Source organism: Homarus americanus, unplaced genomic scaffold, assembly GCF_018991925.1.
Source record: "Homarus americanus isolate GMGI-L3 unplaced genomic scaffold, GMGI_Hamer_2.0 scaffold11054, whole genome shotgun sequence".
Lineage (NCBI taxonomy): Eukaryota > Metazoa > Arthropoda > Malacostraca > Decapoda > Nephropidae > Homarus > Homarus americanus.
The window spans coordinates 544-72,632 of record NW_024727766.1 but is presented as its reverse complement, the minus strand read 5'-3'; the positions used below and the strand labels follow the sequence as shown (position 1 = coordinate 72,632).

General features: G+C 38.1%; 2 protein-coding genes and 1 pseudogene across 3 annotated transcripts; 1 reads left to right on the top strand and 2 right to left on the bottom strand.

Annotated features, from left to right (window-relative positions):
* Nucleotides 1–17,476: 17,476 nt before the first annotated feature.
* LOC121865912 (MIP18 family protein galla-2-like) lies at nt 17,477–36,626 on the bottom strand. 2 transcript variants are annotated; one of them, XM_042365469.1, is made up of 6 exons: nt 36,493–36,626; nt 28,930–29,363; nt 26,350–26,551; nt 25,865–26,004; nt 20,988–21,183; nt 17,477–17,535 (listed from the first exon to the last, which is right to left on the bottom strand). In XM_042365469.1, exons 2-5 carry the CDS (start codon nt 28,956–28,958, stop codon nt 21,030–21,032), a joined length of 525 nt encoding a protein of 174 aa, XP_042221403.1. In that variant the 5' UTR covers nt 28,959–29,363; nt 36,493–36,626; the 3' UTR covers nt 17,477–17,535; nt 20,988–21,029. The 2 variants fall into 2 exon arrangements, with proteins under 2 accessions (XP_042221403.1, XP_042221402.1); XM_042365468.1 differs by having other exon boundaries at nt 17,478–17,535; nt 20,982–21,183.
* LOC121865914 (von Hippel-Lindau disease tumor suppressor-like) lies at nt 36,493–38,293 on the bottom strand (the record flags this gene model as incomplete). The annotated part of the gene is made up of 4 exons (XM_042365470.1): nt 36,493–36,643; nt 36,857–36,961; nt 37,204–37,323; nt 38,180–38,293. Coding segments are annotated over 4 exons (450 nt in total), but the record flags the coding sequence as incomplete, so codon positions are not given.
* A 13,975-nt stretch (nt 38,294–52,268) lies between these two features.
* LOC121865913 lies at nt 52,269–60,709 on the top strand (annotated as a pseudogene).
* Nucleotides 60,710–72,089: the final 11,380 nt, after the last annotated feature.

Below are 72,089 nucleotides of genomic sequence, written 5' to 3'. Positions count from 1 at the left end.
TCGGTCATTCCTTCTTACACGATCCCTTAACACATCAGACTGCTCCACCTGTATGGAATATAGCACCGTCGGTTATCATACATAGTAGCACCATCTCAACACACATGTTACACTCCATACCTGCAAGTATGGGACTCCTTGTGACTTTTAGGTATACACAACAGGCACCTCGTTCGCACACCGCCCTCGGTGGGTAAAGACGAGGGCTTCACCTAGAGACATACCAGCACTATTTGTACACCTGGTATTATAGGTCGCTCCAAGTGACGACCGCAGAGTTTCTCACGGTCTCCTTATTTGTGACTATTCATTTGGAGTGGTGCCCTGGAAATCCACAGGTTCACAGTGGATTGGCATAGCGGGGAGTAGTCACCACCTGTTGTGATGCTCAAAGGGATAATGGCGGCCGGGCGGCAAGGTACTCCGACCGCATGGAACCTGAGGTGACGGTAGAACGAGGAAGACTGAGGGCATTGCCCCGCCGCTCCTCATCACGTAGGCCTACAGTTTCCAATCTTTAATCTGCACTTTTGTTTCTTATGGTTCTCACCTGAACTCTTTTCGGTATATTGTCACTCATGCCTTATAAACACATATTTTAATCCTAAATTACACACTAAGGTAAGGTCTTGGTTTGCTAGTACTTGGGTAAATTCATGGGGTTATAATATCAACGTGGCATCCGAGGCGGGTACATGACGCGCCTTGAAACAAAGGCTGAATGTTCATGGCGGGGGTGTATCAACTTCACTTAAAACTGTAATGAGGGATCCTCCTCTCACACATTGCACTATTTGAACACAGACATAAGATTCTCTGATCACTGGACCTGTCGTGGGTATATGTCACGTGAGGATACGAGGTGTATTAAGTTCATACCGACGCATACAAGATATTTCCTTTCAAGTATAGTTTCTGGATCACTTCCAATACCTCACATAGTTCTGATCCATTTATCCTTTTTCCAGATCATGGTTCTCATGTATTTTCATTTGATATCTGTGGAAGTTATGTTCGCTACACGCTCACAGACGTAAATAGTATGACCTTCAAGCCCTGATCCACACTTAGTCTTACAGTACACTAGTCCGGCTCAACTGGACTTTAACATTCATCTTATGCATACCCTGAGTTCTCCTTAATGCTATGAATACATACACTTAATATGATATAACTGTACCTGGGTACAATACAACACATGGTCTAGGAACATTGAGTAGGTGAGTTGTCCTTTATCAATGTTTCCCGTTTTCTGAGGTTCTACAAGCGCGGTGCATTTGAATGTTATATAGCGTAATATGAATTAAATGGGATTTTTAGGGATGACAATGATGTGCACAGTACATAGCCTTCCCCTCCCAAAGATTCATATTATGCGAAATAATATGCAAAGCACTAACGCTGTAGTGTACATACATTTTACAACATCCTAACAGTTCGTGATTAGAGTACCTTAATACATCAACAAAACATAAGGAGACTTAAACGTTTCCCACAAGCGTCTCCGCTACCCTATACAATATATCAGTAAAAAGAAAATTATAAGGAGACAAACTTTTCATACTCGAGTCTCCGTTACCTATACATACAACAACTTATCAACTCTTATTTCAGCACAATATAGTATAGGGAACATTCCCCTAACAGTTCATCAGCATAATACCTCAACCTACTTTTGGCACCAGCACATAAACAGTGACTCTTTGACATTACATCTACAACAAAAGTTCTCTGCATGAAATTACATATCCTAAGGAATTTAAATTCTTGTCTATGAATGGGGAATTAGTTACATCAGACACTTCCTCAGATTACTACTTCGTTTCAATAATAATTCACCTTTTCAACACAAAACCGTGGTTCTAGACGTACATATTGGGGCTCATAACACAAGACACGTATTTCCTATCTCACAGTTCAGAAGAACTGGTATTTCAAGGTCGGGGTGACTCCCTCACCCGGAGTTAGTCAACAACCCCAAAACTTTCGACACACATAAACTGAGATTTCTCCCTTCGACAACACAGGCAGCAACTGGATTTCCGGACTTCAGTTCGTAGGAACTGGGATTTATAATGTTGGGGTGACTTCAGTACGACTGACGAAGTCAACAACCCAAAAACTTTCGACACACATAAACTGAGATTTCTCCCTTCGACTGTACTGCGCACATCATTGTCATTCCTAAAAACCCGTTTTAATTCATATTACGCTACATAATATTCAAATCCACCGCACTTGTAGAATCTCAGGAGAGACGTGTATTTCCCATCTGTTTTACACTCAGGATCACTCCCAGTAAGTCCCGCCTTCGAACACAGTTGTCACTACGTTTATTGCACTCTCTTCTGGCAAACGCAACCTTGAATTAGTCTGTTTAAATCAACTTTAGTAATTCGCCAGACCTTTGTCAACTGAGGGTCATCTTTGAATGAGTAACAGTTAGTTTGTTTGTGATTATTGTCATTGCGTGAGTAGCGATCGCTGGCAACTCAGGGGTATATAAACTCAAGATGGCCAGGGAGCGCGTTCCCTGACGCTGCCCCGTTTGTCTCCAGGTATGTTCTGTGTTCCCAAGCCATTCAGTTAATTCAGTCAATTTTAGTGAATATCAGTGTTCACCAGTGTTCATGATTTAACAGTTGAATTGTCATTCACCCAGTGTAGAAGTAATATAACGTAAATACGTCTGTCGTCTAGACAAGAGAGTTTGTTGATGTTGTCATGTTTCTCAGTCCCCTGACGCTGCCCCGTTTGTCTCCAGGTCGAGGGTGGGCTTAATTGAAACCCACCGGTCGCTCGGAGCCGGTGGATACCCAGCAGTGGTCAATATAGGAGTGATGGCGCTGATTCGGCATGATTAATCGGCTCTACTCTACCTCGTGGGCCGAGGACCCCAAACCCACCTCGGGACGGAGTGTAACCGACCACAACAGCAGTTGTTAGAGGCGCCAGTGCTATACCCTGGGACAGGCCTTGGAGTTATGGTCCACAGTGTGGTTGTATATGTTTTTTACCAGTATGTTTTATAAGGAATAAATCAATTAAGACATGTTATGGTTTCACCCTTCTTTACCCTTATCGATCTGGTCAATGGAAAACCTAACCCAATGCCTAGTCCACTCTGCACGCTACCTAACGAGCTACATGCTGTCCAGAGGGGGTCTGGTGGCAGCTACCCTTAGAAATTAAGATTAGAGTTAAGTTATCCCCTTAGGCTTCGTGACCCCAGAATCTGGCAGTATACAACAACATAGGCAGCAACTGGATTTCCGGACTTCAGTTCATAAGAACTGGGATTCGAAAGTCGGGGTGACTCCCTCACCTGGAGTGAGTCAACAACCCAAATAAAATTCTGACACACATAACTGAGATTTTTCCTTTCGACAACATAGGCAGCAACTGGATTTCCGGACTTCAGTTCGTAAGAACTGGGATTTATAATGTTGGCGTGACTTCAGTACGACTGACGAAGTCAACAACCCAAAAAAAAACATTTTCAGACAATATAGATACCACTACTAATAGCTGATCTTCAAAAAGCATCCCGACAAACCATCTGAGCAACTGTCTCCCCCACCAAAAACTTTATAATTCAACAAATCAACCTAACAAACTGGAAAGCCAATAATATTCAATTGAAGCAACATTCTGGAACTATATTTCCTACAAATCCATTCTAACTACTGGTCTCCTCTGCCTCAAAGGGAATCTACTTGCAGGTTGACCTTCCACATTTCCGTCATCACTTTCCTCATCTGTTTCGTCTGAACCCGAGTCCGAGGAAGAATCATAGGGTGGAAGTAGGGGCTCATTCAGCTGAACAAACATGTCTCTACTTACATACCTCTTTACTTTCTCAGCCGCCCTCTTTATCACCTCACTTTCATCCAATGGGTTAGTCAACTCATATGCGGCACCATTTCGTATAATTTCTGTTATAGTGTACGGACCCCTCCACTTGGTATTCAACTTCCTACTGGTCCCAGGGTTGGGCCATTCGTTCCTCACCCATACTGTTTCTCCTAACTGCATGGTTTGGTTCGTTCTTGATCTATTTGCTCTCTCTCTGGTCTCTCGTGACATTCTGGCAGACATCTCTTTTATCAACCTATGGGCTTCTTTCAACTCTTGGCTGCTCTCATTCTCTATTATAGGTAAGTCAATTCCTACTTGTCTTTGTACATGCCTCGACAAAAAAGCAAAATGAGGCTGTACCCCAGTTGTGGCATGGACAGACGTGTTCAGAGCAGACTGCACGGGACTGAGAAATTTTGGCCACTGAAGTGAATTATCTTCACACATGATTGCCAGTGTGGTTTTAAAGGTCCTGTGCATTCTCTCTGTGACACTATTACCTCTAGGGTGGTAAGGCAATGTAAAATGGTTCCTAATGCCAGTTACTTTACATAATTCTCTAAACTGTATTGCTGTAAATTCACCTCCATTATCTGCAATGACTACTCCAGGGCTACCAAAAACATTAATGAATTTACTAAATTCTCTGGTCACTTCCTGAGTGGATTTGGTTCTCAAAGGATAGAAATTGACAAACCTAGAATAGTGATCTATGACAGTCAACACATAGCGATATCCATTCACGCTATTATGTAAGTCTGTCAAGTCCACAGATACTCTCTCCAAAGGTTTAGTTACTTCTGACATCCCCTGCCATTGCTGTTCTAACCCTTTTGTCCCTTTGAATCTTTGACACACTTCACATGATTCTACAAATTTCACACAGTCTGCGATAATTGGGCCAATAGAAAAGGCCTTCTACTCTGGCTATAGTCTTCCACTGTCCTAAGTGTCCTGATTCTTTGCATGCTGGAGTTCTCGTTTTAGTTCCTTAACCTGTCTCTGTAATTCTTCTAGCTCTGAGTATTGTCTCTCGACGATCTGCAAAGTCCGTTCCAATCTCTCTTCTAATGTGTCCCCTACCATGGTACTCTCCTGTTCTACTGACTCAGCCATTTTGACCTAAAATGTTACCCCTCGACCAAGGAAAAATACGAACCGCGTAACACAACTACTCTCCTGTACTACTACAACCTGAATTGATCAATGGTATAATACAACACTATGCAACCTCTTAACATGGCACCAAAAATTATAACTCACATCAACTGGAGACCGAAAGTCCTATGGTATTCCATAGGTGAACCACTTAACAACATCAGAGGTGAACCACTTGAGACACTTCTCAGACACAGTGTGGACTCCCTTACTTCAACGTCAACAAGGTTAATCCACAACTTCTGTAATTATTAATACATATTAATGCTGGATAAAACACAAACATAAAACACATCAATGACACACATGACTTCAGTACTGTATAAATTTTCAAAAATTCTTCTTACATTTCTGTACTCAATCAATGTTATTCACCTGTAAGTATCACTCAAAAATCAGATTATCCATCATTAAAATACTTGTCTATATTTGCAACTTAAATCACAACTTTAATTCCCTCGGATTTGATCAATGATTAAAAAACATCCCACCGCTATAGCCACCAATTTATACTGCCAGATTCTGGGGTCACTAAGTCTAAGGGGATGACTTAACTCTGATCTTAATTTCTAAGGGTAGCTGCCACCAGACCCCCTCTGGACAGCATGTAGCTCGTTAGGTAGCGTGCAGAGTGGACTAGGCATTGGGTTAGGTTCTCCATTGACCAGATCGATAAGGGTAAAGAAGGGTGAAACCATAACATGTCTTAATTGATTTATTCCTTGTAAAACATACTGGTAAAAAACATATACATGAATTGGCCTTCCTCAGAAGAACAACGGAAATGTGGTTACCCAGATGGGCCCCAGACTCTTACATTGATGGCGTGTCATCCACCTACTTATTGCATAACAATCTGTGACCACCTTACCTCGGTCATTCCTTCTTACACTATCCCTTAACACATCAGACTGCTCCACCTGTATGGAATATAGCACCGTCGGTTATCATACATAGTAGCACCATCTCAACACACATGTTACACTCCATACCTGCAAGTATGGGACTCCTTGTGACTTTTAGGTATACACAACAGGCACCTCGTTCGCACACCGCCCTCGGTGGGTAAAGACGAGGGCTTCACCTAGAGACATACCAGCACTATTTCTACGCCTGGTATTATAGGTCGCTCCAAGTGACGACCGCAGAGTTTCTCACGGTCTCCTTATTTGTGACTATTCATTTGGAGTGGTGCGCTGGAAATCCACAGGTTCACAGTGGATTGGCATAGCGGGGAGTAGTCACCACCTGTTGTGACGCTCAAAGGGATAATGGCGGCCGGGCGGCAAGGTACTCCGACCGCATGGAACCTGAGGTGACGGTAGAACGAGGAAGACTGAGGGCATTGCCCCGCCGCTCCTCATCATGTAGGCCTACAGTTTCCAATCTTTAATCTGCACTTTTGTTTCTTATGGTTCTCACCTGAACACTTTTCGGTATATTGTCACTCATGCCTTATAAACACATATTTTAATCCTAAATTACACACTAAGGTAAGGTCTTGGTTTGCTAGTACTTGGGTAAATTCATGGGGTTATAATATCAACGTGGCATCCGAGGCGGGTACATGACGCGCCTTGAAACAAAGGCTGAATGTTCATGGCGGGGGTGTATCAACTTCACTTAAAACTGTAATGAGGGAACCTTCTCTCACACATTGCACTATTTGAACACAGACATAAGATTCTCTGATCACTGGACCTGTCGTGGGTATATGTCACGTGAGGATACGAGGTGTATTAAGTTCATACCGACGCATACAAGATATTTCCTTTCAAGTATAGTTTCTGGATCACTTCCAACACCTCACATAGTTCTGATACATTTATCCTTTTTCCAGATCATGGTTCTCATGTATTTTCATATGATATCTGTGGAAGTTATGTTCGCTACACGCTCACAGACGTAAATAGTATGACCTTCAAACCCTGATCCACACTTAGTCTTACAGTACACTAGTCCGGCTCAACTGGACTTTAACATTCATCTTGTGCATACCCTGAGTTCTCCTTAATGCTATGAATACATACAATTAACATGATATAACTGTACCTAGGTACAATACAACACATGGTCTAGGAACATTGAGTAGGTGAGTTGTCCTTTATCAATGTTTCCCGTTTTCTGAGGTTCTACAAGCGCGGTGCATTTGAATGTTATATAGCATAATATGAATTAAATGGGGTTTTTAGGAATGACAATGATGTGCGCAGTACAACAGTAGGAACATTATAGAATCTAGTCTCATTAAACATACCGAGTCCGTTAACATGAATTCGAGTAACGGTATGTACAAATTGAACAATAGAGATAATTGTAGAGAAGCTTTTTCTCTGACCTGACAACGACCGCCAGGTGCTTTTGTAAAGATTGGTAGGGCTACCTGTACTTGACCTCTGTGGACTTGTTCTCACACCTCTGTATATATATATATATAACTTGTTCTGCACTTCTATTTTAAAGCCTGAATTTCCGAAGAAATTTTATCGTGTTTTTTTTTCTGTATTTGATCACGCACCTACAGTGATATATTTGCATATATATATATATATATATATATATATATATATATATATATATATATATATATATATATATATATATATATATATATATATATGCAAATAAATCACTGTAGGTGCGCATGATCCAGGTATATGCTAATAACCACAAGGAAAAAGAAAACACGAAGTTCCCAAGCGCTTTCGTGTAATTCACATCTTCAGGGGTGAGTACAGATTAAGGAGAAATAATTGACAAGGCTAATAATATATACAGTAGAGGAGAGTGAGATCAAGTCCCTAGGGGACTGTAGGTGTCCACAATAGTCCAGTCATTAGGCAGTGACCCTACTAATCTTCATAAGTACAGCAGCTGTCCATAGTCAGGTCATAGGGTAAGATGACCCAACCTTCTCACCTGGTTACAAATCTTCATAATTACATAATTATCCAGTTTGTACATACCATTACACAAATTCTTGTTGACGAATTCGGTATGTTTAATGAGACTGGATTCTATAATGTTCCTACTGACAATTGAATTACAAGATAATATTGAAGAGGCATTATCCCAGTCAATGCAATGCTTATTATCTCTCATATGAATGAACAGAGCTTCGGATTCCTGGCCTGACCTAACACTATATTTATGTTTTTTAAGTCTAGTTACAAGATCTTTTACCTGTCTGGCCTAAGTAGAATATATTACATACATTGCAAGGAACCTTGTAAATGCAGCCGCCTGCATTGTTGGGGGAGTTCTTGATTAACATTTGTTTTACAGTGCATGAGTTTTTAAATGCCACATTAACGTTCCAGGTTTTTGTATAATATGGACACGAAGTAGTACCTTAAGCTGTGTATCCTTATATTACTGTATTAATTGTGTATAGTAAAGTATTACAGAACATGTATTACTTCTATGTGATATTTCCATTTATTATGCACCATATTAGTTGTACCCCACTTAACACGGTCAATTGAACCCAGAGGGTCCCGTGTTAAGTGAAATCCGCGTTAAGTGAACAACAGAACATATGGGATTAATTCCAATAGAAACCGGCCTGACCCCCAAACTCCACTTTTTGAAGGCACATACCTATGTTGTAGTAAAAATAACATCTTAATTTTATGATGGTACATGCACACAATTAATACTTAAGAGAAATACAGTCGCCAAGTTAATGTCCATTCAAATAATGGACTCAACTCCCTCCCTCTCTCATACTACACTCACTGGCTCTTCCCTCTCAGAGAAATTTTTGGGGGAAAACCATTAAATTTTAATAAATAATACCTCAAACTAAAGTTAGGATAATACAATTGACATTGCTGGATTCCTTGTAAGACCAGGAATATTTTGAATATAAATGTCATATATTTTGCACAAAAGATAACATAGTTACCTAGAGAAAAATTTTTATCTAAAATTTGTATGTTTAATGAAAAATATATGATGTTTATATTCAAAATGATCACCAAATTATAAGAATTCCAGCAATGTAAATTATATTCTGACCGGGTAATTTGTATGAATTTTATGAGCTAAAACAAATATCTTCAGTTAATAAAAAAAAAAATAATCTTCACAACACTATCTGTCAATCAAAGTACCCCACCTTGCCTCCCCCCCTCTTCCAACCGCGCGGTCAGTCCCAACCCTCCCCCCCACCCCCACCAATCCTCCCTTCCAGGGTTTTTAACATTTAGTATTAAATAATACCTCAGATTAAAGTTAGGATAATATAATTGACATTGCTGGATTCCTTGTAAGACCAGGAATATTTTGAATATAAATGTCATATATTTTGCACAAAAGATAACATAGTTAATTTGAGAACAATTTTTATCTAAAATTTGTATGTCTAATGCAAAAATATGATGTTTATATTCAAAATGATCATCAAATTATAAGAATTCCAGCAATGTAAATTATATTCAGACCAGATAATTTGTATGAATTTTATGAGCTAAAACAAATATCTTCAGTTAATAAAAAAAAAAATAATTCTTCACAGGGTAACAGATGGTCGGTCGGTCCCTCCCTCCCCCCCACCCCCCACCAACGGTCCCAAGGAGATGTGTGGGATAACCACTAAAATTTAATAAATAATACCTCAAACTAAAGTTAGGATAATATAATTGACATTGCTGGATTCCTTGTAAGACCAGGAATATTTTGAATATAAATGTCATATATTTTGCACAAAAGATAACATAGTTAATTTGAGAAAAATTTTTATCTAAAATTTTTATGTCTAATGCAAAAATATGATGTTTATATTCAAAATGATCACCAAATTATAAGAATTCCAGCAATGTAAATTATATTCTGGCCGGGTAATTTGTATGAATTTTATGAGCTAAAACAGGCAGTCAGGCAGGGTGGGGCAAATCTGAAAATAGCGTCTCGAGCTGGACACTTACCACGTATATGTGGAAAAAATCCGTGTTAAGTGAAAGTTCAGCTCTGGTGAGGCACCGAGTTTATGATAAAACGCGTTAAGTGAAACCGCGTTAGGCGGGGTAATACTGTATATGAATTATCATATTTATATTTTATGTATTCAGCTTGTGAATGCTGGCATCTGTACAGGCCAGCGCGCAGTGATACATGGAGTGAAGACCACCAGTCCTTATGGTGAGGAAGCGAGTTTCTTGGTCCATCTCTGTATATCTCCCATATGAGAATAAGAACCTATTTTTAAGATAACAAGTGTTTGTGTATACCCTCAGTAGTGTAGAACATTTTGGGGGTATCAAAGTCAAACATAGATGGCGCAGTGAATATTTCTCAGTGAGATACAGTGGACCCAGCCTTCCCGCCCGGACTGTGTTAATGGAGTCTCGTCTTCAGCTTCACCAAGGATTTACAGCAAGACTACAAGCCTCTAGACTTACAGTGTTGTGAAGTGCTATGCTGTGTACAGTGCTGTGAAGTGAAGTGTTTTGTGAAGTGCTGTGTTGTGTATTTTAATCAGAATTGTCTGTGCAAGTTGCGGTCAGATGACTAAGGGAGCGGCCGAACAGTACGTGCGCCCCCGCCTCTGGTCAGAGGGTAACTGAGGACAGCGCGCTGACGCTGCCCAGCTGCTCCTACATCTGGCAGTGCGCCAAGCCTCTCCCAGCAACCAGCCATACACACACACACACACGCATTCACAGACCCACCTTATATTAAATTCTTGTGAGTTACTTCAGACTTCTGTAATTCTGTGCATAGATTACGAGGGGCTGACCCGGTCTTTTGCACAGATAGAGTACAGAAGCTGTCGGCATGTCTCACAGGGATCAAAATGATACCCTGGACGATGGGATTATGAGTTTAAGGCTGGGAGACCTCTCTCCGCCCACACTCAGGCCCCACGCTCCCCACAGTGACAACGCCAAGTCACCCACAGAATCTCCTCGTTCGTCGCGAGCAAGCTCTCCTGCGATGCATGCGTCCACAGATCTCCTTCAACTGATTAAGTGGATGGAAACTTCTCGACGCCAGGACGATATTGCAAGGAGAGAAGAGAAAGAAATTCGGTACAGACAGTCTGAAAGACGGCGCCACGAAGAGGAACAAACACACAGAGAACTCGAAGATATACGTAGAAGTGAGGATGACCTGAGAAGAAGAGGATCAAGCCAGATTTGAAGTCTTGATTTCTCTGTTAGCCTCCCCACAACGATCTACCGTACAAGATTCGTCTGCTACTACTAATGCTGATACGACTAGAGGTACTGGTACCTCATTTCCCGGAGTCGATTCAACAATTCCTTGTTAGGCTGCAGCACAAACGCCTCCTTCTCTGAAGTCTGATGCTTCCTATCAGATATTTCGGGAATGGCGTCGACGTTGGCAAGACTATGCAACAATGGTTGACTTGTCAAGTTTATCACAGCCTAAACAGATGATACAGCTTCGTATGTGCTTGTCCTTAGAGACACAACGTACTCTCGAGCACACACTTCAAGTGCCTCCTGCAACAACTCTGACGGTAGAGGCCGTGCTCGACAAGTTACAGGAACATGTTAAGGGACAGCGCAACGAAGCACTCAGAAGAAGAGAACTCCTCCAATGTAAGCAGCTTGATGGAGAATCTTTTGATGCATTTTTTGTAAGACTCAAGACATGCTCAGAGGAAGTTGATGTTTGTCCTGGAAATTCTCAAGTCTGTGAAGAGACACAACTCAAGACAATTATTTTAACGGGTGTTCGAGATGAAGAGCTAGTTCAGCGTCTCATTTCACTTGACCCCACTTCCTCCCTTCAGGATGTAGTTACAAAATGTCGAGCGTACGAGGCCGCCAGATGTGCGACTTCAGCTTTATGTTCACAACCTGACCAGGTGAGGGCGGTGTCTTCCTACAGAAAGGGTAAGAAGCAGCAAGGTAACCCCACCCCTCACCCTCCAGCTACACCTTCAGCAGCAGCTTTGTGTAACAGCTGCTGAGAGGCATATATATATATATATATATATATATATATATATATATATATATATATATATATATATATATATATATATATATATATATATATATATATATATATATATATATATATATATATATATATATATATATATATATATATATATATATATATATATATATATATATATATATATATATATTGATAAAATCACACGGGAAAAGGGAAACAACGGAGCACCTTAGCTTTCGCTTTTATTCAAGACATCTTCAGAGGCAACTGGATTACAGTGAGTTCTGCTATAACGCGTGTTTTGATAACACGAATTTGCTCTAACGCGATTTATGAATTAGGAACGATATTTGTACAACGCGAACGCTTGTTTGCTATAACGCGATTTTTGCTTACTATTTCTCCAATTTTGTGGTACAGTGGGGTATGCTATAACGAATCTAATTGGTTCTAGAACCTTGTTCGTTATAGCATTCGTTCGTTATAGGATTAATCCGTTCCAGGCCCCCAAATACAACCACTTAACACTGAAAAATATAATATAAAATTGTAAAAATTGTAAAAAAGTGCATAAATATGCATCTAAACCCCTGAAATAAAGAATATCATTAATATTTGTAATAAAAAAACAATAAATTAGAAGAAAAAAAAAAAAAAAATTTAAATAATGTGAATATAGTAAAGAAGAATATCAACAAGAAGCGTTCTGGTGATAGAATTCCCGGTGATGATCGTAAAAGAAAGGATATAACACTTGAAGAGAAGCTCGATTTTATCAACCTCAAAATCACCCTTCTCCCCCATCAAGGTAAAGTGTTACATTTACTGTATGATTTCATTATTAGATATGAATGTAACATTTATTTAGACTGTGCTATCCTTTGTGTTAGGCTAACTACTAAATTTTTTCGATTTCGAGTAATCTGCACCTAACCCTATTTTCTCCATAAGCCCTGTTATTTCTATTACGCGATTTTCCATAACACGATATTTTACAAGAACACAGTTATCGCGTTATAGCAGAACTACCTGTACATGGACAGAGAGGCTTAAATATACAGGGTGACCTTATAAAACATTAGGTCAAGTCATAATGATGTCATCCACTAATCCCCACACCAACACCAACACACATACAGGAGCTTAAGAGAAGGGGGCGACGTGACTAGTCAGGTCAGGTCAAAAATAAGGGAACTTACACGTCTCTCCTACGCTGTGTCCTTAATCTGTCAACAACATCCTCATCTTCGCCCCATCTATCGTAACTGCAAGAAGAGTTTGCTGAAAGCTCAAGTTGAAGTTTTTGAAAGATTGCAGAGATGATAAAATTGTTCCTTCCAAGTAGACTAAGACATCTGGACAATCAAGCATTCTCTGAGTTGGATAAAGTGCTGCTGGACTCCCTTATCAGGAGTTCAAGTGATAGTGTAAAATTAGCTTTTAAACACAGTGCTCAGTGTAAAATACTTATGCAAATCAGTGTTTGTGTTGATAAGTGGCATACCATTCGTGATTTTGGATATCAACTTCTTAGTAAAAGTGACAAAGCCCAAAAAAGAAAGTTAAATGCCAAATTAAATGCTCTGTTTGACGAGAGTTACTGGACCATATTGCGTGATCCAAATTTGTTCATAAACTTATCATCTTAAGATCTACAGACAAATGAGAAGCTTGTTCTTGGTTTTGGTGTAAAGGGCTGTTTCTTTCTCTTTATAATTTACTCTCCAGATATTCTTTTCTATTATTATTCTTCAATTTTTTATTTATAAATGTATTTTATACTCTTGCTGATATTCTTATATAAGTAATTCTTTCCTTAGTTATGTACTGTATGTTCTTTAGATTAAACTTTCATGGCGTAGTTATTTAATAATTTCTAGGCTGTGTCTTTAGTTCCACAAATTACATACATGTCTTATCTGTCTTTTCTTATACTTTCCAAGTCTTTCATTTCTTTTCATATACTGTATATTATATTTTCTAAATTTATGTCCTTACCTTTCTGAAGTATTTACTCTGTTTTACTTATATTCTTATACATGGGTTAGTCTGGGGAACCATGTTATTCTTAGTACAACACTTTTTATACTTACAAAGGGTAACTGCCACCACCCAGCTTTTTAGTATATAACATAACTCATGGAAAGTTTTGGGTAATGTGGTAGATGTATAGGCACGTGAGTAAGTATTATTTTCTGGAAACCAATGTTTAGAAGGAATAGAGTGGTGATACTCGTAGATTACTAATTCATTATTTATTAACACAGTGAATGGATAAGATGCATCTTAAATTCACTCAGACAAAACAGAACTGCAATTACTTATTAAGTCATCAAACACTTCAAGAACTTATCACCTCCTTAAACACCTCCAAGTATTTATTACTTCAATAGACAATTGTTGTATTATTCCTTTGACAAATGAGATTCAGTAATTATTATACACAAGATATCACTGGACCCTCAGGTCTTATTTTAACAAGTGACAAATTACCTCTTCAATTCTTGGTTATAACATTATGCTCTCAGGTTATTGTTACAGGTTCATTACCGATAAATACAAAACACACTGGACAACTCCACAATGATAGCAACATACAATACCTCAGGTTCGTTCGCAAGGAACAACATGGCACCTTGAACTCTCATTCAGTGGTTCAATACTTAACCTGGGATACTATACTTCTGCTAGTTATCCCTCCAAACATGGGCCGATACTGCGCCATGCAAATAGATGGACTACAATCACCAGGTGGAGTCAGCGGGGCACATTTGTTTACAGCGACCGCCAAGCTGAAGGCTCGCTCGCTAGGTGCACCCAGAGAGGTTGACTCGTGATAAACTGGCAGAGTTGTTGATGGCGCCTCTCGGGGGAATCGCGTCCTGGGATTCTAATCGCGCCCCCTTAAAGACATCCTTCGAGAAACATCTTGCCCCTAGGCAGCCACCGAACCTCAGGAGTAGTGCTAACACACAATCAGCATCCTGGAGACGTGGAGGAGAAATCACAGAGAGAGTGAATATTTAACTTCACTAAACAAACATACGTCTGGCAACGGTCCAGACGATATCTAAATCTCTACTTTACTCGACTTAGTTGGCACAGAAATTACTATGTTAAAACATGAACACTGATATTCACAAAATTGACTAAGTTAAACTGAATTAATATGGCGGTGTGGAACACACGTTAGCATACCTGGAGACATGGAGGAGAAATCAGAGGGAGTGATTTTTCCTTGCGGGCCGGCATATATACGGGCCTGAGGGCATATTCCTACTAGAAAGACTAATTTTACTAACAATAGACCCTCTCTTCAAAGTAGTCGTTGGACACCTAGCTGTGACCGTCAGTGTCACAGATCAGGCCAATTATCTACATCTATATTTATGATTTAATCAGAGATTGAGTTTGTCAGTAAAGAGGTGAAATGGAGTTATATAAGCGTTCGCAACTCTATTGGCCTGACCGCAAACCACATCCCAGGTCAAACGGCCGTTAAGTCTCGGAGAATTTTGAGTTTGACAGGAACTGTTCAGGAGATTAATTACTTTTTTAAATAGACAACTGACACTAACTAAACTATAAACATCAGATTCTCTGATGTCTGGGCGACAAAATAATATATCTTCAGTAGAGATCAAAAACCCATGGGTATCCCCACGGACGACATAAAATACGCCACTCTAGCTGGCAAACTCAACACTCACTTACTTGTCACGTTTTACTAACAATAAGGACAGTTGAAGCGTTCAACACCACTCACAATGGATCTTGAATGTTCCAACTGTAAACACACATATCTACTGTAAGTTGACTCAAAACAAGGGTGCTCTCTCTCACATTCAAATTCATTTTATAGAGAGGTTGGTTTCAGTGAGTCAGAGAAAATGGGATAATGGAGGACTGAGGCGTCTTGAAGTGATGAGAAAATGGACTCCTCAGATGGATGACTCAAACGAAAGCAGAATTACATGTTTTGTGGGCTATTGAGCGTAATATGAATCATTTGATTTTGGCGCTAACTGACGTGTATGACCGTGGTCTTTATATTGGTAGGAAGTTTCTATCACTCAACGGTGCATTAATCCGCTTACTATTGCTAAAGGCATAATCAACCTGGAAAAGAAGAAGTCGTTAGATGTTACAAATGAAGATATTTCCACAGCTAACGGTTGTATACATAGTGTTTTACATAAGAAATTTGTTTGAAACATTCCAAAAAGATTTGAAACAGCTTTGATAAACTTGAAAAGAAATAAGAATATCCATATTACTAAGGCTGATAAGTCTAATGCTATTGTAATTTGGATAAAAGTTACTACAATGATAAGATGAATTCATTACTAAGTGATGAAAGCACGTATTGTGAGCTTACGAAAGATCCCCTGGAAAATATAAATAAGTTATCTAATTCCAAAATGAAGATGTTATTGAAAAAGAACCCCGATCTCATCAAACAGCTCTCTCAAATCAATCCCACTTTACCTTATATGTATGGGTTGATCAGAACACACAAGTTAACAATCCATTACGAGCTATCGTGAGTTCTGTTACTTACAAATTATCCAAGTTATACTGCCAGACTGGGGTCACTAATCCTAAGGGGGAATACTTAAATCTAATCTTAATTTCTAAGGGTCGCTGCCACCAGACCCCCTCTGGACAGTATGTCACTCGTTAGGTAGCGGGCAGAGTGGACTAGGCATTGGGTTAGGTTTTTCATTGACCAGATCGATAAGGGAAAAGAAGGGTGAAACCACAACATGTCTTAGTTCTTTGAAATATTCCTTCTACTCACTTCAGTTCATTTTTGGTACTACCTAACCACAGTTCTTCTTGGTAGCATGTCGATGGTCTAGGCACATGGGTAGTGTAATTCTGATATCAGGGTCACTTGGACGGAAATAAAGGTAACTACTGTGGGAGAAATGAATACTCCTAAAATTCTCAAAGAACAAGTTTATTAATATAAAATCAAAGAACATAAGAACATAAGAAATTAAGGAGTCTGCAATAAGCCGGTTGGCCTGTGCATGGCAGCTTAAATCTTATTAATATAAAATCTAAGGGGAAAATAGATGTTATTAACATATAACTACCAGGCTCAACTACTGGGCCTATTGCAGACTCTGTATTTCTTATGTACTTGTTTCCTTATTTTCCTATTTACTCAACAGCAATTATTCAGACATTACACTCTTACCGTGCACACAATAACTGGTGTCACCTTACATTACATCGCAGGACCAGTTCCTTGTCCTTACTCCCAATACACTAATACTGATACAAACACCGACATGGGTCCACCACCCAACATGGGGTAATTATTAACAAACACATACGACCACACTGTGGACCATAACTCCAAGGCCTGTTCCAGGGTATAGCATTGGTGCCTCTAACAACTGCTGTTGTGGTCGGTTACACTCTGACACGAGGCGGGTCTGGAGTCCTCGGCCCACGAGGTAGAGTAGAGCCGATTAATCATGCCGAATCAGCGCCATCACTCCTATATTGACTACTGCTGGGTATCCACCGGCTCCGAGCGACCGGTGGGTTTCACTTAAGCCCCCCCTCGATCTGAAAACGAAGGTGAGAGGTGATACGGGAGGTCTACTCCTCCCGCCTCGCACTGGTTTATATACCCCTGAGTTGCCAGCGATCGCTACTCACGCAATGACAGAAATTACAAACAATTTAACTGTTACTCATTCAAGGATGACCCTCAGTTGACAAAGGTCTGGTGAATTGCTAAAGTTAATTTACACAGACTAATTCAAGGTTACGTTTGCCAGAAGAGAGTGCAATAAACGTAGTGACAACTGTGTTCGAAGGCGGGACTTACTGGGAGTGATCCTGAGTGTAAAACGGATGGGAAAAACACGTCTCTCCTGAGATTCTACAAGTGCGGTGGATTTGAATATTATGGAGGAAGATCACAGGAGGATGGAAGATCATAGGAGGATGGAAGATCATAGGAGGATGGAAGAAGATCACAGGAAGATGGAGGAAGATCACAGGAGGATGGAAGATCATAGGAGGATGGAAGAAGATCACAGGAGAATTAAGGAAGATCACAGGAAGATGGAGGAAGATCACAGGAGGAAGGAGGAAGATCACAGGAAGATAGGAGGATGGAAGAAGATCACAGGAAGATGGAGGAAGATCACAGGAGGATGGAAGATCATAGGAGGATGGAGGAAGATCACAGGAGAATTAAGGGAGGAAGATTAGGAGGAAGATCACAGGAGGATGGAGGAAGATCATAGGAGGATGGAAGAAGATCACAGGAAGATGGAGGAAGATCACAGGAGGATGGAAGATCATAGGAGGATGGAGGAAGATCACAGGAGAATTAAGGAAGATCACAGGAAGATGGAGGAAGATGGAGGAAGATCACAGGAGGAAGGAGGAAGATCACAGGAGGATGGAGGAAGATCATAGGAGGATGGAAGAAGATCACAGGAAGATGGAGGAAGATCACAGGAGGATGGAAGATCATAGGAGGATGGAGGAAGATCACAGGAGAATTAAGGAAGATCACAGGAAGATGGAGGAAGATCACAGGAGGAAGGAGGAAGATCACAGGAGGATGGAGGAAGATCATAGGAGGATGGAAGAAGATCACAGGAAGATGGAGGAAGATCACAGGAGGATGGAAGCATCACAGGAGGATGGAGGAAGATCACAGGCGAAGGAGGAAGAACAGGAGGAAGGAGGAAGACTACAGGAGGAAGGGAGGAAGATCACAGGAGGAAGGGGAGGAAGATCACAGGAGGATGGAGGAAGATCACAGGAGGATGGAGGAAGATCACAGGAGGATGGGAGGAAGGAGGAAGATCACAGGAGGGGAGGAAGATCACAGGGAGGAAGGAGGAAGATCACAGGAGGATGGAGGAAGATCACAGGAGAAGGAGGGAAGGAGGAAGATCACAGGAGGATGGAGGAAGGGAGGAAGATCACAGGAGGAAGGAGGATCATAGGAGGAAGGAGGAAGATCACAGGAGGAAAGAGGAAGATCACAGGAGGAAGGAGGATCACAGGAGGAAGGAGGAAGATCACAGGAGGATGGAGGAAGGAGGAAGATCACAGGAGGAAGGAGGAAGATTACAGGAGGATGGACAAAGATCACAGGAGGAAGGAGGAAGATCACAGGAGGAAGGAGGAAGACTACAGGAGGAAGGAGGAAGATCACAGGAGGAAGGAGGAAGATCACAGGAGGAAGGAGGAAGATCACAAGAGGAAGGAGGAAGATCACAGGAGGAAGGAGGAAGATCACAAGAGGAAGGAGGAAGATCACAGGAAGATGGAGGAAGATCACAGGAGGAAGGAGGAAGATCACAGGAGGAAGGAGGAAGATCACAGGAAGATGGAGGACAGTATAACCAACAGACCAATATAACATTCCTAGAAAGATCACATTATAATTCACCCCATTATTGTTTATTCCTGTCATCTGGTACTCAAATGAAAAAATCCTGACATTATTTAGTTATGAGAAAGGGTCAAGACGTACCTGGCGCTCCTCTCAGAGCAGCCAGGTCAACTGCTATGTTGGCCCATACCAACTCCCTCCCCTGAACCCTCCTCCCCACCGGAATATCAACAAGTTCACGCCAGAAGTCACTATTTCATTTAGGAAAGAAATGGAACCAGTGTTAAACAGAGGTGAACAGTGGTGAACAGTGCTTAAGTCAGTGAGAACAACTCAACAGTAACAGTGGTACCCAAGTTGACCTTTCACACAGTGAGGTCCCAGGTACCCAGTGATAATGGCCCATGAGACCCAACTACCAGCGATGTGTTAATCCGTCTACGATAGGAAGGCCTGGAACCACACCTCACTCATATAACACCATCTGTGAGGGAATTACTACACCACGTGAGGCCCCTCATAACACCATCTGTGAGGGAATTACTACACCACATGAGGCCCCTCATAACACCATCTGTGAGGGAATTACTACACCACGTGAGGCCCCTCATACACCATCTGTGAGGGAATTACACCACGTGAGGCCCCTCATAACACCATCTGTGAGGGAATTACTACACCACGGAGGCCCCTCATAACACCATCTGTGAGGGAATTACTACACCACGTGAGGCCCCTCATAACACCATCTGTGAGGGAATTACTACACCACGTGAGGCCCCTCATAACACCATCTGTGAGGGAATTACTACACCACGTGAGGCCCCTCATAACACCATCTGTGAGGGAATTACTACACCACGTGAGGCCCCTCATAACACCATCTGTGAGGGAATTACTACACCACGTGAGGCCCCTCATAACACCATCTGTGAGGGAACTACTACACCACGTGAGGTCCCTCCTAACACCATCTGGGAGGGAGTTACTACACTACGTTTTTGCTGTTCAACACCTACATTAATCTGTATGTTCACTGTATGTTCCTTTACCTTTCTCTAATGAAGGCTTTTGTTAAACCACCAATGTATGTAATAAGTCATTTATGCCCAATGTATATTTTCAGCCTTCGGGCTGCAGAACTTTTTCAATAAACCGTTAATTATTATTATTATTATTATTTATGTTTGGAGTAATAACAGTAATAGTACTGACTGTCAAAGTAATATGAATGAGGTTAAAAATTATGTTCGTTTATATGTGACTTTGTTTTGCTTTTCTTTTCACTCAAGATATGAAGATGTCTTCTGTTGGTGTGAGTGAAGGAGATTCCAGATCTGTTTCTGTGAAAAAATCTCAATAAATCCACTTGTGTGACCATCTGTGTAACCACCTGTGAGCCAGCAAAGTTTATCATAAATCAAGGGGGTCAGTCTTTTGCTTGCAGATCACCTGGAGAATCTCCGCCCTAGCTTATTCCAGCATGAGGTTAGGTTAACATTAGGTTGGTTAATCATTAGGTGATATAAGCTGTGTTGAGATTCTTCAAGAAATCCCATTTAGCTACAATACAATTACTTTTAGTTACTGTACTATACTGTACTGTACCTACAAATTTTTCTGTATAAAGTACACTAAAAAAAAATCTTACATTTACCAATATAATAATTTCTCTTAATTCTGATCAAGTAGTTGGTTCCTAATGGCCTTGTGGGTTAAGACACTTGTTGATAACCTCCAGAAGGTGCGGGTTTTCTAGAGCAGCAGCCACACGTTCCTTGTCACTCAGCTGCTTGTTAATGGCGTGTTCTGAGGAGTGAGTTCCTGGGGTAATGCGGACATCTACCTTGATCCTGCGAGTGATGATACAATGTTACAGAGTGTGTTGGAGGATGAGTTTATTACCTCAAGATTAGCCACCCTAACTTATATCACTTCAATATTAAAATATCCTACTGCTAATCTGATCTAATCCAACATATAATAATTTAATTCAACCTAACCTAACCTCATTATGGTGGGCAACAGGGAACTTAAACAAGTGGAAAATTTTATGTGTTTGAGAAGTAACAAAGTTATGATGGTAGATGTACAGAAGAAATCAAAACATTTAAGGGGCAAACAATAACAGCATTTAATAATCTAAAAGACCAAATGAAAAGGGACATTAACTTCAATTTGAGAATATGGCTGCCGAGAGGACTGACGTATGGGTCAGAAGCGTGGACACTTTCACCAGACAGAGGTTGGAGGTCTTTGAAATGTGGTGTTATAAGCAAATGCTAAGAATAAGCTACACTGACAGGAAAACAAATGAAGAAATACTAAGATTAGTAAAAACTTCAAGAGAAATACTTAAAATGTACAGAAAAAAAGATAAAATTGATACATTGGTCATATAATTAGGGATGAGGGGACAATAACAGAAATATTAATGGGTAAAGTTGAGGGTAGGAGGACCAGGGGAAGGAAGAGATAAGTATGGATGAATGAAATTAAAAACTGGTTTCTCCAGAGAGTTAAAAAACCTTAGAGTATTGGTAAAAACAGCCTGAGAACATGTAGAGTGGAGGACTGTGGTTGATAACCCTTAGATACGAGGATGATACTCTGATTGGATGATTGAACCCAGTCTAACCTAACATAACTTATCCTTACCTAATCTAACTTAACATATTGTAATCTAACACATCAAAATCTAATACAGTATAACCTAACATGACCAAATCTACTTCCAAACAGGGAGGTACTACCGCCTGGGAAGACATTAGAAGCATAATGTGTTGTCTAATGGTAGACCCTGCTGCCATATGTGACCAAGTCCCAGGTTGATGATCTGTCTTTCTGCCTCATTTACACACAAATGCAGGGTCTCAGTTGTTTCCCTGACAACACAACATACATATATTATTTCTCACTATTGATCTTTTTTATTCATATTTGTATTTCTTTATGGTTCTTTATTATTATTATTATTATTATTATTATTATTATTATTATTATTATTATCATTAGTGTTGTTATTATTATTGTAGTTATTATTATTTTATTATTTTAATTTTTAATTTTGTAGTTTTTAATATAAATTTTATTTATTATAAAACATTATTATTATTAAAATTTCCCCAGGCCCCGTTGTGGGTCAGTAACCTGTGCCCGGGTGGGCTAATACCCGTAAAAAACAAAAAAAAGCCCTACACTAAACAAAATTATCCATATCCTATCCTTATCTAATCTAACTTAACATATTCTAATCTAATCTAACCTAACAGGACCCAATCTAATCCATAACCTAACCTCACATTTTTTTTTAATACGGGAATTAGCCCACCCGGATACATTTGAAGGTCCCACAACGGGGCCTGGGGGGCAAAAAAAAGAACAGAACGAAAATGAAAATAGAGAAAAAAAAGGTTATACAGCTCTACCCCGACTTACGACGGGGTTAGAGACCCAAATCCAGGTCGTGAAGTCGATATGGTCGTAGGTCGAAAATGCTTAAATAATACAGGGTACCTAGAAAAAAAATGGGTGTCTCTTTTTTCTTCTCAGCACCACGAGAACTCTCACTTTTAAGCTTGCCAGCCATTTTAAAGTGAATTACAAACGAAAATTTTGTCTGTGAACTGACGTTGGGACTCAAAAATACGTAATCTGACAAAATTTTGGTACGACTGAGGCAGGTAGTAGGTGAGGGTGGTCGTAAGTCGAGTAGGTCGTAAGGCGGGGAGGAGCTGTACTGTGTTAATCAACGCCACGAAGATGCTGGAAAACCAGCTATTTAAAGTGAGACAGATTGTATAAGTATGGAAACACAGAAGAAGGCAGAACATTCCACAGTTTGCTGTGTGAGGAAAGAAAGAGGTACTATAACGGGTTATTCTCGTGTGACCGACATCCACAGAGAAACGGTGGGCACCGCGGGCAAGACGTGTGTTAAGAGATCATGGCCTTGCCGGCGGTACACAGGATGCCAAATCCACCGAACATTGCCTGTTAAAGTACCTGTAAAAGAGAGAGTGAAGCAACATTGCGGCGAAGAGAAAGGGAAGAGAGATTGTCGACTAAAGGAGGAGAGTTAATAAGACGAAATGCCTTTGATTCCACCCGATCTAATAATTGGACAGAAGAAGAGCCACCCCAGATATGAGAGCAGTACTCCAAGTTAGGACGAATGAATCCCTTATATACTTGGAGCAACTGCTCAGGAGTGAAGTAGCTACGACATCTGTACAGCATTCCCAACTTTCGGGAGGCAGCTTTAGCTATATTAACGATGTGTGATTTCCAGGACATATTGGAGGAAATGGTGAGGCCGAACATATTTATTTCAGAATTTGGCACGATGATAGCGTCCTGAAATGTAATTGGTGGGAGATGGTGTAATTTACAAAGTGAAATTGGTAAATATTGAGTTTTATTACTATCGAACTTAACCAAGTTTGTACCTCCCCATTCAGAGGTGCTGCACAGATCCGCATTGATAGAAGTAATGATATCAGTTCTAGAAACAGATCTAGTTTGAGAGTTAGGAGGAAGGGGAAAATGTGAAGAAGAGTGAAGAGTAGAATCATCAGCATAAGAATGGATAGAATTAGTTGTAGTGTGAAGTAAATCATTGATAAAAAGAAGGAAGAGAGTTGGTGAAAGAACAGAACCCTGTGGGACACCACTACTGGTAGAGAAAGAGCGAGAGATCGATCCCTCGACAACAACTGCCATGGATCGGTTCTCAAGGAAGCTAGAGAAGAGAAAACAAAGTGGGGGGAGAGAAACCATGAGAGGGAAGTTTAGAAAGCAAAGACTTGTGCCATACCCTGTCAAATGCTTTGGAGATGTCGAGGGCTACGACAAAAGTTTCCTCATAATCCCTAAGAGAGGATGACCAAAGACGGGTGCAATAGGAGAGCAGATCACCAGTAGATCTCGCCTGGCGAAAGCCATACTGGTGATCCGACAAAAGAGAAAGGCGTTCAAGGCGATGGAGAAAATAGGAGTTTAAGATAGTTTCGAAAATCTTAGAGAGGGATGAAGTTAGGGCAATGGGGCAATAGTTAGAGGGATTAGAATGGTCACCCTTCTTTGGGATGGGCTGAACCAAGGCATGCTTCCATGAAGAAGGAAAAGTTTGGGTTTTGAGGGAGAGGCGAAAGAGGCGAGCAAGCACAGGGGCCAGAGCTTCAGCACACTCCCTCAGAACACGAGGGGGTATTCCGTCTGGTCCATTCGCCTTACTCACATCCAACCTGGATAACACACCGGCAACCCTGCGAGTGGAGATTATAGGAAAGTGCATAGATTTAGTAGGAAGTGAAGGGGTAGGAGGGATAGAGTGGGAATCATCTAAGGTGGAATTAGAAGAGAATAAGGTGCCAAAGAAGTTGGCTTTGTCAGGGGGAGAGTTGGCTATAGAGTTATCAGGTCGGAAGAGAGGAGGAAAAGAAGGAGTACAGATGTTTTTGGTTAAGGACCAAAAGGATTTACTAGAAGAAGAATTAGTCAGGACAGCGGTCTTTCTTTTAATAAAATTCCGCTTGGCCCTACGAAGAATAGCCTTACAACGATTCCTAGAAGTAATGAAAGAGGTGTAGGTAATAGGAGGAGGAGATAGTTTCATAGCTCGATATGCCCTATCTCTCACCCTGCAAGCAAGAGGGCAGGAGCAATCAAACCATGATTGTAATGTGAAAGTTTTGGTAGAAGATGGGATAAATGCACTCATACCGCCCTGTATAACCCCAGCAATGCTGTCAACACATACCGAGGCGTCCCGATTGGAAAAGCAACATTCATCCCAAGGAAAGTCAGTGAAGAATTCTCGCAAGGATTGCCAGCTTGCCCTCCGATAGTGCCATAGTTGACGTTTAGAGGGGGGTGGGGGAGGTGGTCGTGCCCAGTTTGATTTAATAGAAATAAGGTTGTGATATAGAAGACCCAAAGGGGGCAGAAATTGAGTATGAATAGTGTGAGGGGTTAGAGGTAAAACAAAGATCAAGAATGTTAGCAAGTTGATCGTGTCGATCAGGAACGCGTGTAAGGTGTTTGATTATTTGTTCCAAATCATAAAGTAAGGAAAAAGAGAGTACCTCAGCTCCACCTGGATCATCCCTTGCAGAGCCAAGCCACTCTCTGTGATGAACATTGAAATCCCCTAGGTAGAGGATCTCGGTGTTGGGGTGTGTGGATAGCAACGACTCATGGCAAGAAGTGAGACAGTCAAAGAGTTCGAAATAGTTGGTAGAGTTGGGAGAACAGTATAGGAAACAAAGAAAAATAGGCATAGGTGGTAGAGATATTTTGAGCCAGATGACATCATAAAGGGAAGATTCAAGATCCGTGAGTCGGGCTATAGGTGTACGTGTGTTGCAGTAGGCGCATACACCTCCCTTAGAACGGAAGTAGGTATAAAGGTTGTAGTTAGAGACTTGAAAAGGTTTGGGTGAAGCTAATCTAATCTAATCTATAACCTAACTTATCCTAACTAGAATTACAACCTCTACAACACATAACCACCAACATATGCTCTCAACCTACCTGGCAGGGAGGGCTTGGAACAGCTTAAGCCTGATGCTAAGGCCAATGAGTGAAGCCATACTACAGTGAGGTATCGTGGGGGTGAAGTGAACCATGACGGAGTTCTCCTCATCGCTCACCTCACACTGTCTCTCTGACACCTGCCAGAGAGGAGTTAATTAGTATAAACACCTGTGGTTATAGTGGTATATAGATAGATAGATAGATTGATAGACATAGATAGATAAATAGATAATACTGTATAGGTAAATAGATAGATAGATAGATAATACTGTATAGGTAAATAGATAGATAGATAGATAATACTGTATAGGTAAATAGATAGATAGATAGATAATACTGTATAGGTAAATAGATAGATAGATAGATAATACTGTATAGGTAAATAGATAGATAGATAGATAATACTGTATAGGTAAATAGATAGATAGATAGATAGGAGGGTAGGTAGGTATAGTCAAAACATACACAATAAGCCACCTCACCACATTCAACTCCTCGAGGCTAAGTGGGTGTTCCGGGTCCCTGATGTTGCGCACCAGATCAAACACCTCGCGGGCATCAAAGGGATCGTACACCTCGTCGTCCCAGTCCGTCACGTTCTCTACCCTCGTCTCTGCCTTGGCGAACACTAAGGGGTTGATGTTCTCCAGTCGATCGTTCCCGGACATAGCGTTTCTTGTTTTGCTGCCATGGAGAAAGGAGCCGTTTTTATTATAATTTGTATTAATTTTTATTACTGATTATTATATTTTTGACCCCCAGGCCCTGTTGTGGGTCAGTGACATGTGCCTGGGTGGGTTAATACCGGTTCAAGGAAAAAACTCTCTATATAATTTATTTGATGGGCGTTTCATATCTAATGGAACCTCCATATAACAGACTTTATTCACTATACAGTCAACCCTCCAAGATTTGGACTCTGTAAATCCGGATTTTGGAAGATTCATGAAAAAAAATTGTGGGTTCTGGGCTAAGAAGCCTCCCTAAGAAGCATTCCCCAAACAAAGTGAAGATAGTTTTAGGCTTAAAGTTTTTATGTTATAAAATGTCACAGACTAAACTTAGCAGAATATAACTTGTATTGCTGGAATCCTTGTAAGATACTGATTAATTTATGTATAAACATCACATAGTGAGGCATTTGGAAGCCTGGTCTAAATGTTCTCAGTAAAGGGGTTTATAATCCACTGTTAAGAAGCAGGTTGCTCCTCAGTTAGTTCAGGAAAATAACTGTTGAATTTGTCTAACATCTTTGACAGGTGTAATGTTACCTGCGGTTTGATCACGTTGAAATTCACGTTTCTCTCTTGAATGAACGCACGCATCTGTTGGAACATATCAATAATTCCTGACGAGGCACCAATTGACCACGACTTAAGCTTTCTTTTGAATGACTCAACTTTTTCGTACTGGGAAATGCTGTTTGTGTTTGCACCTTGCATTGTTTTGTTCAGCTTGTTTACTTCATTGAATTTATCTGCAAGATAGCAGAGTTGAACGAGCCATTTCTTGTCATTCAAGAACTGTGCTAGATCGGGCTTCTTCTCCGAGAGGAATGTACACGACTCCTCCCTCAGGCCGAATAAGCGTGTGAACATCCGCCGGCGAGACAACCATCTCACCTTTGTGTACACGAGCAGGGAGTGGTGGTCCGATCCTACTTCCTTGCAGAGTGCAGTGAACAATGTGGAGTTTGTGGCTCTTGCTCTAACCCTTACGCCCCGGGCCAGGGTGCCAAGCAAGGGGTAAAACGAGAAAAATCTACTTTTCACCCAATTTTTTTTTAACCTTTATAAATGATAAAACAACAAAAAAGACAAGAGAAAAACTATACATTGTCCTTCTATATTCTTCTGTGGCGCCTCAGTGACGAGACAAATAAGGGGAATGTTTTTATTTTACATCGAGCGCTCGCTGTTACTATGCACTTAGGGGTCATTTTCTCACTTGTCTTTGTGTCCGAGTTGGCCAATAACGCATATATTTACTGATCATAATACTTATTTCCTATAAATAATTCATTTCAAATTAATTTTTTTGCATTACTTTTCAAAAAGAGTACTTGGCGACACACAGCAGTCTGTCACCAGCTCTCTGGCTGTCTTTGTGTTTGGTATCACAAGTAATACATAAAATAATAATAATTCCACAAATAAATACATTTATAACATAATCATAGCATTATTTTACAGTAATACTACACTACAATACAACTACACTACTTTTAGCAATATTACTTTGATACAACATGATAAAATGGACAAGCAATTAAAATGAAACAAGCAAAAGAAGTTAATTATGTTCAGGAAGCTTCCCTGTGGCCGAGGTGTGGCGTGACAGGCAAACAGTCACACGGGAACCTGATAACCTGCGCTGGACATTTAAACAGCGGTGGGAAAAGGCGAACACTCTGGAACGTCACCCGGGGCGTAAGGGTTAACAAAGTTCACGATGGTTATGGCAGTGTTCATAACTGTGTGAAGCCCAGGTTCAATGTCTTTTGTGGAGAGCATTTCTCTGTGCAATAAACTATGAGTTGAAATGGCACGGGGAGCAACTTCTTTTATTCTGTGCACGACTCTCTTGTGCCTGCCAGTCATTGCTGATGCGCCATCTGTACATATTCCAATACAGTTTGTCCAGTTGATGTTATTATCCCTCATAAAATCATCCAGATTTTGAAAAACTTCCGTGCCTGCCGTTGTCGTCCTCATATCTTTGCAAAAGAAAAAAGTCTTCTCTTATCTCCTACTCCCACTCATAGCACACAGACGCCAGTAGATGTAACATTTTGGACACATCTGTTGACTCATCCAGCTGGATGGCAAAGTCATTGTCACAGAGACGTGCAGTACACTGTATCTGTCTGTCCTCAGACACAGACGAGATGCGACGTTTTACAGTGTCATTCGATATTAGTATTTTTTGCCTTGGTTTTCTCCTCCCCTTGCATTTCCCTGACAATCTCAATTGTACAGGGCATAATCAAAGTTTCCCTGATCGTGGGAGGCATCCTATGTTGAAAAATTTTCTGACCCACAATGTATGAAATTTTAACTAACCTTTTATCCACAGTGGTAGTGACCTTCATCCCGACTTGTATACCAAGCAGTTCTTTTGCCTTACGCCAAAAAATACTCTTGGCTTATCCATATACTGGCCATGTTTCGTCTGCAACTGTCTTATTAACTTGGAGGGTTTCATTCTCTCACTGGACAGCATTTGAGAGTAAAGAACACACTGTGGTTGGGCAGTGCCTTTACTTGCTGGGCTTACTATGAAGCCATAGTTAAGGTAAAGGTCATCATATTTCATAATTTTTGGCTCCCTAACATGAGCAGAGCTTTTCTTCCTCTCACTCGCAATGGATGTGACCTCTGACTCATCATATGAAGATTTTGACTCATCACTGTGTGGGTTTCGTAGTTCTTGTTTTGATGAGAATGGCCGAGTAATAAATTTGTCCATTTTCTTCGCAGCTGGTGAAAAGCACAGTCTGGAAAAACAAACAAACATAAGGCCTGTTATAGCACGGTCAAAAAAAAAAAAAATCCAGAAGACTCAATCACATCAATCATGAATCCATGACCATGACTCGTGGCTCAATGGCTGAATACAGCGATCGTGAATTTATATGACTATGGGTCAAATACAGGTTGACAACCCTTTATCCGAAATTCCGAAAACCGAAAAACTCTGAAAACCAAAAGTTTTTTGTGGAGCAATTTTTATTTTTTTTATTTTTATTTTTTTTTTACAGGGATTAGCCCACCCAGGCATAGATCACTGACCCACATCGGGGCCTGGGGGGCGAAAATGTAATAGTAATACTAATTATAATAATAATAATTTTAATTAAAAATACACCAAAATAAAATAATAATGATAACAATAATACTGTATTAATAAAATAATAATAATAATAATAATAATAATAATAATAATGAAATACAAGAATGAAAAAAGATAAAAGTGAGTAACATGACCTAGACCTATGAATTATTATTATTACCTGTATTATTATTATTATTATTATTATTATTATAATTATTATATTTTCGCCCCCCAGGCCCCAATGTCGGTCAGTGACTTGTGCCCGGATGGGGTAATAAAAAAAAAAAAAAAAACTAACCATTCTGAAAACCAAAAAATTCCGAAATCCGAAATGCCTCTGGTCCCAAGGATTTCGGATAAGGGATGGTCAACCTGTACGTTTATAACATGATGATGTGAACACCTACCACATAGAGAGTCACCAGCCTCGCCACCCACGCACTCAGCTCCAGACACCCAGCAGAGGGAATACTGCCTCCACCCCGGGCTGACATATTTATATGGCACACCCCCTCTACCACCCAGTCAGTAGCAAGCCAATGACAAACATCCCCGGTCACTGCATAATCACAGCGGCATGGAAAAACCACTCCCACCGAAGCTATTGTGCCATGTTATGTCACCCCTACAGCAGTGTTGCTAACATAAAGTCACCCTCCTGACGATTGTAACTGTATTGCCAGGTGAAAAATTACCACCTGGCTGAACCACAGCGAGAGACACTTGCACCTTATACATACAACAAGCTACTGTACGTCACATGCTGTTTGTTTCTCTCAAAACACACACGCACACTAAGAACAAACAGTGTGAACCTCTCATTCGAATGCACGGTGTGTGAAAGATGTATTATAGAAAATGGAAGCACTATATGGAAAACTCGACTGATTCAATAAATTTTCCCTGCTATCCCATGGACCTCTTAGCAGCTTTCTACGGCTCCCTTGGGGTTCGCGGATCCCCGGTTGAGTCTATATAATGGAATTTAATCTTTACATTGCCCATTAAATGGGGGTTTCACATCTAACGGAACCTCCATAGAACGGACTTTACTCTTTACATAGTCTGTTAGACTTTGTTGATTATTTTTGGAATATTTAGAACTACAGTCGGCCCTTCACATACGCGGGTTTAGCATTCACGGATTTGCAAATACACGGATTGCCCCGCCGGAGGAATATTCTGTACATAGAAGTAATTGAAGTACATTCAAATCGCGCATGGCACCGAACACGGGACACCGCCTGCTCCCGCAACCTCACACACACACGCATAGCTCTCCCTCACTCAGTCAGTCTCGCTGTAACCACGCTTGTGTTGACATCAGCATTGTAGTTGCAAAAATATTACATTTCCGTGAATGTATTATATCAAGCACAATATGAATAGAATATCACTAATATAAGAGTATTTTAACCGAAAACTACTAAAAAAAGAGTAACATATCTTGAACATCAGAAGGTTAGGTAAAGTCTCTTGTTTTCGTCATGTATTTTATCCTATTTTACATTGAAATACATCACGTTTCAGCAAAACTACTATTTATTTCTGAGAATATATTCATTCAGGCACAGTTTAGGTAAAATATACATGTGCTGTAACATTTTTTTAATTGAAAACGATTCGAAAAACACGTACCCTCTAGCCCTGTTCAAGGAGAAGACTGGGAGGAGCTGTTTGGTGCTTAAGATGATGACAAGGAAAATGATTTTGATGGATTTTAATGAAAATATTCAGAAAGACCCTGGCACTGTCAAGGAAAGTGACTGCTGAAGGCTTCCGGGACATGGCAGAGGACGAGATTAGGGAGCTAATTGAAGAGCACGACACTGAGCTGACCGAGGAGGATCTACAGGAGTTAGTAGACTCAGGTAAGGAAGAGGAAGCGAAAGGGAAAGAGGATGAGGAAGAGGAAGAGCACCAAGAAATAACGTTGGAGAAGTTGGAGGAGATGACCAGGAATATTGAGGCACTGAAAAACCTGGCCTATAGTATGGACCCCTCCATGGTGCATGCCCTGAAATTCATGCGAGGGATGGATGACGTTTTCGCTCCATACAAAAACATCATGGAAGAAATGAATGAAAGAGACGACAACTCCCCATCACCATGTTCTTTGATCACCGAAGGAGAGATTTAACACCAATCACTGGCGGCAGTGAGGAAGCAGCTGAATCCACCGTCGCCCCCACTTCACCACCCGTTATAGAATTGAGTGACGATGAGCCCGATGACCCCCGTCCTGTCGCCGAGGATAGGTACTGTACAGTAAAGTGAAGTTTTTATCTCTTTTTTTTTAATAGCTTTTCTTGCCATGTTTATTGTTTGTAAAAATGCACAGTACAGTACAGTTCAGTACTGTACATAGGAAGTGGAGGTGCAGTTATTCACAAAACATTTGTGTTTGTTGTCGGCAGTAGTGACGGTGGAGGTGGAGGAGGCGGAGGAGGGAGCGAGTTGGGAGGAGTGGTGACCTTGGACGCGGGAGCAGGGACGAGTGGAGATGCCAGCCAGTACATTACGGGTGTATTAATTGTTTTTATAGCTATTTTTGCATTTTAACATTAAATACTGTACATTACGTTTCAACAAAACTACCATTTATTTCTGAGAACATGGAAATGTAATATTTTTGCTGAAATGATGTACGTATTACAGTGGAAAGTGACGAAAGCAATGACTCGCTTTCTTTCGTTCAAAAGATGTTACCGTAATCGCTTTTCGAATGGTTTTCAGTTGTGGAATTATAAGGCTAATGATAGGATAGAATATTATTGTAATACAGTACGAGTACAACAGTTTTTTAACTGAAAACCATTCAAAAAGCGATTACGGTAAAATCTTTTGAACAACGAAAGAAAGCGAAAGTCATTGTTTTCATAATTTTATCCCACTTTCCACTGTACAGTAATATGTACGTCATTTCAGCCAAAATATTACATTTCCATATTTATTTCTGAGAATATATTCATTCAGTCACAGTTAAGGTAAAATATACTTGTGATGTAATATTTTAATGAAAATACAGTATCGTAGTTTTCTTTTGAATCAAATTTAATTAACAAAGATTGATGTTTCAAATGTAATGAACAAAAATTTATGTACAGTATCTATAAATAAACTTTAACAAATGAATACTTTGTTTTACATCGTCCTGTGTTACCATACCATGGATTTGGCTACTTTGGGCTAGCTATGATGACGCAAGAGACTGCCCTGGCGACTGTACCGACACTCACAGCTGGTGGTGCGTTGGTGCGTCGTTTCCATTGTTTGCTGGTAGTTACTGGTAAATATTTTTCAACCTAACGAAACTATTACCCTTTAAGAGGTCGACCCCCAATTTTTTGCAAAATAATTTGGTCTTAAAAACTCGAACTACATACAGGTATATGCGGTAAATAAGGACATGGGGGACCAGATTTTGGGGCAGCAAAAGTACACGTATTTTTAACATTCACGGGTATCTCTGTTACCTAACCCCCGCGTATGTTAAGGGCCGACTGTACTGTTCTGTAGCCGTCAACTGATCATAAACACTATTATTATTATTATTACAGGTAATAACAGCATCATAAGCTGGGGGCCTAATTTTCATCTCATTACAAAATTATGCAAAAATCACTACTTTGTTACCCAAATTATATAAAAATTACCACTACTGCTTACCAAAACTATATAAAATCACAAAGTTTTCTTACCCAAATTACATAAAAATAAATATTTTTCTCTCAACTAATATATATAAAAAATACAACTTTGTCTCCAATAAATTATATAAAAATAACAACTTTTGTCTCCCATAAATATAAAAATAAAAACTTTTGTCTCCAATAAATTACAGTCTCCTCGACTTACGACAACCCGGACATACGACGGCCACGGTCGTATAAAATATTTTTCACATTACGTATTTTCGAGTCCCGACGTTTGGTCGTAATGTGACGCCATATGATAGCTTGGGACGGGCCGCCTCGTGGTGTACAGCATCTATGCCGTAGCCCACTCAGTTGGTGTTTGGCCGTCGTTGTTGTTAGTGGTCGAGCTGTGTACTGACAAAATTTTCGTTTGTAATTCCCTTTAAAATGGCTGGCAAGTGTAAAAGTGAGAGTTCTTGTGGTGCTAAGAAGAAAAAGAGACAGTCAATTACTTTTGAGATGAAAATTAAAATAATAATTAATGCAATATGAAAATGGGAAAACAGTAGCGACCATTTCACGCAACCTTGGCTTCTCTCAGTCGACAATATCAAAAATTTTGAAGGATAAGGAACGAATTCGTGAGGTAGTGAAAGGATCAGCACCTATAAAGGGAACAATAATAACGAAAAAAGACAAGGTCCTCTTCATGAGATGGAGAAATTACTTGTGATGTGGCTGGAAGATCAGATACAAAAGCGTGTACCCTTTAGCCTTCTAACCTTACAGGCTAAGGCAAGAAGCTTTTTCGAAAGCCTGAAAGAGCAGGCAGGAGATGAGTGCGACCAAACCTTCACAGCAAGTCATGGGTGGTTCCAAAGGTTTAAGAAACGTTACAATTTACACAGTGTAAAGGTGAGTGGAGAGGCAGCAAATGCTGGTGTGGGTGCTGCCGAAGCTTTTAAGGATGAGCTAGATCGGGTCATCGTGGAGGGAAATTATTTGCCTGAGCAAATATTTAATGAGGATGAAACTGGCTTATTTTGGAAGCACATGCCAGAACGGACATACATCCACAAAGAGGCGAAAACCATGCCGGGATTCAAGGCATTCACGGACCGAATCACACTACTGTTGGGGGGAATGTAGCTGGTTTCAAGGTAAAGCCCTTCATGATATACCATTCAGAGAATCCAAGGGCTTTTAAGCATGTCAGCAAGCACACACTGCCAGTGTTTTATCGCAGTAATAAAAAAACATGGATGACCCTAGTACTGTTTGAGTATTGGTTCCTGACTCGTTTCATTCCACGAGCCAAGGAGTATTGTCTGCAACAAGGGGTTGCATTCAAGATTTTTTTAATTTTGGATAATGCTCCAGGACACCCACCACACCTGGACGACCTGCACCCTGATGTTAAGATAGTCTACCTTCCACCTTACACTACCTCTGTCATCCAGCCCATGGATCAAGGTGCTATTGCTGCTTATAAAGCGTATTATTTACGTATGACCTTTGCTCAGGTTATTGCTGCTACTGAAGGTGAGAAAATGCTCGGGGAGTTTTGGAAGGACTACAACATTTTGCAATGTACAGTAAAAGTCCAAAAATCAGGATGCCAGAAATCCGGACCACCCGAGAATCCGGACTTTTCGAAAACTCAAACCATTTTTTTTTTTTATTTAGCGGGCTTTTGTGTGTATGTGCGCATGCGTGAGCGCCACAGCTGCACAGTGACAACAAGTGACCATGTGGTAGCCATTTTAAAACGAGCAAGCAAACTGTGACAACATACAGTATGTAATTTTGAGTCCTACTCTTTCCGTTGTGTGAAGAGAAAGAAGAACACGTTAAAATTGAGTGACAAACTTGAAATAATTAAGAAACTAGAACGTGGTGTGAGCAATACTGTTCTAATGGAAACATACGACATTGGAAAGTCTACAATTTATGATATAGAAAAGGCAATGAATAAAATTCTAGAATTCACAGCTTTTTCTTTAAAACTGCTCGTTTTGATAAATGAAGCATGTTATATTTGCTAATGAATAAACTATCAAAATGTACCTGTTCATCTCTTGTTTATTCCTCCTTAAATTTGAATTTAAAAAATACTGCCTGAGAATCCGGAAAATCCGAACCGACCCAATCCCCAAGCAGTCCGGATTTTTGGACTTCTACTGTACAAAGAACATAGCTGCAGCATGGGATGAGGATACAGGTCAGTGCATGAATGGAATATGGAAGAAGGTCCTGAAAAGATTTGTGAATAATTTCAAAGGATTTAATGAAGATGAAGCAATTTCTGAGATTAGTAACAAGATAGTGCAGATGGGTAAACATCTGGAGTTAGAGATTGATATTGAAGATGTTGAGCAGTTGGTGGAAAGTGTAGCAGAAGAGCTAAGTAACGAGGATCTTATTGAACTGGAGGCAAAGAAATTTGCAGAGGAAGAGAGACAAAATGTAGAAGAACCTGCACCCTCCAAAAGTTTTCAGTGAAACAAATGGCAGAGGCATTTGTTACTATTAACAAGGGGATGCAAATGTTTGACAGAATGGATCAAAATGTTGAACGTTTTGCAAAAATTGACAGAATGGTCCAAGATGCACTTGCTTGCTACAGGGAGATTTACAATGAAAAAAAAAAAGGCAAACTGTGCAGTCTAAATTGGACATCTATTTTAAGAAGTCCCCCATTGCTGTCTCCTCACACCCCACCAGTGCTGCCTCTTCACTCCCTAAAGATGATCCAATACCTTCAACCAGCAAGTTTCCCCTGTACATAAACCTGTCTGAAGAAAGCAACATTCATGACCCACCCAGCCCTGTCTCCTTCTGTTTCATCCAATTAATGTAGTCTCCATGTTTAATTAAAAAATTATGGGGGCCCCGTGCACATTCAGCTGACTACATTAAAGGTAAGTGCACAGTCACACTGTATTCATTCTTCATTATTGATTACTTTTACTGCACTGTATTTCATTTTAGAATTTCTATGTATTATTTTTGCCTTTTCGACTTAAGACCAAATCGACTTACGACCTGGTCGTCGGGACGGAACTCCGTCGTAGGTCGAGGAGAGACTGTATATATAAAAATAACAACTTTTGTCTCGAATAAATTATATAAAAATAACAACTTTTGTCTTACCCAAATTCTACAAGAGCGTCTTTAAGATTCTTGAGCTGAATTAACACAGATGATGTTCTCGAACGAGCCACTTAGTGACGGTTTCCTTGAGAGTTTTGGCAATGTCGAGGTCGTCTGCTTCTTTGGGGTTTGATAGTTGTGAACTGACAACCTGGGAGTGGGAAATACAATCAGTTATGTTTTGAAGGTTTATGACAATTTTACAGTTAGGTTATGTTAGTTGTGTATGAAAACCCTAAAGCAATAATGTATATCATATGGAATTTTGCATATGGCAACCCCAAGAGTGTTAAGTTAGGTTAGGCTAGATTTGATTAGACCCAATTAAATTAGATTAGTGTCAGGCTGTTTTAGAATCACACACCTGTGCAGCTCGTTCCTTGAGGGAGTACAGAGGAAGGCAGATGAAGGCTGGTATGTGGCGGGGGCTGACCTCACCATACACCTTCTGCCCTTCTTGTAAACAAGGCTGAAAATAACCTTAATAAGTGGAGTCTGTACAACACTGGGAGGTGTTGAGAGATAAGGAAACTATCTTTCAATCTGTTTGTCTATCTATCTATCTAAGTATGACATTCATCCTGATTGTCTCAACGTCCATGACTAAAATTTTTAAGTCTGTATTCTCGATGCATAAAAACGTCAACAAATATATTTTATGTCTCCCCAAACATGATCCTACAGCTGTGACTCCATCTCTCATCATCCTACCTTGGGGAAGAACACCTCCTCTGAGTCAATCACAAAGGCAGCTCTCGTCTCTGAGTCACGGAAGACCCAGGGGTGCTTTACGCGGGTGCTTACATGTAACTGTTCTCCGGGTTTTAGTGTCTGGCGGACGATTATGCTAGTTTATTACACATGAAGATTAGCCCTCCTAGTTTATTACACATGAAGATTAGGCCTCCTAGTTTATTACACATGAAGACTAGGCCTCCTAGTTTATTACACAAGAAGATTAGCCCTCCTAATTTATTACAAATGAAGATTAGCCCCTAGTTTATTACACATGAAGATTAGGCCTCCTAGTTTATTACACATGAAGATTAGGCCTCCTAGTTTATTACACATGAAGGTTAGCCCTCCTAGTTTATTACACATGAAGATTAGGCCTCCTAGTTTATTACACATGAAGACTAGGCCTCCTAGTTTATTACACAAGAAGATTAGCCCTCCTAGTTTATTACAAATGAAGATTAGCCCTCCTAGTTTATTACACATGAAGATTAGCCCCTTAGTTTATTACACATAAAGATTAGCCCTCCCTCCTAGTTTATTACACATGAAGGTTAGCCCTCCTAGTTTATTACACATGAAGATTAGCCCTCCTAGTTTATTACACATGAAGATTAGCCCTCCTAGTTTATTACACATGAAGATTAGCCCTCCTAGTTTATTACACATGAAGATTAGCCCTCCTAGTTTATTACACATGAAGATTAGCCCTCCTAGTTTATTACACATGAAGATTAGCCCTCCTAGTTTATTACACATGAAGATTAGCCCCCTAGTTTATTACACATGAAGATTAGCCCTCCTAGTTTATTACACATGAAGATTAGCCCCCTAGTTTATTACACATGAAGATTAGCCCCTTAGTTTATTACACATGAAGATTAGCCCCCCTAGTTTATTACACATGAGATTTACCCAACACAACACAGGAAGCAATCCCCCATTACTGTACCTTAACTTTCCTGCATTTACCCTGGTAGTTGTACCAGCACACATCGACTTTTCTCTGAGTACAGTTCACAAAATTCACGTAACTCTGGGCCTGTTGTGAACGGGTTTGTGGGTTAATTCACACGTAAAAAAATCCTTAAATTTGAACTAAAGGGAAAATATGAAGTAGCTAATGTGGAATAAATAAAGCTTATAGATAAATAATTATATGATAGTGTATATAACAATTCGTTCGTTAACCGAAAATTTTGTTAACCGAATCTATTATTTCAATGGGATATTGGGTAATCGGTTCCAGTTCACAGAAAAAGTACACACAGGGATCCCTCGGTTAACGAGTTACCTCCCGTAAGATTCTTAACTTCGGTTAACGAACAATCCCTCGGTTAACGAGTTTCTTACGAGCCGACCTCAACATGTTTTCGCTTGCACTTGGCGGTCAACCAGCTGTAGTATTAGTCCGCCAATACAGTAATCGGTTCTAGGGCTTAAATTCCTTACTATTTTAGTAAATACCAAGAAGTTTATACTATTCAATAATATTAAAAGTTTAATATTAAATTTTTTAGTAATTTTAACAATTATTCAACATAATTGAAGGTAAAGTCACTAGTTTTATGCGTGCCATCCACCCTTTGAACACACCAAGCAAGCGTTAGTCTCTCTCTGTTTTCAGTGGAGGTAACATCTTGCTTGAGACTCTCTTCAACTAAACGCTTTTTTCTATTTTTACAAGCAAATTATTGGTCATTTTGAAATTTATTTTACATATTGACAATATATAGCGCAGTGCAGTGTTATTTTAAAGAAAATATTCTTTATTTACAGCTACAGTAGTTTAAACTTAAAAGATGTGTTGACATTGTTTGAATCCAGCATGGGGCCTAAGAGATCAAGAAAAGAGATTTCAATCCAAACCAAGCAGGAAATTATAAAAAAATATGAACAAGGCATTAGAACAAATGCGCTATGCAAAGAATATGGCATGTCGACATCAACTGTGTCGACAATTCTTGCACAGAAAGACAAATTTAAAGAAGTGAACGTGAGAGACAAATCTACCAGTGTTTAAAAGTAGATCCCTAATTGCAGAAACTGAGAGGTTACTTCGCATCTGGATTAGGGAAAAACAGATGAAAGGGGATTCAGTTTCTACTGAATCCATTTGTGAAAGAGCCAGGGAGATTTACGAACATTTAAAGACAGATCAACCTGGTTCTTCAGGCACAGCATTTGAAGATTGTAGGGCCAGCAAAGGCTGGTTCGAAAAATTTAAGAAAAGAAGTGACATTTTCAGTGTTGTTAGGCATGGTGAAGCTGCTAGTGCTGATAAGGAAGGGGCAGCAAAGTTTTTAGTGGAATTTAAAGAACTGATGGAAGAAGAAAATTATCTTCCACAGCAAGTGTTCAATGTGGACGAAACTGGGCTGTTCTGGAAAAAGATGCCCAAAAGAACATTCATCACCAGAGATGAAGTCTCTTTACCTGCGCATAAACCCATGAAAGACCGTCTCACTCTATTGCTTGGTGCCAATGCTTCAGGGGATTTCCGACTGAAGCCTATGCTTGTCTACCACTCTGAAAACCCCAGGGTGTTCAAGCAACAGAAAGTGGTAAGAGGAAAGCTTGGAGTTTATTGGAAGTCCAACCGTAAGGCATGGGTGACAAGACAGCTCTTTAATGAATGAGCTGTTGAGGTGTTTTGCCCTTGTGTCGCTACCTAACCACCAATAAACTCCCTTTAAAGGCTCTTCTCCTCATGGATAATGCCCCTGGTCATGACCCTGAACTTGCCAGAACTTTGGAGTCTCAATTTGACTTTGTGAAAGTGTTGTTTTTGCCTCCCAACACTACATCAATCATACAGCCAATGGACCAGAATGTGATCAGCAACTTCAAGAAGTTGTACATGAAGAAAATGTTTAGGAGGTGTCATCAGGCAACTTCCACTGATCCTGAACTAACACTGAAACAGTTCTGGAAGACACAATTCAACATCCTGGAGGCTGTAAAATTGATTGTGTCATCATGGCAAGAAGTCTCCACTAGATCCCTCTATTCTTCATGGAAAGCACTGTGGCCATCAGTAGTCCGTGATTTTGAGGGATTTGAAGAAGAAACAGAGTTGGACCAGGAGATTGTGTCCATTGGTCAGTCATTGGGCCTTGAAGTGGAAGAGGATGATGTCGAAGAGCTTGTGATGTCTCATGAGGAGGAACTTACTCCTGATGACTTGAAGCAACTGGATGAGATGTTAGAGGCTGACAGTGGTGAGGATGAAATTGAAAGTGATGACCATATGTCAACTAAAGAGTTGAAAGATGTTACTTACTACTGGGAGAAGTTCAGGAAACTGGCTTCAAGGCACCCAGATGTGGAAAAATCTGAATTAACTTTGTGTCATGTTGAGAACTCAATGGTCTCCTTTAAACATAAGTCAATGGTGAGGAGGAGAGATGCCCCACAAACCACAAATGACACTTTCTTCAGTAAAAGGCAGAGGGAACAAGATGCTAGCCCTCAGCCTTCCACTTCAAGAAGGAGAGAGGATGATGCTAGCCCTCAGCCTTCCACTTCAAGAAGGAGAGAGGATGTTCATGGTGGAGAATCTGTCAGTCCAGAGGTTCCTGACATTTTCATGGAAGGTGACTCACTTTCCAATAAGCAGTAAAATGCTTCTCCTCCACCTCCACTTCCTTCTCTTCTCCCTTCTCCTCCTCCCACTTCAAATTCACATGAGCATCATCATCCAGGAGCCTTCTACATACACATCTAAAGGTAAGTGTACGTTTCTAAAATTTTTTTTGAATTTAGGCAATTTTCGGTGAGCTGGAACCAATTACCCAAAAACCCACTGAAACAATGGTTTCGGTTAATGAGATTGAGGGACCACTGTACTGTACAGTATACCAGTAATACTAAATACAGTACTGTACTGTACAGTATACTGTACAATAATAAATAAAAAACAATAGAATACAGTTGAGTCTGGATTTATGCGGTTTTTGTTTACGCGTTTGGTAATTTACGCGGTGCCTTGCCAGAATCGAAATGCTTTAATTACACGGTAAATTTGGTCATTTAAGCGGAAAGCGGCGCGGGCAGGGTGCGCACAAGGTCGCCCAGTCATCAAAACATTACCGAGTTCTTCACCCGCCACCCACCACAGCCGACCCAAGTCAGTGATAGCGATAGTGATAGTGAGGATATGGACTTTGAGGGGTTTGACAAAGAGGCCCTGCAAGCCTATGTGGTGGATAGTGATACAATTGATACAAGTGATACAGGTGAGGGCCAATAATCTGCCCTCTGCCTTGGAACCAACCCCCCATCCCCGTGTGCCCAGCCATCTTTTCTACTAACGTAAGTGTTAAAAAACCTAATATAATTGATATTTCTCTTAATTATTAATTGTGTGTGCATACCATCATAAAATTAAGATGTTATTTTGACTACAAGGTACATATTGTGTTGGAAAAAGTGGAGTTTGGGGGTCAGCCCAGTCTCTATTTCAATTAATCCCATATGTTCTGTTATTTCATTTACGCGTTTCTCGTTTTACGCGGTACTCCACGGGTTCAATTGACCGCGTAAATGAAGACCCAACTGTACTGTACTATAACTTACTTTGAGGTGTGTATGTCGTATTCCCGGCAGATTTGTTTACAGTGGTCCCTCGGTTAACGAGCACAATCCGTTCCAGCAGGTTGCTCGTTAACCGAAACCATTGTTTCAATGGGTTTTTGGGTAATTGGTTCCAGCTCACCGAAAATTGCCTAAATTCAACAAAAAAGGTAGAAAAGTACACTTACTTTGAGGTGTGTATGTAAAAGGCTCCTGGATGATGATGATGGGAATTAGAATGGGGGTGGAGGAGAAGGGAGAAGAGGAGGCATTGGGGTGGAAGAGAAGTCACCCCATGGCACCATTTCACCCATAAAATTTTAGTTCTCTTGGTGTAATTCAAGATTATTTTCTTTAAATCAACACTGCACTGCATTATATATTCTCAATATGTAAAATAAATTTCAAAATGACCAATAATTTGCTTGGAAACACAGAAAAAAAAGCGTTTAGTTGAAGAGAGTCTCAAGCAAGGTGTTACCTCCACTGAAAACAGAGAGAGACTAACACCTGTCTGGTGTGTTAACAGGCTGGATGGCATGCCAGAAACTAGTTTCTTTACCTTCAATTATGTTCAATAATTGTTAAAATGACTAAAAAAATTAATATTAAACTTTTAAAATTATTGAATAGTATAAACTTTAGATATTTACTAAAATAGTAAGGAATTTAAGCCCTAAAACCGATTACTGTATTGGCGGACTAATACTACAGCTGGTGGACTGCCAAATGCAAGCGAAAACATGTTGAAGTCGGCTTGTAAAAAACTCGTTAATCAAATGCAAGCGAAAACATGTTGAAGTCGGCTTGTAAAAAACTCGTTAATCAAGGGATTGCTCGTTAACCGAAGTTAAGAATCTTATGGAAGGTAACTCGTTAACCGAAATCTTGTTAACCGAGGGATCACTGTACATATCAAACAGCTGATTGTAGAGGCAGTCGATGATGACATGCCATATCTTTTCAGAGTGCATTGGTTCGAATGCCTTCTTCATGTTTCATAATAATTTCTGCACTGTATATTATCAATATGTTAACTAAATTTCAGAATGACCAATAATTTTAATGTAAAAATGCAAAAATATTCAAGAGACCAACAAAATCGATGTTCACTCCAATGTAAACAAAGTTAAACTGAGAAGCGTTGTTGGGCTATTCAATCAGGTGATGGGCACACAAAAACTGTTCCCTGTTCTGTCTATATTATCAATATGTTAACTAAATTTCAGAATGACCAATAATTTTAAAATAAAAAATGCAAAAATATTCAAGAGACCAACTTTCTTGATATTTACTTCACTGGAAACGAATGTAAACATAGAACCAATTACAGTACAGTCGACCCTCGTTAATTCGGACCCCTTTAATCCGGATTTTGGATAATTCGGACAAAATCTGAATGAACTTTTTTTTTTTTTTTTAGATTTGTAGGAATATTACCTACGCGGACCTTAAGCTAAAATGCTGGTCAACCCACTGCTGGGATAAAACACCAGCATCTTTTTGGTTAAATGTAACATCTCCACCACTAGTGTGGGGTGGGGGGGGTGCAACGTTTAGCTTCAGACATGAAAAATATTTACCATTTACTGCCAGTAAACAATGGAAACGTAAAATACAAAATCGTATATCACGGCCTATAAGACGAAATTTGAAAATTAAAAAAATCTGCCCAAAGTTAGGGGGTCGTCTAAACCACCAAGTTTAAAATTCTTACCTCTTAAATATTGTGGTTTAGTGTGTCAAGAGTGGTGATGAAAACATCGTAAGCCACTCACAAGGTCTTACCACTAATTATTTTATACTGAAACTTACGTTTGGCAAGCTGGATTCAAATTAAGATTACCGGTATATTAAAATAATAAAAATGTATTATAAACCTGTCTAACATACCGTAAAAGAGATTTATACCCCTGTAATAAACACAGCTATCATCACACACCCCTCCCCACGCCCCCCCCATTTGCCAGTGAGGAGACAAGAAAGGAAAAGTGCATTAATTCTTGAAACTATCGACGGTTAATTACAGACGCTCAAGTGACGTCACTAGTGTTTACACTACACCAGCTGGTAATATTTGATGCCATTACTTGAAGTGAATTGGCCTTATTTTAAGTAACTAACTATAAATAAATACAAAAATTAAAAAAAAGATCAAAACTGAGAAATAATATACTGTATGTATGTTGTGTTGTCAAAGTAAGAGGAACAATTGTGTAAGTACGTAATATTTTTTCACTCAAATCCTAATGAAACACTACTGGAGAACATTCCTTTGTCGCAAAACAGTTTATAAATTAAAGAAAATAATTACAGTGTGTTTAATATATTACAGTATATTATAAATAAATAAATAAAACAAATAATTCGGTAAATTTATTTAAAGTAAATGGAAAATAAGCAAACATGTTATTTACCAAGACCCTTCCGTCTGGCTCAGGGTGAGATGTAGGGGAGATAAAGAAGGCTATTTATAGCCCATCAGAAGTGGCTAGTACCCTAATGCACCATAAATAATTCATTGAACATTCATTTTTTGTACATAGTATATTCAGTATATATATATATATATATATATATATATATATATATATATATATATATATATATATATATATATATATATATATATATATATATATATATATATATATATATATATATATATATATATATATATATATATATATATATATATATATATATATATATATATATTTGTGTAATAAATGTATGTAGTAAGTACATACTGGTAACCTTTTTCACTCAAATCCTAATGAAACACCACAATTAGAATACGGTGGTTGTTGTTGAACCACATGTTGTATAAATAGTCACACCACCGAGACGAGGGAACACTCCCACCACGCTTCAGTGACGTCACTAGTGTTTACACTACACCAGCGGGTATAATTTGATGACATTACTTGAAGTGAATTGGCCTTATTTTAAAAAATCAAGGATGGTTGGTAAAGGACTACTGAGTCAGTGGGTAAGTGTCACATTTGGGGTACTGGTCTTATACAGCAAATAGAGCTCAAAAGCTACTTTTTAAATGGAAATTTGGGATGCCCATGCAATCTCCGCCATTTATAGGTCAGTGATATACTTAAAACAATTAGAATGAGGTGTTAAAGTAAAGTTCAGTAAATGAAGCTCACCAACTTACAATAGGCTAAATTACCTTACAACGTGCTTTCAGTAGTCTATGTTGAAGTTCCTAGCACAGGCTAACTTATCATATCATATACGGTATCACAGTTCTCATTGATCTACAAAAAATACCGGTAATAAAAACCTTTTCGATATTTCACACTTAATATAATACCCGGTAATCTACTTCAACCTCCTATTGTTTACAATGACGCATGACGCACCACCAGCTGTTGAGTATCAGCTAGACGGTACACGTGTTTTTCGAATCGTTTTCAGTTAAAAAACTGTTACATCACATGTATATTTTACCTTAACTGTGCCTGAATGAATATATTCTCGGAAATAAATAGTAGTTTGCTGAAACGTGATGTATTTTAATGTAAAATAGGATAAAATACATGACGAAAACAAAAGATTTTACCGCGTTACGGAAGCCTGGGTTACGGAATTTCGCTCTTATGGAATTTGTAAATTATGACCAATAATTTCGTGTTACGGCCCGTAAATCCGCCCTTACGGAAATTGGGGTAAATTTTAACAGACACAAGGCCTCACACATGCCATTCAGACTGACAGACATGACAAGTTTTACCAACCATAAAGACAGTTGAAGCTTTAAACATCACTCACAATGTATCTTGAATATTCCAACTGTAATCAGACATACCTAAGTTGCCTCAACAATTGCAACCCCAGTTGCAATATCAAATTCTGTGTCACTACTAGAAAATAATAGTCTCTGGTGCACTCTTAAGATTAAGAGAAAACGGACGACTCAGGAGTGCAGAAGTGAGAGAAAACGGACTCCTATGACGGTGTCATGGTCACGTTGACTGCTGATCTATTTAACTGATGATTCTTATTAAACTCCACGCCCGCAAAACATGAGTGAGTTAGCGACCCGAGAAGACGTGTTTTTTCCCCATACACGCTACACTTGTGTTCCCTCCCAGAGTCCCGCCTTTGTGAAGACAGTTGTCAATGCGTGGTTTATTCCACTTTCTCCTGGGAAGCTCAATCTTGAATTAGTCTGGGTAAATCAACTTAAATAATTCGCCAGACCTTTGTCAACTGAGGGTCATCTTTGAATGAGTAACAGTTAGTTTGTTTGTAATTATTGTCATTGCGGGAGTAGCGATCACTGGCAACTCAGGGGTATATATACTCAAGACGAGCCAGGGAGAGTGCTCCTTGACGCTGCTCCAATGTTTCTCCAGGTATGTTTATGTGTAGCCATTCAGTTAATTCAGTCAATTGTAGTGAATATCAGTGTTCACCAGTGTTCATGATTTAACAGTTGAATTGTCATTCACCCAGTGTAGAAGTAATATAACGTAAATACGTCTGTCGTCTAGACAAGAGAGTTTGTTTGTGTTGTCATGTCCCCTGACGTCTGCTCTCCCGTTTGTCTCCAGATCCCATTGTGATTCTTGAATCGCTCTACCATTCAACAACGGCCTCGGATGTAGTAGATAACCAGCAGGGATCATATACGAAACGATGGCACCGATGCGGCCTGATTAATGTGCCCCACGGCTTCGTTGGGCCAGACCCCAGACCCGCCATGTGTCTGGCTACACCACAATAACAACAGTGGCGAGCCCCAGTGCTGTACCCTGGGTTACTCCTTGGAAGTGTATGTCCACAGTGAGGGTTGTAACATGTATGTTAGGGATAATTAGATGGAAATAATTATTCCATGTTGGGTAGTGGACCCCTGTATATGCTAGTTTAATTATTTACGAGTATGTTGAGTAAGTACTGAGTCTGCAATAAGCCCAGGAGTTGAGCCTGGTAGTTATATGATTAATACAATATCTTTCCCCATTGATTGCATATTAATAAACGTGTTCTTAGAGTACTTCAGGTGTATTCCTTTCTCCCACAGTATTTTACCTTTATTTCCATCCAAGTGACTTGATACCAGAATTACCATACCCATGTGCCTAGACCCTTGACCATGCTACCAAAAGAATAAGTGACGGAACTGAGTAAGAGTAAGACTAAGAGAAGTAAGTAAGATGAGGGTGGTGTAGAGACAGAGAGGGAACCCGCGCCCTCACAACAGGGCACTCAAATAAACATACACATAGCTGTATAATGCAATATTATGCAATATTAACCCCTAAATTGGTGTTTTAAGAAGGTATATCAAAAATTATTTAATGTACTGTATTGTATATGTTTATAAATGTTTATTTTCATTAATAAAAGTGCTTGAATTACTTTTTGGGGGCCGAAAAAATTCCTTAGGAACGCATCTCCAGTTTTATAATGGAAGTCAATGGGAAAATAGGTTTCGCGTCACGGAATTTCGCGATACGGTCAATTTTCCGGGAACGGAACCCTTCCGTAACGCATGGGATGCCTGTACTCCTTTTTGGTTAAAATACTGTTATATTACAATGGTATTCTATACATACTGTGCTTGATATAATGCATTCACGGAAATGTAATATTTTTGCTGAAATGACGTACGTATTACAGTGGAAAGTGGGATAAAATCGTGACGAAAACAATGACTTTCGCTTTCTTTCGTTCAAAAGATGTTACCGTAATCGCTTTTCGATTGGTTTTCAGTTAAAAAACTGTTGTATTACAATAATATTCTATCCTAATTGACTTGAATAAATATTACGATACCATATTTCTGAATATTTTCATTAAAATCCATCCAAATCATTTTCCTTGTCATCATCTGCAGCACCAAACAGCTCCTCCCAGTCCTCTCCTTGAACAGGGCTAGAGGGTACGTGTTTTTCGAACCGTTATCAGTTAAAAAACTGTTACATCACATGTATATTTTACCTAAACTGCGCCTGAATGAATATATTCTCGGAAATAAATAGAAGTTTTGCTGAAACGTTATGTATTTCAATGTAAAATAGGATAAAATACATGTCGAAAACAAAAGACTTTACCTAAGCTTTCGATGTTCTTGAGATGTTATTGGTTTTTTTAATAGTTTTCGGTTAAAATACTGTTATATTACAATGATATTCTATTCATACTGTGCTTGATATAATACATTCACGGAAATGTAATATTTTTGCTGAAATGACGTACGTATTACAGTGGAAAGTGGGATAAAATCGTGACGAAAACAATGACTTTGAAATATAATGCAATATTAACCCCATAATCGGTTAATTCGGACAATCGGCTAAAACGGACATCCTTCCCCCTATTAGTCCGAATTAACGAGGGTCGACTGTACTGTATTGGCGGGCTGGCCGATCAGCTGATGCACACAGCAAAACGTGTTTGTCGCAAGGATTTCATTAATCGAAGTTTTGTTCATTAATCGAACTGAAAATCCTTATGGGACCTAATTCATTAACCGAAATTTCGTTAATCGAACCGTCCGTTAACCGAGGAACCTCTGCATAGTATAAATATTGGTGTTGGCAGAATAATTGTATAATACTGTATAGTATAAATACAGGGTGTCCCATAGGTTTCCATACAACGTATCACCAACGCCATTACAAGCATAACTCCAGCTGTGCTTGAACGTGTTCTTCAGCAGTGGAGGACACGCATTGAAGAGTGTTTTCAACAGAATGGTAGTCATGTAGAGCATATTATATAAATAAAAATGGATTTTCATATAAAATTTATTTTTCCTATGTATGGAAATGTATAGGACACCCTGCATTGGTGTTGGCAGAATAATTATATAATATTGTATAGTATGAATATTGGTGTTGGCAGAATAATTATATAATACTGTATAGTATAAATATTGGTGTTGGCAGAATATATATATACTAATATAGTATAATTATTGGTGTTGGCAGAATACTTATATAATACTGTATAGTATGAATATTGGTGTTGGCAGAATAATTATATAATACTGTATAGTATGAATATTGGTGTTGGCAGAATAATTATATAATACTGTATAGTATGAATATTGGTGTTGGCAGAATAATTATATAATACTGTATAGTATGAATATTGGTGTTGGCAGAATAATTATATAATACTGTATAGTATGAATAATGGTGTTGGCAGAATAATTATATAATACTGTACTGTATAGTATGAATATTGGTGTTGGCAGAATAATTATATAATACTGTATAGTATGAATATTGGTGTTGGCAGAATAATTATATAATACTGTATAGTATGAATATTGGTGTTGGCAGAATAAATATATACAGGTTGTACCTCTCTAGTCCGGCAACCTCGGGACCTGACCGGTGCCGGACCATGGAAATTCACCCTTTTCCTGGATAGATAGTGACTTGTGCTTATGCCTGGAAGCACTAGCACCACTTTCTCTGCATCATGGTCTCTTTGAAGACATATTGAAGGGTTAAATGTCGTATAGTAGCTTCTTAAATTTCGCGAGTTTTTAATTCTTAACGTATTTTATTGGAACACACAAAAAAAAAAATAAATAAAAATTTTGACGGCGGAAACTTGAATTTCGAAGGGTTTGAACAGCCCGCCAACGTGCAGACGACATGCATAATAGTGTAAACAGAGTCATTTCTCTTATGTACAAAAGATTCATTATTGTTTATTACTGAATGTCTTTTTTATTGAATTAATGTTTATGTGTGCAAAATGAGCAATACAATTCATTAATAATACGTAGAATATTAAAACACACGAGGAAATGACAAAGCATTGTTTTCGTTGATTACAAAACCAGTGACTGACTGGTTCTACATATAAAACTGAAGAAAATAAGACCTTGGTTGTAGCTGTAGTAAAATTATTATGGTTGTTTTAAGTAATGTTATTTAATGTTAATAAATGGAAATAAATGGAACAATAGAAGTAGCTAACGATAATGGTAAAGAAAAAAGAGAGATCGCATATGTAAGTGCGCATGCGCACACGTGAAAACATATCACCATTACTTTACATAAGAATATGAAAGCAACACTTATTTACTGTTCATATATATTTTAATTAATGTTTCTGAATTTGTTTTTATTGAATTAATGTACGTGTGAGCAAAATTAACAATACAATTTATTAATAATACGTGGAATATTAGAGGAGACGAGACGGCTGCCAGTGACTGATTGGTTCTACATATAAAACTGAAGAAAATAAGACCCTGAGTTTAGCTGTAGTAAAATTAATGTAAAAAATGAATATGGTTGCTTGAAGTACCTGTAATGTTATTTAATGTTAATAAATGGAACAATATAAGTGGCTAACCATTAATGGTAAAAAAAAAAGTGAGACTGCTCGTATGTAAGTGCGCACATGTGAAAATATATCGTCATTACTCTACATAAGAATATGAAAGCAACACTTATTTACTGCTCATATATATTGAAGGGTTAAATGTTGTACTCTGTATAGACAAGCAGAGAGAGAGAGAGAGTGCAGCCGAACTGCCGGATGTAAACAAACCTTAATTTCCCGCGGCTTTTTTTTTTTTAAGGGGATTAGCCCAGCCGGGCATAGGTCACTGACCCACATTGGGGCCTGAGGGGCAAAAATTTAATACTCCTGTAATAATAATAATATTTCAGATAAGTAAAAAAAAAAAAAATAAAAAAAAAATGCTGCCTATCTACCTATTGGACAAACCAAAATCGTTCCGGACCACGGGAGTTTCCGGACCACAGAATGCCGGACTAGAGAGGTACAACCTGTACTAATATAGTATAATTATTGGTGTTGGCAGAATAATTATATAATATAGTATAATTATTGGTGTTGGCAGAATAATTATATAATACTGTACAGTGACCCCTCGGTTAACGAACTCAATCCGTTCCAGAAGGTCGTTCGTTAACCGAAACCATTGTTTCAATGGGTTTTTGGGTAATTGGTTCCAGCTCACCGAAAATTTCCTAAATTCAACAAAAATGGTAGAAAAGTTCACTTACTTTGAGGTGTGTATGTAGAAGGCTCCTGGATGATGATGATGATGATGATGATGGGAATTACAATGGGGGTGGAGGAGAAGGAAGAAGAGAAGGCATTGGGGTGGAAGAGAAGTCACCAAATGGCACCATTTCACCCATAAATTTTAGTTCTCTTGGTGTATTTCAGGATTATTTTCTTTAAATCAACACTGCACTGCATTATATATTGTCAATATGTAAAATATATTTCAAAATGACCAATAATTTGCTTGGAAACACAGAAAAAAAGCGTTTAGTTGAAGAGAGTCTCAAGCAAGATGTTACCTCCAGTGAAAACAGAGAGAGACTAACGCCGGTTTGCTGTGTTAAGAGGCTGGATGCTGCGCTTTAAACTAGTCACTTTACCTTCAATTATGTTCAATAATTGTTAAAATGACTAAAAAATTGAATATTAAACTTTTAAAATTATTGAATAGTATAAATTTCTTGATATTTACTAAAATAGTTAGGAATTTAAGCCCTAGAACCGATTAATGTATTGGCAGACTGATACTAAAGCTGGTTGCCCGGCCAGTGCAAGCGAAAACATGTTGAGGTCGGTTCGTAAGAAATTCGTTAACCGAATTTTTGTTCGTTAACCGAATTTTTGTTCGTTAACCGAATTGAAGATCCTTATGGAAGGCAGTTCGTTAACCGAAATTTCGTTAACCGAGGTGTTCGTTAAACGAGGGGTCACTGTATAGTATGAATATTGGTGTTGGCAGAATAAATACAGTGGGGCATGCTATAATGAGTCTAATTGGTTCTAGAACCTTGTTCGTTATAGCATTCGTTCGTTATAGGATTAATCCGTTCCAGGCCCCCAAATACAACCACTTAACACTGAAAAATATAATAAAATTGTAAAAATTGTAAAAAAGTGCATAAATATGCATCTAAACCCCTGAAATAAAGAATATCATTAATACTTGTAATAATAAACAATAAATTATTAAAAAAAAAATAAAAATTAAATAATGTTCGTTGTAGGAGTTTCGTTCGTTATAGCATTCTCAATTTTATAGGTAAAACCGTTCGTTATAGGAATATTCGTAGTAGGATCCGTTCGTTATAGCATACCCCACTGTATATACTAATATAGTATAATTATTGGTGTTGGCAGAATAATTATATAATACTGTATAGTATAAATATTGGTGTTGGCAGAATAATTATATAATATAGTATAATTATTGGTGCTGGCAGAATAATTAGGGACCTCAAAAAGTCACAGTTAAGTGATCAATCGTGCTGTACTGTATATCAATATCAAAAACTTATGGGGAAAATTAGGTTCCGTTCTGAGAGCCTGAAGACCCCAAACAAGTTTTATATCTTGCTCCTATAATTATTATGATGACTCTATATTCAAGGTGTGAGGAAACAGTGGGAATACACTGTCACATGTCCACTTAATGACTACACATGGCGCATAGGAAAGTTACCGTGGGTGATGCAATTATATAAAACTAATGTATGTAACCCACAGCAATATAAGTATTACTGTCTGTTAGACAGGGGCTAATACACATGTACACACAATCTTTCAAACAGAATGTGCTCCCCAAAACATTATAAGGTCAAAAATGTAAATGGAATAAACATATTTTGAGTGTGAGGGATAGACATACATATATTTCTTCATTTTCAAAACTATCTTGAACTCCCATTTTCTCCGTCACATTGAACGCCTTTCTCTTTTGTCGGATCATCAGTATGGCTTTCGCCAGGTGAGATTTACTGGTGATCTGCTCTCCTATTGCACCCATCTTTGGTCATCCTCTCTTAGGGATTATGAGGAAACTTTCATCGTGGCCCTCGACATCTCCAAAGCATCTCACAGGGTATGGCACAAGTCTTTGCTATCTAAACTTCCCTCTTTTGGTTTCTCTCCCCCACTTTGTTTTCTCATCTCTTGCTTCCTTGAGAACCGATCCATGGCAGTTGTTGTCGAGTGATCGATCTCTCGCTCTTTCTCTACCAGTAGTGGTGTTCCACAGGGTTCTGTTCATTCACCTATTCTCTTCCTTCTTTTTATCAATGATTTACTTCACACTACAACTAATTCTATCCATTCTTACGCTGATGATTCTACTCTTCACTCTTCTTCACATTTTCCCCTTCCTCCTAACTCTCAAACTAGATATGTTTCTAGAGCTGATATCATTACTTCTATCAATGCGGATCTGTGCAGCATCTCTAAATGGGGAGGTACAAATTTGGTTAAGTTCAATAGTAATAAAACTCAATATTTACCAATTTCACTTTGTAAATTAGACCATCTCCCACCAATTACATTTCAGGACGCTATCATCGTGTCAAATTCTGAAATAAATATGTTAGGCCTCACCATTTCCTCCAATATGTCCTGGAAATCATACATCGTTAATATAGCTAAAGCTGCCTCCTGAAAGTTGGGAATGTTGTACAGATGCCGTAGCTACTTCACTCCTGAGCAGTTGCTCCAAGTACAGTTGGTCCTCATATTACGCGGTCCCGCATTCCGCGTTTCACCGTTAAAAAGGTGCCTTGCCAGAACCTAACATTTTCACATTCCGCGGTCGTGAACCCCATTACGCGGAGAGCGGCTGGCAAGCCGCGCCATTTTTGGATCCAAACCTCCCGCCATCCGCCATGTTGTGTAAGAGGACCAACTGTACAGTTGGTCCTCACATTACGCGGTTAATGTAACCCGGAGGGTCCCGCGGAAAGTGAGGAACGCGTAAAGTGAACAACATAACATATGGGATTAATTTAAATGGAGTCCAGGCCGATCCCCAAACTCCACTTTTTGACGACACACAACTATGTCGTAGTAAAAATTTTATCTTAACTTTATGATGGTATGAAAAAACAAGTAATATAGAAGAGGTTAGGTTAGGAAAGATAAAGGTTAACATAGGAAAAATAAAGAATAGGTTAAAAAACTAAAAATTTTGTGTAACACTTACGGTAGTAGAAGAGATGGGTCGGCATACGGGGATGGAGACTGGTTCCGAGGCAGAGGGCAGATTACTGGCCCTCAGGTGAATCACCATTACTAGGTGAATCATCATCACTGTCACTTACAGTTGTCAGGGCTTCCCTGACAAATCCCTCAAAGTCAACTTCACTGTCACTATCACTGGCTTGGGCTGGCTGTGGTGGGTTGCGGGTGAAGAAATCTGTTATGCTTTGCTGACGGCTGGCGTTGATGTTGTCGTGATACACCTTGATGTACGGCTCCATAGCCTGCACCAGCCGGTTATGGAAGACTTCATAGCGGTCATCGTCATTGTCGCGGGAAAGGAAGGACTTCATCTTCTCTGCACACTCCATGGCACCCTTAATATCACTATGACTTAAATTGTGTTCTTCGGAGACTGACGCACCTTCTTCCTCCTCTTCACTGACGTGTTCTTCTTCCAACATCTCGTCGGCAGTCACTTCAGGATTTCTGATCACCTCCAGGATGTCGTCGTTGGTGGTCTCGGAGAAGCCTGGAACTGTAACAGTCTGCGCAGCTTCTCTGGCAAGGTTCACTGCTACTGCAACATTCTGAACCTCACCAGTCACAGATTGACTCCTCCTCTCACCTGGTATTCCATGCAACACATGTCTCCATGCGTGACGAATTGTAGCAATAGACAGCTGATCCCATGACTCCACCAAGATGTCCACAGCTTTCTTGATGTTAAATATTCTCCAGAATTGTTTGAAGAGTATTTTTTGCTGTTCTAACCGTTGTTCCTCATCTTCGTCGCTCTTGCTATCGGTGGTGGTGTCACTCAGGTCACGCAACTCTTCCCTGGTGTTGGTGTAGTTGTTGAGGAGCTGGAATTTTTTTGTTGAGAATGCTGCTTTCACATTGCAAATCAACTCCTGGTCCATGGGCTGTAATATAGACGTAGTGTTGGGAGGAAGGAAGACCACTTTTACGTTGGGGTGACGATCTAACAGTAGGGGCGAGTGTCCTGGTGCGTTGTCCAGCAGCAACAAAATATTAAATGGGACATTCTGTTGCTCACAGAATTTCTTTACATCGGGAACAAAACAGTCATCAAACCAGGAGAGGGACAGTGTAGAGAACATCCATGCCTTACGTGCTGTCAGCCAGTGGACATTTAGCTTGGTCATGTCCATGGTTTTGTAGGCGTGCGGCTTGCGTGCTGTGTGGATCACCGATAACTTGAGCTTACAGGTACCGGAGGCATTGGTGGCAAACAGGACGGTGATGCGTTCCTTCTGCATTTTCCGGCCCCGAATCCTGCTGGCATTCTTCACAATGTAGGACTTGGAAGGTAGTTTTCTCCAGAAAAGACCAGATTCGTCCATGTTAAACACCTCGTCGTCACTGTACTGTCCTTCCTCCATAATCTCACGTAAAAACGGAGGAAATTCCCAAGCCGCAGCACGATCAGCACTCGCTTCTTCACCACCAATGTTTATATTGGTGATCTTGTTCCGGATCTTAAACCTCTGTAACCACCCAGAGGAAGCAGTAAAGGGTTTGGGCTCTGTAATTCCCATCTTTCGTGCCACTGCCATGTACAGTTCACGTGCGTAGTCCTTCACAGAGCAAGTGTCGACCGCCATGTTCCGTCGCGCCTGACGCACCAAGTACCTCACAAGTAATTTTTCTGTCTTGAGAAGCACCTGGTTGTGAAAATACTTGATCATAGAAGCACCTGTAGACTTTGTGATCTTCATGTGCTCCTTTATCTTGGCTGAATCCTTCTTTATAGTCCGGATCGTAGATTCGTTGACACCATGCTGGCGCGCGAGATCAACTTGCCGTGTTCCTTTCTCCAAATCTTGAATAATTTGGTACTTCACCTCGTAGCTTAAGGAACGTCGTGTCTTCTTTGGCTTAGTGCCGCTGGGTCCAGGTAAGGAAAGGTTTTTCTCTGGGGGTGGTGGTCCGGCGGAAGCCATTTTACGGAACAATGGATGTGCGTTAACACGGAGTGGCCTTGAGGGATGAAATTGTCGAGGCTAGGTCAAGCGTCGTCTTTCCTCCCTCCCTCCCTCCCCCGGGTGGACACGTCATAATACTTTAAGCCAATTACAGCTAGCAGCAGAGGAGGGTAGGGATGCATGGCCAATCACAGGTCTTGTACGTCATATGACGTCATTGATAACGCAACAAAGACACACTGCGCAACCTTACCGCGCCGCTTGCCCAAGCGGAGGGAGGAGGAGGGAGAGGCAGGCAGGCGGGCAGGCGGGTGGCGCGTGGGGAAAATCTAAAAATAGCGTCGCGCCGGACACTCTCCGCGTAATGGCGTTCGCGACCGCGGAATGTGAGAATGTTAGGTTCTGGCAAGGCACCGCGTTAACGGTGAAACGCGGAATGCGGGACCGCTTAATGTGAGGACCAACTGTATATAAGGGATTCATTTGTCCTAACTTGGAGTACTGCTCTCATATCTGGGGTGGCTCTTCTTCTGTCCAACTATTAGATAGGGTGGAATCAAAGGCATTTCGTCTTATTAACTCTCCTCCTTTAGTCGACAATCTCTCTTCCCTTTCTCTTCGCTGCAATGTTGCTTCACTCTCTCTCTCTTATAGGTACTTTAACGGGCAATGTTCGGTGGATTTGGCATCCTGTGTACCGCGGGCAAGGCCGTAGCCTCACAACACACGTCTTGCTCCCGGTGCCCACCGTTTCTCTGTGGATGTGGGTCACACGAGAATAACCCGTTATAGTACCTCCTTCTTTCCTCACACAGTCAAACTGTGGAATGCTCTGCCTTCTTCTGTGTTTCCATACTTATACAATCTGTCTCACTTTGAAAAGCTGGTTTTCCGGCATCTTCGTGGCGAAGATCAGTGCTACTCAAAGTGGTGGTACGCGAGCCATCGGCTGCCGGTCCGCAGAGATGTGTTGGCTAACGACTCAATGAAGCCGTCAAACCTCATGAGGCATTTAAATACAAATTGTCATGGTTTTAGTTTTCGGAGTGGTAGTATGAGTGGATTATATTATATAAAGATTATATTATGTTGTGTTTCTTATTTCCTACCGTAGAATTCGATACCTTCACACTGGTTACTTACAGGAGATCATGGTGTATCTACGTAGAAGTTCACTCCACCACTCGACATTCCATGATTGATACTTGATAAATGATGATTTAATGAATTCCATTAATTTCCAACATCTATCTAAGTTATTGGTTATACTTTGTCATAACCAATCAGTCATTACCTTTAGTAATAATAAGATAGGATCACAGATACGGGCAGATAATTGCACTTACATTTATTTGTCAAGCTTCCATACAATGATTTACAATTTGCATGGATAAATGATTCACTCACATTCACGCTGTAATAAAATTAATCTTCTAAAGAGAATTTTCAACTTGGGGACACATGTGATTACTCTACTATGGGTAAGACTTAACAGAGCCTTAATTTTTCAAGTGATACATTTATTGTCAGCCTGAATTGCTTTTGTTGCAACGAGGCTTCCGCACAAGAACTTCTTTCCACGGACCATAACAACAAAAAGTACTCTTGGGTTACCACACATAGTCTCATGTCACTGACAGTCACTGTAGACGGCTGTCGTGACAAGGAGAACTGATAAGCGTGACTTGAATTAACCATTTAGGTGCAATAGAGCAGCCTGGATTGCTTTTGTTGCAACCAGTCTTCCGCAAGTGATATTTCCACGGGATAACAACCTAGGTTAACACACTTAATCTCGTGTCGACGACGGTCCACAGGGCGGAGTGGGGTGGAGGACTCTGTGTGGTGTGGTGCCCCGCTCCCTTTCAGGAGGGAGAGAGTCAAGACGACTTCTTAACTAACCCATGGCCAAGGGGATACTACATAAAATGAGGTTTTTGGGTGTGAAGCGATGAACAGTACAACACTGTTTCACTGCCCACCCCCCCTAAAGGCTGGCTAACATGCCACTAATGGAAAATATATGTCCCAGTTATGCCTCGCTGGGTGTCTTATCTCTAGTCAAACAAACTTTGGAGTTGGTTGCGTAGGTAAGCCTAACGCAACCCATGACACAAATCATAAAGAAATAAGTTCAAAGTTGAAAGAATTCTTTGAAAGAAAGCATGTTGATTTAAAGGGCCGTCAGAAACAGATCTTTGAGGTGTAACACATAAATACTTGTGCTTTGCGGGCTTCTTATAAAGTAACATTTCGAGTTGCTAAGGCTAAAAAGCCATACACAATCGGTGAGACGATAGTGATAGGCTGTATTAAAGATGTCTGCATGGAAATGCTGAGCGAGACGGCGGCAAGGAAAGTGGCTCGGGTGCCACTTTCAAATGACGCTACAGCTCGACGCATTCACAATCTAGCTCACTATATGGAAGATCGGCTCATAGGACAGATTAAATTAGCAAAGTACTTTTCTTTGCAGCTTGATGAATGTACAGATGTTGATAATATGGCAATTCTGCTGGTGTATGTGCGCTTTGAACATGAGGGTGATTTGAAGGAAGAGATTTTTTTTCTCTGCTTCACTACCAACAAAAACAACTAGTGAAGTGTTCAAGACTGTGAGCGACTACAGTATTACCCCGCTTTACACGGTTTCACTTTCCGCGATTTCTTCTCATTTACGCGGTACCTTGCCAGAACCGGACTTTCACTTTCCGCGGTGCATCTACTCATATACGCGGTGAAGTACAATTTTTTTATTTTTTTATTTAGCTCATAAAATTCATACAAATTATCCGGCCAGAATATAATTTACATTGCTGGAATTCTTACAATATGATGATCATTTTGAATATAAACATCATGGATTTTGCATTAGACATACAAATTTTAGATCTAATGTAATAATTTGGTTTACACAAAGCAAATATTATATCTTTTGTGCAAAATATATGAAGTTTACATTCAAAATATTCCCTGACCTGCAAGGAATCCAGAAATGTCAATTACATTATCCTAACTTTAGTCTGAGGTATTATTTATTACTAAAAGTTAAAGTCTAGTATTTTCACCCAACATTTCTCTGGTAGGGAGGGAAGGTGGGGGGTGGGGGGGAGGGTTGGGACCGACCGACCAACCCAGCTGGCGATAGTGTGAGGAGGGGGGAGGCAAGGTGGGGTACTTTGATTGACAGATAGTGTCGTGAAGAATATTTTTTTTTTATTAACTGAAGATATTTGTTTTAGCTCATAAAATTCATACAAATTACTGGACCAAATATAATTTACATTGCTGGAATTCTTACAATATGATGATCATTTTGAATATAAACATCATGGATTTTGCATTCGACATACAAATTTTAGATCTAATGTAATAATTTGGTTTACACAAAGCAAATATTTTATCTTTTGTGCAAAATGTATTAAGTTTACATTCAAAATATTCCCTGACCTGCAAGGAATCCAGAAATGTCAATTATATTATCCTAACTTTAGTCTGAGGTATTATTTATTACTAAACGTTAAAATCTAGTGTTTTCACCCAACATTTCTCAGAGAGGTAGGAGCTAGTGAGCTGGGAAGAGGGGGGGGGGGGATTTGAGTCCATTATTTGAATGGACATTAACCTGGTGACTGTATTTCTCTTAAATATTAATTGTGTGAGCATACCATCATAAATTTAGATGTTATTTTTACTACAACATAGGTATTGTGTCGGAAAAAGTGGAGTTTGGGGGTCGGGCCAGTCTCTATTGGAATTAATCCCATATGTTCTGTTGTTCACTTTACGCGGTTTTCACTTTCCGCGGTACCCTGTGGGTTCAATTGACCGCGTCGTCGAGTGCTACTGTATATCGTTAACAGATGTGTGGGTTGGATTTCAAGTTTTGTGTAGGCGTATGTTCTAATAGCGCTGTCGTAATGCTAGGACGGCATTCGGGAGTGGTTACTCAGATGAAGGCGCTTGACCTAGAATGCAAGTCGACGCAATGCTTCCTTCACCGAGAAAGTCTTGCAACAAAAAAATTGTCAACAGAACTAAACAGTGTGCTCAGCGAGGTTGTAAAAATTGCGAACCATGTAAAGGCAAATGCTTTAAATTCGAGGCTATTCACTGCAATATGTGATGATATGGGAGCTGATCATAACAGCTCCTATTGCATGCCGATGTACAGTACGTTGGTTATCGAGAGGAAAAGTCCTGTCAAGAGTACTTTAGCTACGAAACGAGCTTGCCGAGTTTCTTCAGGACAAAAAAACAAATTGGTCACAATTGTTTCGAGATGTGGATTGGCTAGCCAAGCTGGCTTATTTGGCTGATATCTTTGCCATCTTAATGATCTCAACACCTCCATGCAGGGAAGGATGGCTTCGAGTTTTACAATGGCAGACAAGATCGACGGACAAAAACGAAAGCCTGAAGCATGGAAGAGTCGAGTGTCAAGAGATTGTTATGACATATTTCACCAATTAGCGACAGTCATCGCCGAAGCAGGCGAAGGCCTTAATGTTACATCTCTACGAATTGTCATCAGAGAACACTTGACGAATTTGGCAGAACGTTTTCAGCATTACTTTCCAGCAGAAGAAGATCCACGGAAAGGGAATGAATGGATCCGAAATCCGTTTATGTCATTGAGAGATGACCCAAGTGTCACTATGGAGGATAAATTGTTGGAGCTGGCTGCTGACGAAGGATAGAAGATGAGTTTCGAAACTAATACATCACTTGGTTCCTTTTGGATAAAAGTGAAAGCAGAATATCCTGAGCTTACTGAAATTGCTCTGAAAACTCTTCTCCCATTTCCTTTAACATACCTCTGCGAAACTGGCTTTTCAACCATGAGTGTCATTAAGACAAAGTACAGGAATAGTATGGATATTCATTCTCCATTGCGCGTGGCACTGTCCTCAATTGAACCACGATTGGTTAAGCTGACAAAGAAGAAGCAGGCTCATATTTCACATTAGTAAAGGTTAAGGTTTTAACATGCCTATTATTGTGTCAATAAAATAATCATCAATTTCATATTTTAGTATTACGACATATTTTCAAAATTGTTATGTCTTCAATTTAAGGTTGCCTATTCCTTTCAATCTTTGTTTTAACGTCTTTATGCATTGGGGTTTAAAATAACTAAAATATAAAAACAATTTTAACCTACATTATTCATTATAATTTTTCATTTTATTACTTATATATACATATGTTTATAATATCTTTGTTAGAAGGCTTTGCTAGTTTGATTTTTAATAGTTTTTATTACAGTATATCTCGGCCTAGACGAATTTGAACACAAAAAAAATCAGCCCAAAGTTAGGGGTCGTCTTAAGCACCAGAGATAAAATTCTACCTCTTAAATATTAGCGGTTTAAGCGTTAATAAAGTGGTGATGAAACATGGTAAACCACTCAAAGTCCTACCATTAATTATTTTATACCAAAACTTATGTTTGGGAAGCTGGATTAAATAAAGATTACCGTATATTAAAATAAAAAAATGTATTATAAACCAGTCTAACATACCGTTAAAAGAACAATATACCTCGTAATAAACACAGCTGCTATCATCACCCACCCCCATTTGCCAGTGACAAGAAAGGAAAGTGACCTTGACTGTGATCGCCTGTGTTTATAGCTGTCCTTGTGTTCGGAGGTGGTCAGTAATGCATATCTGTATATTTACTGATCATAATACTTATCTCCTATAAATAATTAATTTAAAATTTATTTTTTACAAGAATATTTAAGTAATGTCGTTAATTCTTGAAACTACCGACAGTGGTAAATTTAGGATGAGAATGATTAACAGAAGTCACGTCATGGATTCGAGTTTGGTTTAATGATCCTACCAGATTATAATGGTAGCCTCCCTTTTTATAACAAGTATATAAAATTAAAAGAAAATACTTCGAATTAGTGTTTAATATTACAGTATATTATAAATAAATAAATAAACAAATAAATCGGCAAATCTATTTCAAGTAAATGGAAATATTTTACTCACACCAACATTAGTTCCAATTAAATAACTGCCGCTTAAAGTGAGTCACTATTACACCAGCCGGTAAAATTGATGCAATACTTGAAGTGAATTGGCATTTTTAAATAACCAACCATAAATAAATGGAAAAAAGATCAAAGGTGAGAAACATTATATTGTATGTATGTTGTGTTGTCAAGGAAGAGAAACAATTGAAACTCTGCAATTGTGTGTAAATGAGGCAGAAAGATAAATCAGCAACCTAAGACTTGGTCTCGTGATGCCATATGGAAGTAGGATCTACCATTAGAACAATACTGACATTATGCTTCCAATATCTTCCCAGGCAGTAGTATCTCCCTGTTTGGTAGCCGCCTAAAACTTTTAGTAATATTACTTTGATACAACATGATAAATTAGACAAACAATGAAAATAATAAACAAACAAATGTTTTTACCAAGAACTTTCTCTTGAGAACAGAGAGGGTGGAGAGGAGATGGAAGGCTATTTATAGCCCGTCTTTGTGTGGAAGTCGACCACACTATAAATAATTCATTTAAAATTTATATTTTTTACATAGAATATTCAGTACATGACTGCGATTATAAAATATTGTGAATATATATATATATATATATATATATATATATATATATATATATATATATATATATATATATATATATATATATATATATATATTTATAACCTAGACCCCGACTTACGACTGGGTTTAGGGACTAATCCAGTTAGTAAGTCCGACATAGATAAAAAAAAAAAAAAAAAAAAAAAATAAAAATCTATAATGAAATACAGTACAGTAAAAGTAATGAATAATGATGAATGGATACAGTACAGTGAAAGTAATAAATAATAAGGAATGGATACAGTGTACTGAGCACTATGACCTTTAATGTAGTCAGCTGAATGCATGGGGCCCCATAATTTTCTAATTATACATGGAGCTACATTAACTGGAAACGTTCATTATAGAAAATCGTGTGTCATATATATAAAAAAAAAAAAAAAAAAAAAAATATATATATATATATCTACAGTTTTACCCTGCCTATAGCGGTTTCACTTAACGTTTTTCGCATACTCTGGATGCCTTGCCAAAGCTGAACTTTCACTTAACGCGGATTTTTTTCCACACATACCGGTGAGTGTCAGACGCTATTAGATTTGCCCACCCGCCACCCTGCCTGACTGCCTGTTTTAGCTCATAAAATTCATACAAATTACCAGGCCAGAATATAATTTACAGTGCTGGAATTCTTATAATTTGGTGATCATTTTGAATATAAACATCATATATTTTGCTTTAAACTTACAATTTTAGATAAAAATTTTCTCTAGGTAACTATGGTATCTTTTGTGCAAAATATATGACATTTATATTCAAAATATTCCTAATCTTAGGAATCCAGCAATGTCAATTATATTATCCTAACTAGTTTGAGGTATTATTAAAATTTAGTGGTTATCCCACACATCTCCTTGGGACAGATGATTGGGGGTGGGGGAGGGAGGGACCAACCGACCATGTTACCTGTGAAAATTATTATTTTTTTATTAACTGAAGATATTTGTTTAGCTCATAAAATTCATACAAATTACCGGTCAGAATATAATTTACATTGCTGGAATTCTTATAATTTGGTGATCATTTTGAATATAAACATCATAAATTTTGCTTTAAACTTACAATTTTAGATAAAGAAATTTTTCTCTAGAGTAACTATGGTATCTTTTGTGCAAAATATATGACATTTATATTCAAAATATTCCTGGTCTTACAAGGAATCCAGCAATGTCAATTATATATCCTAACTTTAATCTGAGGTATTATTTAATACTAAATGTTAAAAACTCTGGAAGGGAGGATTGGTGGGGGGTGGGAGGTTGGGACGCTGACCTGCGGTTGGAGGCAGGTGGGAGTGCTGATTGACAGATAGTGTCGTGAAGATTATTTTTTTATTAACTGAAGATATTTGTTTTAGCTCATAAAATTCATACAAATTACCGGTCAGAAATATAATTTACATTGCTGAATTCTTATAATTTGGTGATCATTTGAATATAAACATCATATATTTTGCTTTAAACTTACAATTTTAGATACAATTTTTTCTCTAGGTAACTATGTTATCTTTTAGTGCAAAATATATGACATTTATATTCAAAATATTCCTGGTCTTAGAATCCAGCAATGTCAATTATATTTTCTAACTAGTTTGAATTTATCCCACATCTCCTTGGGACGGTTGGTGGGGGGTGGGGGAGGGAGGGACCGACCGACCATCTTAACCACGACTGTGTAGTGTGAGAGGGGGGGAGTTAGTCCATTATTTGAATGGACATTAACTGGCGACTGTATTTCTCTATTTCTCTTAAGTATTAATTGTGTGCATGTACCATCATAAAATTAAGATGTTATTTTACTACAACATGGTATGTGCCTTAAAAAGTGGGTTTGAAGTCGGGGCGGTTTCTATTGGAATTAATCCCATATGTTCTGTTGTTCACTGCGGATTTCATAGCAGGACCCTCGGGTTCAATTGACGCGTTAAGTGGGGTATAACTCCTAATATCTGGTGTCGTAAGTCGGCGGTCGTAGAGATCAGTAATAGTAAATGAGTCAGGTCTAGGTGTGTGTGTGTATATATATATATATATATATATATATATATATATATATATATATATACAGTGGCCCTCAGTTACGAACTCAATCCGTTCCAGAAGGTCGTTAAGTTAACTCGACGTTAGTTAACGAAACCATTGTTTCAATGGGTTTTTGGGTACTGGTTCCAGCTCACCGAAACTAAATTCAAAAAATGGTGAAAAGTTCACTTACTTTGAGGTGTTATGTAGAAGGCTCTGGATGATGATGATGATGATGATGGGATTTAGAATGGGGGTGGAGGAGAAGGAAGAAGAGCATTGGGGTGGAAGAGAAGTCACCCCATGGTGCCATATTCACCCATAAAATTTAGCTCTCTGGTTTAATTCAAGATTATTTCTTCATCAATGCTGCACTGCATTATATATTGTCAATATATAAAATATATTTCAAATGACCAATAATTTGCTTGAAACACAGAAAAAGCATTTAGTTGAAGAGAGTCTCCAAGCAAGATGTTACCTCAGTGAAAACAGAGACTGGCGCCTGTTTGCTGTGTTAAGAGCTGGATGCGCGCATTAAACTAGTCACTTTACCTTCAATTTCGTTCAATAATTGTTAAAATGACTAAAAATTGAATATTAAACTTTTAAAATTATTGAATAGTATAAACTTCTTGATATTTACAAAATAGTGAAATTTAAGCCTAGAACCGATTAATGTATTGGCGGACTGATACTAAAGCTGGTTGCCGGTCAGTGTAACATGTTGAGGTCGGTTCGTAAGAAGTTGTTAAAATTTTTTTAGATTAACGAATTGAAGATCCTTATATAGGCAGTTCGTTAATGAAATACGTTAGCAGGGTGTTAGTTAACGAGGATCTCACATATATATATATATATATATATATATATATATATATATATATATATATATATATATATATATATATATATATATATATATATATATATATATATATATATATATATATATATATATATATATATATATATATATAATTTTACTTGTGATTTATTTCATAAGGCGTTTTACGCGATATACTGGATGCCTTGCAAAGCTGAACTTTCATAACAGCGGATTTTTTCACATATACAGCGGTGAGTGTCCCGAGACGCTATTTTTGCCCCCACCCGCACCCTGCCTGACTGCCTGTTTTAGCTCATAAAATTTACTTACAAATTACCAGGCCAGAATATAATTTACATTGCTGGAATTCTTATAATTTGGTGATCATTTTGAATATAAACATCATATTTTGCTTTAAACTTACAATTTTAGATAAAATTTTCTCTAGGTAACTATGGTATCTTTTGTCAAAATATATGACATTTATATTCAAAATATTCCTAGTCTACAAGCGAATCCAGCAATGTCAATTATATTATCCTAACTTTAGTTTGAGGTATTATTTATTAAAATTTAGTGGTTATCCCACACATCTCCTTGGGACGGTTGGTGGGGGGGGGGAGGAGGGACCAACCGACCATCTGTTACCCTGTGAAGAATTATTATTTTTTTATTAACTGAAGATATTTGTTTTAGCTCATAAAATTCATACAAATTACCGCCAGAATATAATTTACATTGCTGGAATTCTTACAATTTGATGATCATTTTGAATATAAACATCATAGATTTTGCATTAGACATACAAATTTTAGATGTAATGTTTACTCTGAGTAAATATGTTATCTTTTGTAAAATATATGACATTTATATTCAAAATATTCCTGGTCTTACAATCCAGCAATGTCAATTATATTATCCTAACTTTAGTTTAGGTATTATTTATTACTATACCTGGTTTCAAAAATTTCTCAGAGGGAAGAGCCAGTGAGTACAATGAGAAGAGGGGTGGGGAGTGAGTCCATTATTTGAATGGACATTAACTTGGCTACTGTATTTTCATTTCTCTTATATTAATTGTGTGCATGTACCATCATAAATTAAGATGTTATTTTTACTAGAACATAGGTATTGTGTTGGAAAAGTGGAGTTTGGGGGTCAGCTGGTCTCTATTTCATTTAATCCCATATGTTATGAATCACTTATACGATTTCACTTCTTCGCGCAATCCGTGGGTTACATTAACCGCCAGAAAGTGAGGTTGACTGTTATATATATATATATATATATATATATATATATATATATATATAAAAAAAATATATATATATATATATATATATATATATATATATATATATATATATATATATATATATATATATATATATATATATATATATATATATATATATATATATATATATATATATATATATATATATATATATATATATATATATATATATATATATATATATATATATATATATATATATATACAGTGACCTCGTTAATCTAACTCAATCCGTTCCAGAAGGTCGTTTCGTTAACCGAAAGTTAGTTAACCAAAACCATTGTTTCAATGGGTTTTTGGGTAATTGGTTCCAGCTCACCGAAAATTTTAAATTCAACAAAAATGGTAGAAAGGTTTCACTTACTTTGAAGTGTGTGTATGTAGAAGGCTCCTGGATGATGATGATGATGATGATGATGGGATTTAGAATGGGGTGGAGGAGAAGGAAGAAGAGAAGGCATTGGGTGAAGAGAAGTCACCCATGGCGCCATTTCACCATAAAATTTTAGCTCTCTTGGTGTATTCAAGATTATTTTCTTTAAATCAACACTGCACTGCATTATATATTGTCAATATGTAAAATATATTTCAAATGACCAATAACTTGCTTGGAAACACAGAAAAAGCATTTAGTTGAAGAGAGTCTCAAGCAAGATGTTACCTCCAGTGAAAACAGAGAGACTAACGCCTGTTTGCTGTGTTAAGAGGCTGGATGCCACGCATTAAACTAGTCACTTTACCTTCAATTATGTTCAATAATTGTTAAAATGATAAAAATTGAATATTAAACTTTTAAAATTATTGAAAAGTATAAACTTCTTGATATTTACTAAAATAGTAAGAATTTAAGCCTAGAACCGATTAATGTATTGGCGGACTGACACTAAAGCTGGTTGCCTGGTTGGTGCAGCGAAAACATGTTGAGGTCGGTTAAAGAAATTCGTTAACGAATTTTGTTCGTTAACGAATTAGAATCCTTATAAGGCAGTTAAACTGAAATTTAAGTTAACGGCGTTAGATTAGCAGTCACTGTATATATATATATATATATATATATATATATATATATATATATATATATATATATATATATATATATATATATATATATATATATATATATATATATATATATATATATATATATATATATATATATATATATATATATATATATATATATATATATATATATATATATATATATATATATATATATATATATATATATATATATATATATATATATATATATCGTAACCTTTTCACTCAAATCCTAATGAAACACCACAATTAGAATACGGTGGTAGCTGTTGTATAAACAGTGGGAACACAGTCCCACCACGAGGCGGGGCAACCTCCACCACGATCGCTCGTCATGAAGCAAGCATTATAAATTAAAAATACTTCCAGTGTGTTTAATATGTTACAGTATATTATAAATAAATAAATAAACAAATAAATCGGTAAATCCATTTCAAGTAAATGAAAAATTTTACACACATGACATTAGTTCAGTTACATTAAATAGCAGGCGGCTTCAGTAGCGTCACTAGTGTTTACACTACACCAGCGGGTAACATTTGATGACATTACTTGAAGTGAATTGGCCTTATTTAAAAAAACCAATGATGGTTGGTAGAGGACTACTAGATCAGTTGGTAAGTGTCACATTTGGGGTACTGGTCTTATACAGCGAATAGAGCTCAAAAGCTACTTTTTAAATGGAAATTTGGGGGGGGGGGGCGTCTTATACCCGACGCCTTATAGGCCGAGATATACGGTATATTGTAATATTGTATTACTTGTTTACAAAAAAAAAGTGTCACTTTATTATACAGTCAGCCCTTAACATATGCGGGGGTTAGGTACCAACCCAACCTCACTACAACCACTTAAAATCATTACCACAAGCTTTCCTTCCAAACTCAACAAAAAAACAAAAAAAAAATGAAAAATCAAAAACTAAAAATAAAAAAAATCAAAATAAAAAAAAGTGAAAAAATAAAAAAATTAAAAAAAAATGAAAAAAAAATAAAAAACTAAAAAAAATGAAAAAAAAAAATAAAAAAAAACTAAAAAAATGAAAAAAAATAAAAAACTAAAAAAAAAAAAAATAAAAAAAAATAAAAATTCAAAAAAATGAAAAAAATAAAACCAAAAAAAATGACAAAAAAAGCAAACCAAATGACAAAAAAAAATTTAACCTAACTCAATCTAACCTAAACCCAACCTAACCTAACCTAACCTAATCCTAACCTAACCTAATCCCAACCCATCCCAACTCTAACTCAACAATCTCAAAGGAAAAGTGAACCAACTCCAACTCCTCACTCAAGGCCAACCACTTAAAAATTCCTACCTACAAGTTTCCTCCCAAAACCCAACATCCAATCACCTGGAAAAACTAAAAAATAAACAAAAAAAAAAAAAATAAAAAACTACAAAAAAAAAAATGAAAAAAAAAATTAAAAACTAAAAAAAAAATGAAAAAAATCAAAAAACTAAAAAAAATGAAAAAAATAAAAACCAAAAATGAAAAAAAAAATAAAAACAAAAAAAATGAAAAAAAAAATAAAACTAAAAAAAATGACAAAAAGTTAAAACCAAATGACAAAAAATTTCAACTCAATCTCAATTCCAACTCAATCCTAAATCAACTCAATCTCCAACCCAATCTCAACTCAACCCAATCCCCAATCCCAAGACCTTAACTCACAATCTTCCCAAAGGAAAAGTGAACCAACCCAACCCTACCACAACCACTTTTAAAAAATCACTACCTACAAGCCTCCCAAACCCAACAATTCAATCACCCGAAAACTAAAAAAAGAAAAAAAATTAAAAAACTAAAAAAAATGAAAAAAATCAAAAACTAAAAAAAAATGATGTTAAAACCAAATGACAAAAAAAAAACTAACTCAACCTAACTCAATTCATCTCAACTCAACCCACCTAACTCAATCTCATCCAATTCAACCCAATCAACCTAACCTAACCTAACTCACCCAACCTAACTCAATTCCCAAAGGAAAAGTGAAACCAACCCAACCTCACTCAAGCCAAACCATTTCTTCACAAAATCACTACCTACAAGCTTCCCTTCCCAAACCCAACAATTCAACTACCCAAAACTAAAAAAAATGAAAAATAAAACTAAAAAAAAAAATAAAAAAATAAAAACTAAAAAAAATAATGAAAAAAAATAAAAACTAAAAAAAATGAAAAAAATCAAAAAAACTAAAAAAAATAAAAAAAATAAAAACTAAAAAAAAAAGAAAAAATCAAAACCAAAAAATGAAAAAAATCAAAAACTAAAAAAAAATAAAAAAGTTAAACCAAATGATGTACCTCTAACTCAACTTAACTTCAACTCTAACTCAACTCCACCCAACAATCTCCCAGCAAAAGTGGAACCAACTCAACTCACTTTTACAACTACTTTTTAAAAATTCACACTTACAAGCTTCTCTAAACCCAACACCAACTACCCGAAAACTAAAAAATAAATAAAAAAAAATAAATAAAAAATAAAAAAAAAAAAAATAAAAAAATCAAAAAACAAAAAAAAATGAAAAAAATCAAAAACCAAAAAAAAAATGAAAAAAAAATCAAAAACTAAAAAAAATGAAAAAAAATAAAAAACTAAAAAAAAATAAAAAAAAAATAAAAATCAAAAAAAATGATAAAAAACAAACCAAATGACAAAAAAAAAAATTAACCTGGCCTAACCTAACCTAACCTAACTTCAATCTAACTCAATCCCCAACTAACCTAACTCTCAACTCAATCCCCAACCTAACCTAACTCAATTTAACCAACAATCTCTCCTAAAGGGAAAAGTGAACCAACCCAACTCTCACTCACAAATTCACTTTTAAAATCACTACCTACAAGCTCTCCTCCCAAACCTAAACACCAACTACTGAAAACAAAAAATGAAAAAAATCAAAAACAAAAAAAAAAAAAATGAAAAAAATAAAAACTAAAAAAATGAAAAAATCAAAAACTAAAAAAAATGAAAAAAATCAAAAAACTAAACAAAAATGAAAAAAAATCAAAACTAAAAAAATGAAAAAAAATCAAAAACTAAAAAAATAACAAAAAAAATCAAAAAATTCAAAAAAAATGATAAAAAAAGCAACCAAATGACAAAAAAAAATTTCAACTCAACGAACCTAACCCAACTTCAACCTAACCTAACCTAATTCCAACCTAACCTAACCTAACCTCCAACAATCTCTCAAATGAAAAGAAGAACCAACCCAACCTCACTTCACAACCACTTTTAAAAATCACTACCTACAAAGCTTCCCTCCCAAACCCAACAATTCAACTACTCCGAAAACTAAAAAAATGAAAAAAAAAAATCAAAAAACTAAAAAAAATGAAAAAAAAAATCAAAAAAAAACCAAAAAAAAATGATAAAAAAGGAATCAAATGACAAAAAAAAATTAACCTAACCTAACCTAACCTAACTCTAACCTAACCTAACCTAACCTAACTCAATCCCAACCCAACCTAACTCAACTCAATCCCAATCAACTCCAACACCCTCAAAGGAAAAGTGAGAAACCAACCCAACTCACACTCACACAACCACTTTTAAAAATCATCACCTATAAGCTCTCAAACCCAACAATTCAACTACCCGAAAACTAAAAACTAACCCAACCCAATCCCAACCTAACCTAACTCAACAATCCTCCCAAAGGGAAAAGTGAACCAACCCAACCTCACTCACAACCACTTTTAAAAATCACTACCTACAAGCCTCCCAAACCCAACAATCCAACTAACCTGAAAACTAAAAAGAAAAAATCAAAAAAAAAAAATGAAAAATAAAACAAAAAATGAAATCAAAAACCAAAATGAAAACAAAACTAAAAAAACGAAAAAAATAAAAACTAAAAATGAAAAAAATCAAAACTAAAATGAAAAAAATAAAACTAAAAAAATGATAAAAAGTTAAACCAATGACAAAAAAAATTTAACTCAACCTAACTTAACCTAACTAACCTAACTTAACTTAACCTAACCTAATCTAACCTAACCTAACCTAACCTAACACCTCCCAAAGGAAAAGTGAACCAACCCAACCTCACCTAACCACTTTTAAAAATCACTACCTACAAGCTTCCTCCAAACCCAACAATCCAACTACATCCGAAAACTAAAATGAAAAATAAAAACTAAAAATGAAAATAAAAACTAAAAAATGATAAAAAGTAAACCAAATGACAAAATTATAATCTAACCTAACTTAACCTAATCCTAACCTAACTTAACCTAACCTTAACCTAACCTAACTTAACCTAACCTAACTCATCTAATCCCAACCTAATCCTTAACCCAACAATCCTCCCAAAGGAAAAGTGAACCAACCCAACCTCACTCACAACCACTTTTAAAAATCATCACCTACAAGCCTCCCAAACCCAACAACCAACTACCCGAAAACCAAAAGAAAAATCAAAAACTAAAATGAAAAATCAAAAACTAAAAATGATAAAAAAGTTAAACCAAATGACAAAATTTAATCAACTAACCTAACCTAACCTATCTAACCTTAAC

What these genes read in the sequence shown, in the direction of transcription:
- LOC121865912 (XM_042365469.1), bottom strand. Translation starts at nt 28,958, where the DNA reads ATGAAGGTCACTACCACTGTGGATAAAAG. An exon ending in ACTACCACTGTGGATAAAAG is followed by an intron (nt 26,552 to 28,929) that starts GTTAGTTAAAAT and finishes TCTCCATGGCAG; the next exon opens with CAAAACAAGAAACGCTATGT. An exon ending in TTCCAAGCCCTCCCTGCCAG is followed by an intron (nt 21,184 to 25,864) that starts GTAGGTTGAGAG and finishes CATCACTCGCAG; the next exon opens with GATCAAGGTAGATGTCCGCA.